Source organism: Vicugna pacos, chromosome 12 (assembly GCF_048564905.1).
Source record: "Vicugna pacos chromosome 12, VicPac4, whole genome shotgun sequence".
Lineage (NCBI taxonomy): Eukaryota > Metazoa > Chordata > Mammalia > Artiodactyla > Camelidae > Vicugna > Vicugna pacos.
The window spans coordinates 24576315-24644274 of record NC_132998.1 but is presented as its reverse complement, the minus strand read 5'-3'; the positions used below and the strand labels follow the sequence as shown (position 1 = coordinate 24644274).

General features: G+C 39.4%; 1 protein-coding gene across 3 annotated transcripts; it reads left to right on the top strand.

Annotated features, from left to right (window-relative positions):
- The first annotated feature begins 13036 nt into the window (after positions 1-13036).
- Positions 13037-47256, top strand: IFNG (interferon gamma). Of its 3 annotated transcripts, none has more exons than XM_072973040.1 (6): positions 13037-13408; positions 19296-19354; positions 42548-42628; positions 43793-43861; positions 43956-44138; positions 46525-47256. In XM_072973040.1, the coding sequence occupies exons 2-6, from the start codon at positions 19352-19354 to the stop codon at positions 46657-46659; spliced, it is 471 nt and encodes a 156-aa protein (XP_072829141.1). In that variant the 5' UTR covers positions 13037-13408; positions 19296-19351; the 3' UTR covers positions 46660-47256. The 3 variants fall into 3 exon arrangements, with proteins under 3 accessions (XP_072829141.1, XP_072829142.1, XP_006205897.1); XM_072973041.1 differs by lacking the exon at positions 13037-13408 and adding an exon at positions 18955-19027; XM_006205835.3 differs by lacking the exons at positions 13037-13408; positions 19296-19354 and having other exon boundaries at positions 41480-42628.
- The last annotated feature ends 20704 nt before the right edge of the window (positions 47257-67960 follow it).

Genomic DNA, 67960 nt, shown 5'->3' with positions numbered 1-67960 from the left:
CAGAAGCACTCTTGGAATTTAAACATCATCACTGGGCAAAAACCCTATAGCCACATGCTGGTGCCTATTCACAGACAAATGTTTTACAAAAGCCAAAGAAAAAAGCATGGTTTTAGTGTGTTTGAGTAAAGACTGACATTTTGATAAAGGCAGCTAAGAAGAGAGAAGCTGGTATCCTTGTGCACAGTGAGGAAACTGTCTTTGGTGGGGGTCACTGTGGGCTCAGGGTGGAAACTTCCCTCTGATTTGCAAGCTGTACTCTGGACTTTACCAGAACCAGAGATGGTTACATTTTGGGAGATGGCTGCATCCCCTAAATGCCCATGAGATGCCCTGTAATCCCCAACTCATTTAGCTTTCATAAGGGGAGAGTCCTTCTGGTATTCCTTGGGAGACTAAATTTCCTATTGAAATGCTCTGACTGTCAGCATATAGTTAGAGCTAAGGGAGTCGAATCTGCTCTTAGCACAGAGGAGAGCAGAAGGAGCCTGGGTACCAGCGAGTAGCCTGGAGCGGTGGAAGGAGCCCTCAGTGCAGTCAGGAGGCCTGACTGGTCCCAAATTCCTTCAGGTCTCTGCCCAGGTCATCAGAAGGGAATCCACACAGAGCATCAACCCCAGGCCTCCTCACTTTTCTCTAAAGCACTTCTCCCCCACTGGTGTGCTTGCACAGACTTGTTTACCTATTGACTGTCTCCACTATGTCAGAATGTGGGTTTTGCGGGGCAGTACTTGATTCTGTTCTGTGCCCTGTAGGGTGAACGTGTGAACTCTTGAGAGAATGGAGATCACTTCCTGGGCCTCTGTTTCTGGATTGAGCCTAACGGAGATTAGCTACTACAGGTGATCTGTACAGATATTTGCACAATGAGGGAAAGAGATCTTCTCTTCCTCCAGCCTTGTGCCCTCAAAAGACCTCACACTCCCTCTCATTTCCCAGCACTTGGCCCCAATACCACTCCCAAACCTGCTCTGCCTGGTTCATTCCTCCTGATTCTTTAAGATTTCATTCAAACACCATCCTACTGTTAACACCCTCTTTACTTCTCTACAGACCCTGACATCATTATAATTCCCCTGTATACTTAATCTCTGTTTCTCCCACTAGACTGTCCCTCTCCGATTCACTGCAGTTCTGCCCAGATCCTTACGCCTAGTAAGTGCCCAAAAAGTACTTGTTGAGTGAATAAAGTAGCAGATTGGATTAGATTGCCTCCAAGGTTTCTTTCAGCTCTAGCGTATCTGCTGCCATAATATCCACTGGTTGGTGTGAACTTTGGAGACTGTCACATAACAGTGCTTCCCAGCCTGAGTCTTCTAAGAGCACCTGCATTAGTATTTATATGACGGTGAAGTTAAATCAACTTATTTTTTTACTCACCCTCCCCCTAAAAGAGGTAACTATAAATAAATATATGACTTTTAAAATAAGACGCTAAACTTAAACAAATCTGTTCTTAACTAAAACACGTTCACTTGTGTACCACGTTAGAATCATCTCGCAAACCCTGGGTGGAGTATGTATCAGACATTGGGAAACATACTGCATTATAATGAATTTCCACTGCCTCATTCTGGTCCAACTTAGAAATAGTTGGAAATTCGAACTCGATCATTTTAACCTACCCACAGATACCAGTCTAGAAAAAGTCAAGCCACGCTGTTCAGGTGTCAAACTGGTTTCAGACTTCATGTCATTGTTTCCAGAGATGGAGGCACGAAAACCCGCTCGCCCTGTTAGTCATTCCACGGGGCTGATGACTGTGGCTCTCCGCAGAGGATGCTAGGATAGCAGTACGGCCCTTGTCCCACCCGGTCAGCCCTCCCAGAGAGCCATGGTCCATGCAGCTTCCCAGGGAGGGAAGTCACTGGTCTTTTGGAGACGCCAGATTTGCACACAGCAGTAGGAACAAAAAGTGAAAGCTCAGTTAGGCGGAGCGGAAGGAGCAGCAGAAAATCTCAAAAGCAGATGCAGAACTGTGCTGTGCATTACCACACATCCTAAGAAGCCCGAAAAATCGAGTCCTTCTCTTGGGCTGAGAGTTCTGAACTAACATGAAAACCAATCAGTCCTGTAAACTTGTACTGAATGCTTACTATCTGCTAGTCATACGGTTATGGCTGAGGTCATAATCACAAATAAAATTCATAGTTTCTTTTCAGCAATTTAGGACCTACGAAGGGAGACAGGAAGATAAATGCACGGTAAAATCTAAGCAATAATATGTAGAAGGTGCGGTGGGGTGGAGATCAGGACACACAGCACTGAGGAAGTGAAGTTTGAGGCAATTTAGCCTTTAAGACTCAACTCAGATGTTGCCTCTTCCAGGAAGCCTTCCTTGATCCCTCCTCCTAGCCCCAACTCTCAGGCTGGCTTCAGTGCCCCTTGCACAGCTAAAATCATACAATATGATTTTAGCGTATCATATTGTAGTTTTCTGTTTACTTTCTTATCTCTTTCTTGAAGACATAGATTGAGTCTTATTCAGCATCGTGTCCTAGGTGCTTGGCGTGGTACATACAGCAGGTATTCAGGAAACAATTTTGGAATGGAACAATGTAAGGAAACAATGGCAGTGAAGCTGGAGAAGGGGAAGAGGATGTGAGAGACACTTAGGAGGTTACATTGATAGAACTCGGTGACCAACTGGTGGGGGGAGGTTGGTGAGGAAATAGGCTAGGATGTCTCAAGCACTTTACATTTTCTACTCATTTATAGTAAACGAGGACTCGGGAAAATTAATTGTAGTGAGATTCTAGCAACTCTTTTTGGCGAACACAGAAATTCCTTGAAATTTGGACTTCATAGGAGCATAGACCCTCCTAACTTGAAAGGAACAATCAGGGCACATTATCCAACGTGTATCAGAACCTTCTTTATAACACTGGTCCCATCTAGCATATGCTTGACCACTTGCAATTAAGAAAGTCTACCTCCTGGAAGAGCCCTCTTTATCTCTAAATAGTCTTGCCTATTAGAAAGTTATTTGTATTGATCTGAAATCTATTCTCTTGAAATTCATCACATATTTTTTCTAGTTCCAAAACTTAGGGTTTAGAGTAATTGTGACTCATCTTCCACAGGACAGGTGGATCAGTTAGGAGGTATGTTTAGGGAGAGGAGGCTTTGCCCCTTCCTTTCAAAGGTTCAGGCTGGAAGTTATATCCACTGTGTGTGTGCACAGACCAGGGCCGGAACTCAGTTACAGAGTCACATCCAGCTGCAAGAAAGGTGGAAAATGCAGCCTTTATTTGGGATTGCTATGCATCCAGCTAAAAATTGAGGGTTCTGGACGCTGAGGTGTGGGAGAATGGCTATCAAGTGATGCAGACACACATTAAACATTTGCAGACATCCATCATTTCCTTTTGTTCCTTTCTCAGCTTCATCTCCTCCCACCTAATCTCTTTTCCAGGCCAAACAGCTTCAAATTTCCCCATCTGTTCTCCAAGGGCATGGTTTTGAGTGCTTTTAATAGCTAAAGCTTATTCTCTTCCAAATGAATTCCCAACTGTTCTTAATGAATCTTTGTTGGGTTCTTGAGGCCATGTTTTCTCATGGTCATTCCCTTGCTCTTCTCTTTTATGCTTTATTAGGGTTTTTAAAAATTATAAAAATAATAAATGCTTGTTGTAAAATTGAAATAATATCAAGGCACATAAAGAAAAAAACAATTGTATCTCTTTACGTCCTCCTTCCCAAGGGAGCCAGTAGCAGTGGCTAGAGCCTAGCAAGGGCTCTGCCACAGTTTTTCTATTTTCATCATCAACAATATACACATGCATATCTTCATATGCACACACGTATCTTTCCCTTTTTTAGAAATAAAAATGGTATCATGCCATTTATTCTACCTTTCGACTAGCTCTTTCCCTTAACACATCAGGTGTATCTTTCCAAGTATGTATATACAGTTTATTTTAATAGCTGCAAAATATTCCATGGAATAAGTACAGCATGCTTGATGCAACCATTCCAGTTTGTTGTTTCACTTTTTAGTCCATACAGCACAGCCTGTAAGGAGCATCTTTGTATGTATATCGTGGTCTGTGCTTTTATTTTTATAGGAGGACTTTCTAGAAGCAAAATTGTGGGGTCAGAAGATACACTAAATACTGCCAATGCCCCCCCACAACTCAAATTACTAATTTCCCCCACACTCTTGCTAGCACTAGATATTACCAATATTTTTCCATTTTTGCCAGCCTGATGGTTGAAATATCATCACATTGTTTTAGTCTGCATGCCCCTGACATCTTGTTAAATGGATCATCTTTTCCTGTGTACACTTCATGTACATTTTCTTTTTCTGAGCTACATACCCCAAATGTCCCACAGGCCATTTATTTAGTAATAAATTTGAAATCTTACCTAAACCTAACCAAAAATAATACATTTTAATTGGTTTTACCATTTCAAATAATTCATTAGAGACAAGCACACTCTGGGTAAAATACTGTGCTTCCTCTCTACCCTACACAGTCCTCACTGCTCAGCAAGGGACTAAGGTGGGGACGGTTTCTCTCCAGGACCCCCAGCTGCGACTGGGGAGTGCATCACCTCATCTCTCAGATGCTCTGGGTGTTCAAGGGAGAGGAAGAAGCCCAGCCATAAATGTAGGTGTTTGCATCTGCTGCAGAAGGTAGAGACGGGGACTTAGCATCCTCCAGGGGTAAGGAACTCCCACAATGTGCCTTATCAGCCCTGATCCAAAGCTCCCCAAACTCCCTCTGCTCCCCACTCTCCCAAAACAAGACAGCCCATCGTTGTCCCAGCTGATTTGGGATGGGTCATACTGGCTCCACTTTCCCAAGAATGAACTCTGATCCCTACACCCCAGAAGCCTTTGAAAACCAGGGATGGAACACTGGGGTTCTCTGGGTCCCCACTCCTCCCCCTCCATGCATCATTTCAGGGATGCATCTTCATGCATCACTGGTTTTATGTTTTTAACTAGTTAGGAAAAAATTCTGCATAAATAATGGTAGTTGGCACAGAAAAATGTGCCTCGGAGGGGTGGCCAACCTCTATAAAATTGCCCACCTCTTCCCCTTGCCTTCCACATCACTTTTCCCCTCGCCATAGTAGACCAGACCAATTATTTACATATTAGTTTTACTTAATGTCGTTGGTCTCCCTCTATTAGAATTTAAGTTTCATGACAGGAGGGATTTTTGTATGATTCATTAACTCTTGTGTCTCCAGTACTTAAATGGTGCCTTATTTGATCAATGCTGAATAAACTGTTGAATGAATAAACGACTGAGTGAGTGGATAGTGTGTTCAGAGAGAAGGGGAAGGAACCAGAAGACCCGTGTTGCCAAGGATGTTGAAAATCCTAACCATGGCTGGTTCCTAACCTTGGTTTCTATGATAGAAACTCTTGCAAGAGAGTGGGTGAAAAGGCTTCCCAACCATGTGGTTACATTTCCTTTAAACAGAACTGTTTTCAAAGTAGTTGATACGAAATGGGGCTCTGGTGCTTTTCTAGTTTCCATTTACCCATATCATTCATGGCTGAGGTTGAGCCCTGCCCACTTGAGATCGGGCGTAGAGAGGCTTAGGCTGAGAAGGCATATTTGGGGGTTAGATATGGGCAGCAAAGAATGTTGATAGCCTTTGTATGGTTGGACAACCTCTCGAGAATCTTTGGAACTGCTGAGAAAGCATTCTCTTCATAGAAATTAGGTCCCTCTAATACTTTTTTTCATGGTAATATTTAAAATTCTGGTGGTAATTTCATGCAAAGTACAAGCTATAGTGAGTGGATGATGGAGTCCCAGTTTTTCATCCATATGTCATGGATGGGACTCTACCTTAAAGCTCCCTAGTTGCAATGATTGGTGCAGAATTTAGAAATGAACCCATGACTTTAAAAAGGTCCAGGCAGAGAGAATCCCAGGATTCACTCCCTGGCAAGAACCTCTCTTTTCTTTGAGCCTTAAGTTTGAAAGGATATAGGCTGAACCATTGCATCCATGTTGCCACCATGGGGACAGAGTTTAGTTGAGAACAAGCCAGTGCTTTACTTGTTCAGTTTCTGGAAATCCATGTTTCTCTGGGGTTCTTTCTATCTCACTTAAATGCTGCTTCTCAGTCTCTCAAGTGAGTTTTGATCTGAAAAGTACAAATTGGCAGACCCCAGGGCTTGGCTTGGGGCTCCTTCTAAGCTCCCCTCTCTTATTCTTACTCTCATCCCTGGCATAATTTCCTCCTCTGGATTCATCTCGCTGCTACAATACCTGCAAAATACTCATAATAGGCTACTTAGCACAGCGGACTGCAGCCTGTGATGCCCATGTCTAACCCTCTCACCAAATCAAGACTCATTAAGAATAGTGATTATGCCTCATTGATCTCTGTACTGCCAACATTTGATGAGAGCCTTGAACATAGTAGGGGTTCAAAAGTCACAGGAATGAATGAATGAGGCATCTTCCATTCCATGGAGCAAAAGTTTTGACAAGTTTGTCAGAATGAAAAGAGGCATGATCAGCACATTGAGGATAAAAGTAATAGGAGATGTTTTAAGGAAAATGATTTTTACTATTAAACTGGTTAATTTGTGGCAGAAGGGCACATTGAGGCACATGATACAGGTTTGCTTTTTCTATATTTTTCTAGTATATGTTGGATCTTACAGACAGTGATCAGTTTCCTTTAGTCACTTGTAATTTTCCACCTGACAGCTTTTAAATGAGCTAAGAGAAAACTGTTTTATCCATTTCAGAGCAATTTTTTTTAGAGTCTGGGTCCAATCTGGGAAAGATTGAGTTTATCACTTAATTCGAGCAGCTTCTGTACCTAAAGCGTGAAACCGGTTTATTTCTTGATGGTGCTTAATCTATTTTATGGCTTTTCTGCTTTTTCTAGAACCAAGCTTCCTAAATTCTGACACACTGTGTGTCCTTCAGAAATATATTGCCTATGAACACCTGGTTAAATGCATGGTCTGATGTGAGGTTTTCACCAGATCAGTCTCCAGCTGGTTAACGATACAAGTGTGTATCATTATCATAGAGTGTGATGGGTTACAGAGCACTGAGTACATCATTATGCTAATCCTGAAAATACAAGTAACCCCAGGGTACAGCACAAGCATCTTCCACATTGTTAGCCTGCTGTTGCAAGAGTCCATCATCAGGCCCTCTACTGTCAACCCTCCTAACTCAAAGTCCAGCACGTCTTAGGTACTCAACAAGCATCTATTGAATAAGTGACCGAATGAGTTTACAAATCCATCTCTCCCTAGTCCTTGACATGTCTTCTTCCCTCAGATTGGCCCATTTTTTTTAAAGCCCCCTCTAGAGGACATGCTTATTCTGCTTTCATGATCTGGCATATGCTGTTTCATCCATCTGGGATGCCTTCTTCATTTCTCCATTTCCAGCCCAATTCTGTATTTTCTTCTTCCCCTCTGGTCTCCAGATTCTTCTGTGGCTATAGTAGCTCGCAATGACTATTCCCTATCAGTTAATTTCCCAGTGTTATCAACGACTAGCTATAAATATATATTGAAATTTCGTATGTTCCTGACTTCGTGGATATTGCAGTTGCCCCTTGAACCACGGGGGTGGTGGGGTGGGTTAAGAGCACCACATCTCCTGCACAGTGGAAAATCCACCTCTTATATTTTAGTTGGCCTGCGTATTTGTGGTTCCTTCAGTACTGCAGTTCCTCTGTGGGCACGGTTTCACACCTGCAGATTCAACCAATCATAGGTCTCATAGCACTGCAGTATTTACTACTGAAAAAAATCCACCTATAGATGGACCAACCCAGTTCAAATCCATGTTTTTCAAGGGTCAACTGCACTTCCAGTTCTGCTGATCTGGCCTCATATCACTTTCCAAGTGTTTCTATGTACTTGATCTCTTAAAATTTTTTATTTAACCAACAACAATTGATTTATTTTACTTGTTATGTGCCAGGCTCTATTTTAAAGGTTAATCAGATGAAAATACTATTTAGCTGGGGTGTACAAACAATAAATAAACAAGTAAATATAAAGGCAACCTATGGACTGGGAGGAAACATTTGTAAGGCACATATCTGATAAGAGGTTAATTACCAAAATACATAAAGAACTTACACAACTCAGTAGCAAAAAACCCCCAAATATTTAGATTAAAAATGGGCAAAGAAGTTGAATAGGTATTTCTCCAAAGAAGGCATGCAAATGGCCAATAGGTACATGAAAAGACCCTCAACATCACCAGTCGTCGGGAAATGGAACTCAAAATCACAATGAGATATCACCTCGTACCTGTTAGGATGGCTATTACCAAAAAAACAAAAGATAATAAGTGCTGGTGAGGATGTGGAGAAATTGAAAGGTTTGTACCATATTGGTGGAACGCAAAATGGTGTGACTGCTGTGGAAAACAGTATGGAAGCTCCTCAAAAAATTAAAAATAGACCTATCATGTGATGTAGCAATCCCATTTCTGGGTGTATATCCAAAAGGACTTAAACATTTTTTGTTGTTGTTGTTGTTGCTGAAGCATAGTTGATTTACAATGTTGTGTTAGTTTCAGGTATACAGCAAAGTGATTCAGTTATACATACATTATCTATTTTTTTCAGATTATTTTTTATTATAGCCTATTACACAATATTGAATATAGTTCCCTGTGCTATATAGTAGGTCTTTGACAAAAGGACTTATATCAGGATCTCAGAGAGGTAGCATACCTGTGTTCACTGAAGCATTAGTCATAATAGCCAAGATATGGAAACAATGTAAATGTCTACTGACAGATAAATGAATAAAGAAAATATAGTAATATAGTATATACATACAATGGAACATTATTCATCCATGAGAAAGAAGGAAATCCTGCCATATGCAACTACATACATGATCTGGAGGACATTATGCTAAATGAAATAAGCCAGTCACAGAAGGACAAAAACTGCATGATTCCACTCACATGAGATATCTAAAATAGTCAAATTCATAGAAGTAGAAAGTAGAATGGTGCTTGCCAGGGTCTGGGTGTGGGGTGGGTGGGGTGGCACAGAATTGGGAGTTGCTGTTCCATGGGTGTAAAGTTTCAGTTATGAAAGATGAATAAATTCTGGAGATCTACTGCACAACAACGTGCCTATGGTTAACTGTACTACACTGTGCTCTAGAAATTTGTTGAGGGTAGATCTCAAGTCAAACATTCTTACCATAAAAATAGTAAATAGAAAGTATGTTGATGACCAGTGTTAAGAAGAACTATCAAGCCTGGAGGGGGATCAGCGACCTGGTAGGGCAGGGGACGGTTCACTTTCTAAAGGGTGTGGTCAGCAAAAGGCTCACGATGAGGTAGCATTTTTGCACAGACCTGAAGGATCCTGACAATGACTGAGAGATAGCAAAGGCATTATTGATTTTGTGTTTTTGTGGCTACAGAAACTGAGGCTTGGGGAGGTTAAATATTTTCAGTAATATCACATAATTATTATGAAACAGACTAAAACCATAACCTACACAACTTTACACTTCTCTGAGTGGCCTTTTGTTTCTTACTTTCTCTCATTTTAGTTATCTGATGACTTTTAATAAATGGCAGAAACAATTTCTTAACTCTGGAAAACTATGTTCTCTTGATTGACCAAGCTATTTTAAAAAATAGATGTTGTGAATATATTTTCTGAATTGAAAATTGAGCAACAAATTCTGTAAAGTTTCTAAAGTGCTTAGAGGGACAATGGACCAGGTAATTGAAGTTGACATCAAATCAAGATTATGTGATCTCCATAACAATTCAGATCCTTTGGACCTGACAGCAAGCATTAAACACTAACTTGGATGTAACTTGCTCCTAAGAAAAAAGCAAATATGTGACTAAAACCAGAATTTCTCTCTCTGTTCCATGGGATATTAGCATTTCCTCAACATAGTAGTTTTTCTTAAACTTACAAATAACTGTTTTTTAATTTAACAAGTTTGGGGAAATAATGCAAACTATATTTCTACCTGGGGAATTATTGTACACGTTGGAATATTAAAGGCTTGGAGAAGTTCTGCATGAAAATAACTCTTTAACTTTATTTGATCTGTTTCCAGAAGTTGTTTGATCCAAGAATGTGCTAGCCTTATCACTTAGTGACATCTTGTGTCATTCTTTCACAGAAAATAGTTTTGGAAATGCTGACCCACATAAATGATAACCTTTAGATGAAGCAGAGCTAGAACAAATTTAGTACTTCTGGTCTAACTCTAGATGTCACTCAAGGAAAACAAGATAAGGATTAAAACTGCTTTGCCTTGCTTCTTGAAATAAGAGATGGAAGTCAATTTGTTCCCTGGTTACTTTACATTAAGAAGAGTGTGCCGTTCACAATTCAAACTCTCCTCTCTTTGGATCTCTTTACTCAGAATATAAATATGTAGAAATCTCTCTTCTTACAAAAAGAAATCTTGCCTCAGGTTCAATCTCTAGCCACAGCCTTATTGGTTTTTTTCCACTTAGAGCTAATTTTACTGTAAGAGAAGTCTATGCCTGTCTTCTGCTTCCTCAATAGCCATTCACCACTCACATTACTACTAATCACCTATCCATCCATCCAGCCACCCAACCAGCCATCCAACCAACAAATAGTTATTTGTATCAGGCACAGTTCTGGGTACAGGGAACAAAACAAAATCTCTACTCTTATGGGACTTAGATTCTTTTAATGAGAAATAGGTAACATATAAGCAAACACAAGTGTATGGTAAGTTGAATGAAGAGACCTATAGAGTAAAAATAAAGCAAGGTAGAAGAGGGTGTGGGAAAAGATGAGGGTAGAGGTTGGTCAATGTCTTTGACATAATGAATGGTTCAGTCAAAACAGGACCAATGGAATTAACCTGACCATGGAGATTTAATCAGAGGGAATCTGCTCATTTTGAGGCTCACAAATTTTGATCAATAATTGAAGGAAGGAGTACTCTCTCTTGCTCATGTGACTGAGAAAGATTGTAACACCAGTTAGTACTGTTGGCATCTTATTTACATGAAGAAATTTAGCCTAAGACTGAAGCCAATATAAAGAGACCAATGTTTAGAGAATCACAAAGAAGTAGGGCTGGATTATAAATTAAACTATGCCCCCAAACTGCCCAATGTTTCAGTCAGGTGGTATAATTAATCATTGTTTTAGGCCAATTTGAACAGAAATTTTTGGGTTACTTGCAACCAGAATCCTCCTAACTCTACAGTTTAGATTTCCACCCACACAGACATGGGAACACGGGCTTAGGTACAACTGTTGGGATTCTCAGTTGTTCATAGAGATTCCTTTTTTGGTCCCTATTTCCACATTATTGCTCCCCATCCCTTTTTTTTTTTTTTTTTTGACAGTGATGATGTCCCATCAATGTCCAGGTTCTGGGACCAGGTTTTAAAGGCCCTCCAGCTGCCCAAGACTATTTTTGGCTCAGTTGCTGGGGCCCCAGTAGCTGTAGACCCCGGGCTACACAAGTCAAAGGAGACAGCTTTTAAAGTCTGAATGGGCTATGAGAGCTGGTTGTGGGGTCACTCAAGCACATTCGGGCAAGTTTTTCCAGAGAGCACACATCATCTTTGTAGCACTCCAGAGTCCTCTGGAGCAGCGAATGATATGGATTCCCAGCCAGGCAATGCTTCTTATAAGCACTATCTGCTGCCTACACTGGCTCCTCTTGGCTAGCATCTTCCGTGTCTGGATCGTCAGGGAGAACTTTTCAAAGTGCAAATACTCTCATGACATCCACTTTTGTCACTGTTCAAAACCCGTCAGTGGTTTTTTATTGCCCCAAACATAGTAAGGTACTTCCATGAAACGACCTCCAGCAGGGCTGGCACTAGGTGCACTAGGGTGCACCTGGTGTGCACATTTGAAGGAGGCACTCAGTCTCAGCATTGTGCAAATGGTACTTGCCTGACCCTGAGAGGGAGGGTCTCCTTGCATCTCCCACCCTAGTCACCCTACTCTCCCCACCTTCATGCTGGCCCTGGCTTCCAGGGTATCCTGTGTCCTACTTCAACCTCATCTCTCAACACCCACCTACTAACTGTCCTTCCTCTTTGAGATCTAGAGCCCTTGTCTTTGAATTCCCTCTTGTTGGGAACATTTGCAAGGGTCAGAGTTCAAACATAGAACCTGGGCTTCAGCAGATCAGACTGGATGCCTAACCGTGCAGAATGGAGGGCGGCTTGAAAACCACCAGAGCGGCTTTCTTGGTGTGTGCGAGCCTCAGCCATGGGAGCCTACACATTCTGTCCCCTCCCTGTGGGACATGGTTTTTTTCCTTCTTTGAACATTAAAAGAAAATCCTTCTGGGGTATGTATTATAGGCTGGGCACTATTTTGAACACTTTATAAATATTAACTTATATCATTTAAATAATAATACTATTGTTATAAGTGGTTCAAGTGAACTAGACAAGGTCACGTAGCAGCTGACCAGCAGCCGATATTAGCATCTGGACATTCCAGCTCCAGGGTCCATGCTCTTAGGTACCCTACTAAGCCTTTGCAGCTACTCCCAGTTTGATCCAATTTGTCGGTTATATGCTCTTAAGCAACAGTTTTCTTTCCTTCCTAGAATTGTATTACTAGCATACAAAAGGCATTCTGTAAATACTATATTGAGGCGGGAAGCCCTGTAAGACCAGCAGGACCCTAAGCAGGTCCGCTGCTCTCCTCCTAGCACCGTCCGGTTCTCTGGCCCAGAGGCTTTATCTCACTTTTTGCCTCTAACGCGGCTAACTTACACCTAAAATTCTATTGGTTCCCTGAGCTCATTTCTGATTGGTTATTATTCTCACTCCTGATTGGTTATTACTCTCTCTTCTGATTGGTCCACTTCCTTAACTTCTGATTGGTCCATTTGTAGTACTTCATTTGCATGGCACTCACTCCTGATTGGTCTATTTCTACAAAGCTTGTTTGTGGTTGGTCAACTTCTGTTGTACTTTATTTGCATATGATGTTGCAAAGTGTAAAACTGGCAGCCTATAAAAGGCCTGTGTAAGCGTGTTGACAGGGTCAAGAGTTTGAAGTGTTACATGCTCTGGGGCCGCTAGCATAATAAACCTGAGTTCTCCAATGGCCGCTAGCATAATAAACCTGAGTTCTCCAACTCTCGAATTTTGTCGCCGAGGTATAGGTTGCTGTCACAACTGAGTTTAGGGCCGGGTGGTAATGTCTTTTTCCGCAACGTTTCTGGAGGCCCCAGCGAGATTCCAACCACGCCAACCCCTTGAGCTGCCGGGAAGGCGGAGCAACCGCCTGGAGGTCGGGAGCTCCAAAGCAAACGAGGAGGTGCGCCACCCGACAATGCTCCGGGTCTTTCTTCGCGGAGGTGATTCAGTTCTCCCGGCAGCTGTGCCCCAACCGGACTCAGTGGAGGGACGGACTAATTCACCAAGCAACACGGCCGAGTAAGGTAGGAACCCCGGGAAGCGTCCATAAGTAGGTTAGGATAATCAGGTTCTGTCCAAGTGGACAGAAGAGGAGACTGATTACCTCCTCCAGGCTCCCCGTCTGAGGGTAGTCCGGACACGGAGATCAGGTTATGTTCCTCGCCCGACGGTAGTCTGACGGGGGGATCTGGTTATGCTGCTGTAATACCGAGCTGTAACACAGTTTTCCACAACAATATAAATTTTGACTGAATTATATTCAGCAGTACATTTGATTATTATTTGTACTCTCTCTCCCCAGAGTATAAGCTCCTTGACAGCTGGAACTTCGCTCATGGTTGTATCCTTAGCCTGGGCACAGTGTTTGGGACTTGGTAGATTCTCAGCTTTTTGGGGATTAATTAATGAATACAAAATATGGGAGGATTTCCTGGAGCAGGGGCTCCTCTGTCACCTCTTGGTGTCCTTTTGGAGTAGGCACTATCTGACCACCTGAAACTTAGAAGATGTTAAGGTCCAAAAAATGGCTGAAAGAATACAGTTTGCCTCACCCGGCATTACTGGGGTTGTGGAGTTGGTCTTGATTAGACTTGATGATCTGAGCACAGGCTTGACAAAGGCATTTTCTTCCCTCAGAGATGCTCTTGGTGATCAGTATTTCTCCTCCTCCCAAGATGTCGGTGGCCTCTACTGGAGTAGCTTTTTTGGAAATTTTTTTTTCTTGGATGGTTGCAGGAGCCAGGGTGCTGCTGAGATGGTGGAAAAGAGACAAGCCCTTTGTCCTTCAAGAAGCTGTGTTACCAGAAAGGCCAAAATAGAAACATAAACAACGAAAAGGGAAATATGCATATTTTCACAAGTAACTAGATATTTTTATTTGTTCTCAGGACTCCTAATTCAAAATTTCCAGCACCTAATCTTGTGCTCTATTAATATTCTGGTTGGAAGAATGTGACTCATGGATTCCACCACTGTGTCCTCAAATACAAAACCTAAGAAATAAATACTCCCAAAGAAGAACTTCTCTGCCCTTAATTGGAACAGCAGCAATGCACGAAAGCATAACTGTAAAAAACTTCCCAGATTTGTATGAAGGAATTGAATATATAAATAAATATGCTCCAGTCAAGAGAGGTAGTTAACTGATCTTACATTGATGACCAATTTTTTAAATACAAAAATAATAGTCAACACCATAAAGAATAGACCAATGGGTCTTTTTATATCAAGTTAAAAAGTTATACTTGAAAAGTAACTTTTAGCAAATTAAAAAGAAAAAAATGTTGGAAAAAGACTTAAAAATCATGACAAAGTTTAATATCGTTAATACATAGATCTCATCAATACATTGGTATAGAAAATGGTGTAGATAAATGATACGAGAATTTTCTTTTTGAAAAATAGCAGGTAGGGATGTCTATCAGTTTTTATGGTCACCAAAATTCCATGTAACTAACATCTACCAAATCTCAGCATCGTACATGAGAACTCTTTTGGCTCCTTGTCTGCATGCCTTTTGGGGGTCCATTTGCCAAGGTTTGACTTATCTAGATGGTATTGCTGATCTTGGCTTGGCTCTCTGAAGATTTAAACGGTTGGGTGTAAAAATGTAAGGTCTCTTAAGGTCTAAGCTCTTAACGTCTAGGCTCAGAACTAACAAATTGGCAGGTCCTCCCTATTTGACCAACACAAGTCAAATTCAAAGATAAGTGGCAGGGACATATTTCTGTCCCTTTAGTGGAACTGTTAAGTCCCATGACAAAGGGTGTTGATGAAAGGTAGGGTGAAGAATTAGGGCCAGTGACGTAATCTACAATAAGAAGTAATGGCTTGGAAGCTGCTTCTGAGAAGTGATCTGTGAATTAGGAGTAGGTATCAATGACTTGCCTCCATCTGCAAGGGCTGCAGGAGCAGTGTGTTGGAGGAGGGTAGTGGGGAACACAGACGGAATGAGGGGCTTGCATTTTGAGTAGCAATCAAATCTGATACGGATAACAAGCATCAGCTTACTATATCGTTTGAAAAAAAAATCTTTAGTGCAACATTGCTTTGAAGTTACTGGAATATCAGTGGACACTTGTTTTGAGGCCACCAGAAACTTCTTGATCAGGTGAATCAGGGATGGTGTAGGTTAATTTTCCAGAGCCTTTTCTCATGTGAAAATAGTAGTAACTTTCAAAGGAAAAGGAGAGGGTCTCTTTGGACTGAGTTTTACAGCCTACATCACTGTGACTTATCTGGGAATTTTCAGTGGCAGAGCCCTGGGTCCTCACACCATGGGCTGCTGATGTGACTGAAAGCTTCCTCAATTGAGAAAACAAAGACAAGTTCATCGAAGAAGAGGGTGAAAGGAATCATTTTACTGAGCTTTGATCTTTGAAGTTCCGTATGAGGATTAATGTGGTCTGTGAAAACCCCCAAATCTCAGTGTCTTAAAACAGTGCCTGGTTCTTGGGTCTCTGGGTCAGCGGGGGTTGTTCTACAGGCTTCAGGCTGTTGGTCTAGTTTCAGGTACACTCTGAACACCTTTCATTCTGCAGCTAGGGCACGTCTTTCTCATGGCAGGTGGCGGAGGTGCAAGAGGCCAAGCCAAATCACGCAGTGTACTTTCGAGTCTTCATTTGTATAATGTCTGTTAATATTCCGTTGGCCAAGTTCAGTTAGATGGCCAATCCCAAGATCACTGGGGCAGGAAAAGAAACTGTCTGAACTAGTAGTCATTCTCTGGCAAAGAGGCATGAATGGATTATTTCAGTAAAACGATAAAGTGAGGAATTGCCAAAATAATCTAATCTACTTCAAGGGCCTCACTGAGCTGCTAGAGTTTATATCCACTCACTTTGATACTATCTGATGGGACTGGCCCATGTTGTGTAACCCTTTGGTGACTCAGGTGAGAGTTTTAACTTTGATTTATTGTGCCAGCACCATCTGTCAACCCTGCTAAGATTGTCCTGTCTGATATAAGTGTGCCAGGGTTGCCCAACCAGCTTGTGATCTTGGGAAAGACATTCTTAGAACAAGAAGCCAGGGAATTATTAATAATTTACCAAGACGGCCATTCTTCATCACCCTCAAGTCAGGAATTCGGGTCCCAGGTGAGAAGACATCCTCAGTTTTGGAACTGAGACCAGTCTTCTGGGAATAAATCAGTAAAAAGCTTTTGTTGTGGTTCACCTTCCCCTAAATCTCACCCAGTAGTATTTGTAAGGATAAAAAGAACAGGAATTATTGTCATGTGAATGTGTTGATATTTTCTTTTTTTTAAAAATAATTATATGAATAGTACGTGTTTGTACTTTCTGTTGCTGCTTCCTATCCTGATGTACCAGTTTACTTTGAGGGGTTCGGGTGTCTATAAATCTTGATCTCTTAGAGACCCACAATTTCACGCACCTCTAAGAAGAGCAAGGACTGGGGAGAGAGAAGTGATGTGAGTTCCGCGGTGCTCTGCCTCCTGCAGCACCTTTTGAATCGGTGCAGTGAAGGGGCTAGTATAGTAGTTAATGTATTTAGATACCATCTAGTGCTCAAATCACCATTTGATGGCCCCAACACTCTGGAAATTCTGGATTTCACTAGATGACAATTATTACTGAGGCTATGCTCCTGCCTCATTTCAATCCGGGGAATCTGGTTTATGCTCCACTTCTGACTGGGTGTTTTAGTTTGAAGCAGGACTCAGCTGATTAGCTAACTCAAGGTCTCTAATATTGGCTCTTATTCCTGGTTGTTTGTTCATTTTTCACTACACCATTTATTTATTCAATATATATTTATTGAGTGCTCATCGCAAGCTACATCCCGTTCTAATACTGGGGAATAGCCATGAAAAGAGACAGTATCTCTGCCTTTAAGGTGCTTACAATCTAATGGGGAAGCAGAAAACACACACCTACACAACAACAATGACAACAGCAACAACAGCAGAATCTAATTTCAGAATGTGATGAGTGCTATGAAGGAAATTACCAGGGTGTAATAAGATTAAAAAAAATTAGCTGGGGATGGTGGGTGGATATGCAGGTTACTTTAGCTTAGGTGCTCAGGGCAGGTTTCTGAGATGAGATGACATTGATATTTAAGCTGAGACTTGAAAGATCAAAGTTGAGACAGCTATGTGAGTTGCTGGAGAAAGCTTTTGAGGCAGAGGAAACAGCAAGTGCAGAGACCTCGGAGTATTTAAGAAACAAAAGGGGTCGGGGTGGCCGGAGTGTACTAAGCAGTGAGAATGGGATAAGACGGGGTGAAAGAAGCAGCATGCAGGAACTAGACCCTGTAGGACTAGGAGGACAGGGCAAGGAGCTTGAGTTTTATTCCATGAGTAAAAAGACATCTTGGAAGTGTTTTCTAATAATTTCAACTCTTTATTATAAAATCTTGAAACTTACAAAAAAGTAGAGAGGCGATTGTTTAAAAACAAAATTAAACAAAACAAACCCTAAATACACTCAGCGTTCAGCTTAAAAAATTCTCAACATCTGGCAATTTTGGTTCACCTGTACCTCCTACTTGTCCACCCCAGATTATTTTAAAAGAAGTTCCATATAGCATAGTTTGATACACAAATGCTTCAGCATGTCTAAGAAATAAGGACTCAGAAAAAAACAACTGGAATATCATCATGACATAAAAAATTGACAATAATTTATTAATATCAAAATTGAACATCTCACAAATGTCTTTTTAGAGTTGGTTTATTTGAACCAGAATACAAAACAAATGGACAGATGTAGTTCTTAGATTTCTAAAAGTACCCAAACTTTTACTCTCTCTCAATCTTAACATTTATTTGTTGAAGAAACCAGATTACTTGTCCTATAAAATTTTCCAGCTTTGCATTTTGCTGCTGGTATCCCAATGGTAACATTTAACATGTCTCTCTCATCCCCAGAATTTCCTGTAAACTGGTTAATAGATGTAGAGGCATGATCTGATTCAGTTGTAATTTTTTGGCGAGAACTCTTCACAGTGGTGCTGCGAACTGCCTATTGCATCACTTCAGAGAGTGCGTAATGCCTGGTTGTTTCTCTTTTCTTGATGTTAAGATAGATCGGTGGTTTCAGGTGTTGTTAGCCAGATAAAATCACTATAATCAGGGGAGTGGCAAGGCATGATTTGTACTGTAAAGAGCTCTCTGGCTATTGTGTGCCCCACCCCCCAAAGTCATGGGCAGGGATGGTAATAAAAATATTTAACAAACTGTATGGCGTGAGTTTTGATAAACCATAGTGGACAGTGGACTTAGTCATTGATTCTCAGCCTCATTGTAGGAGTAGGGGCTTGGGAAACAATTGAAGGGCACTCGTAGTGGTGCATGTGAGGGATGGTGGCAACTTAGACCAGGAAGGAGGTAGCAGAGATGCAGAGAATGGTGGATTCAATGAGGTTCCCAATGCTTAGAGCTATCATTTCTGCCTAGGAACCATGTGTTGTGGGACTCCTAATTTGAAGCCCATCCAACTTACTGTTACTGGGTTCTCCTATTGTAGCCCTAGAACAAAGCCTGGTTCTAGAAACAAAGATGTTAGCTCTGAGTAGGAAAACTGAAGAATCAGTGAACCATTGGCGACGAAAAATATCTATTGGGTTTCTTTCCAAAGAAAAAAGAAAAACATTTAAGAAAACAAAACATTAATAGGGTATGTGCTGTTTTGAATGAAAAAATTTAATAAATGTATAGACACGGACTTTTATGTTTACTATTTGTATTTAAAACAAAGTGAATAGTATAAGTGTAAAATTCACTAGTGATACATCTCAAGTTGCTGCTTCCTGCTTAACTCATCTCTTAATAAAAAAAAGTGTGTGTCACCACAGTTACTTGCCTTCAACCACAAGTGAAGAACTAAGTTTTATTTCCTAGACAAAAATGTAAGAGCCAACATTATTCACTTTTCTTCTCTTTAGGTGTAACATCTTGGGAATGACCAGTGACACTTTCCTACTGAGAAAGAAGACTTTTCATGGTAGTAGTAACCACAGGTTCGGTTGATTAGTCACATTACTACATTAGTAAAATTTTTTGTTCTCTACTCCACATAAGGAAAATGCTGAATGCAAAACCACAACCTCAGCTGTCGGTGGAAATGATAGTTAATGGCACCTTGCTGCTGCATCAGTGGGCCAATTCTTGGTAGAGAGGATTACCTTGAATGTGGTTTCCAAATCAATGGATAAGAGTGAACTGTGGCAAAATTTATATAATCCAATTGCTTATCGTATTTTAAGTAAAGATTGATTTTTTTTTGGTAAGAGAACTCTGGTTATAAGTTATATAAAAACATACACATTATGTAAATACATACATATATACATATGTGTGTGTATGTATGTGTGTGTATAAATAACTCAAAAAATCCCTGGGTATAGAATCAATTGTGCTTTCTAAAAGTTGCAAAAGCAACTCTAAGTTATGACAGAAACACTTGGGGCCTCAAAGTATCAATATAGAAATCTGATGGCCTATATGAGAGAGTTAATGTCATCAAAATAGCCAAGTCCTAGGAAATAATAGCTTTTAGTTAGCCTTCAAGAAAATACAGATTTGTCAAATAATTTATCAAATTTCACAAACACCACTGAAACAAATATGTTTTATCATAATACAAGTTTTCTGCTGGCTATTTCTACCCTGTAAAGTATAATTTCTAAAAATCTTAGGATGGTATTTTTTTCCTCCCTCAAAGAAAGAAAGCTTTTAGGCATATAATCCACTTGGATTGATAAATCTTTAATTTATCAATAGTTTTTCAAAGAATATTCTGCAACAGTATTATAATGGTAAGTCTTATAATTTATTGTTTTAAATGCATTGTTTTAAATGCATCATGTAACAAGACATTTTACTTCAGAGATTGTAACTGGTGATTAACATTCAAATGTATAAGAAAAATCAATTACTTCTATTGTGTAATGAGGACTTACTATTGCGTCACTGTGGCAGCTCCCAATAACAATGCTGCCAACAGAAATTTTAGGTAGATTATAATAAACATTTTAAAACAAGTTTTGCCTGTTTCCCACTAGACAATTTCCCAAGTAAGAAATCAGTTTTTTAAGTGGTTCATCATTTTCTTTTTGGATAATGATTTTTGAGGCCAGCTTTCCAAGATATATTACATAGGTCCCTACTTATCATGGATTCATTCTACTTCTCTGCACTCCAGTTTCCTGCTCTCTGGAATGAAGACATTCAGTTCAGAGACTACAAAGCTCCCTCTGAGCTCTAGCTCTCCTGCAAGCATGTGTCATACTCACTCCTCCCTGTGTCTGTCCTTATAGGGTTTCTCTTTTTCAGACCTTCCTCCTATGGCTCCATCTATAGGTATTTAAAAGAGACATGTTTTCTCCAGGTGATCCAGAAGGAGCCTGGAGCTCCCGTCCTTCTGGGAAATAAGACTACTGCTCCCTCGGACCATTGGCAGGAGTGGAAAGAGGAGTGACCCATCTCTGTTCTTGGTAGGATCTTCCACATTCATGGCCTCCCCATCACTCTGGACTCCGAGACCACCAGGGATAAACCCCTGGTTCTCTTTATCCCTCTTTAAGACAGATGCTACAAGAAGCCCAGATTCCCAGGTTACCTGTCATCTTAACAATGGCTCTGCACTTCCTCTTCTCTGATTCCAGCTCCAACCTTTGGAACCCTTCCACTGTGTCCTCTGAACTCATTGTCAGTCACCAGCAAAACCCTTTATGTCTTTGACATTCTTCCTGAACTTCGCCTTTTTGCTGTAATTGACCTGACTCTTCCCCGGGGGTCTGGCTTCCTTGCAGCTCTCTCAAGATGTGGCTATTTTTCCTCCCTTTCCTCTTAGACCCCCAGGCCTGGAGATGGAGGGAGTTAAAAGTGCACTTTTGTGTTTTATCACAAACATCCATACCATTCTCCTTCTTCCTAAAACTCATTAGCTTTTTCCTGTTTTAAATATTTTTTTTGTTTGTTTGTTTGTTTTTTGTTTTTTGTTTTTTTTTTGAGTTAAGGTAGATTTATTTAGGGAGATACATACTGCATGGAGTATAAGGCAAGAGAAAGGCAAGGAAAGAGGTGTGGGAACTGGGTGCTCAGCTTAAAGTAAAAGTAGGTACACACTCCACAGACAGAGTGCGGGCCATCTCCAAAGGGGAGAGAGAGCACAAAGGGCCTTCCTGTTTTAAATATTGTATCAGACTATGTCACCCACTAGTCCTCCCATGGGTGGTCACCAATGTACTGACTCTTCAGTCATTCCTTGTCATTCTAGAAAAATTCTACCCACAGTTTCACTGTCATTGTCTCCAGTACCACTCCTAACACAAACTTCAGTATCTATATAGATGGCGCTTCCAACATGCTGGTCTCTTAATTCCAGGATCTCCCTGCCACCAAGATCTTGCCTTTTATCCTCCTAAGCCAGCTGCTTCCATGGAGAGATCCCATAACTTGCATTATAATAACAGCAGCCCGCATTCCCCCTATCATCTCAATTTCATGGACCCTACTCTATGACTTCCCAGTCCGTCCTGTCTGGGACCCAATCCAGCAATCATTCAACCCCAACAAGGCTGAAACTCCATAAATGCTTACATCTTTTCATTGCCCCTCAACTCTTTTGTGTCTCCCCACCCTGTAACATCCAGCCTAAATTTCACAGTCTGTCAATTGCTCTCTCTTTCTTCTTCATATTCTCCTGACAAAAACCTCAATTTATGGATAAATTCAACTCTCTGTTGCCTACTCTGAGCTCTGTTCCTGAAGGCAGTTCCTCAAGTTACAGGGGTCATATTGATCGTTTTGTAGAACTTGCATTAGAAACTAAAGCTATCAAGCTGGCAGCTGCCAATCAGCAGCAGCAGCAGCAGCAGCAACCACCACCACACCCTAGCTTACTGCCCACCAGGGCTCTAAATGCTTTCTAAACACCAACGTGTTTGTCCTTCACAGTTTCCAAGAGATACATACTGTCATCGTTATTTTTTAAATTGAGGATAGTAGGGTCTGGAGAGGCTCAGTAACTTGCCCAAAGTCACAGTCGGTGAGTAGTGTGGTACCCCACTGCGTCTCTGGCTCTAAAGTATAGGTTCTCAGTTGCTACACCAATTGCCTCCCAACTTAGGGTATACTCAGTGAAAAACATACATCAAACTGAATCAGAAAGGAAAAGAAAAAGTAGGTGTGTTTAAGTAGGAATGCTCTGTTAAATGCAACCCTTGTAGGAACCCAGTGCTCCAAGCGCTTCCAGAAGGCTCCCTGAAAGTGGTTTCACAGAGTTACCCTTATGTGTAGCCGGCATGAAATGCCCTGTGAACTTGCTGTGCAGATGCTGGGTCTTTTCTACTTCTTTATTTTTGCTCCCATTGTTGCTGTGGCACTTTTCTCTCCACTCTTGTTGGGGGAGCACCATGCTCTCTCCGCCCTCCTGCTCACTCTGCCCCGGGGTGGTGCAGGGCCTTATCTGGCTGCTGTGTTATGGAGGACAAATGGACACACGTATTCTAGTCCCTTCCTCTTCTCTCTTTTCACCCTGGGAGTGACCTCCTATGGGGAGCGTAGGTTCTGTTGGATTTCTGGGCTTGGTGTGCGTGTCCATCCTGTCTAGCACTGCTGGCTGGGTGAGTCTCTCATTGTGAGCTTCAGTTTTAAAATTCCCACTTGCCCACAGATTTGAGCCATATTTATGAATGTCAGCTCAGTCAGCAAAAGAATGATATTTTGTTTTTCCATGGTTCCATTTTTGGTCTTATTTTTTTCAACTGGCACAGAACCAGGAAGAAAAGAGGGATGTTATTTATTGAGTGTTAGAATGAACTACTCTAAAATTAACTCAACTGACAGCAAGAAATCCAGCATTTCCTTAACAGGTTCTTCAAACTTCCTCTTAACCAAAGTCCTGAGGACTTACAAATTAAAAAATGTGGTTACACAGTGAAGTGGTTGTGGGTGGCCATTTCCTCTACTGCCACTTGGTGTCATTGCTAAAAGAGTGACCCTACACTGTATGATGGGTGAAGCTGGCCAAGATCCTTGTGTTGGCCACAGAAGCACTCCAAGCAGGTGATGTCAGTCTCCCTGTGATGAATTGCCCATGGCACTGCAACTTAGGCTTCAGTTTTGCTGCTCTTAATCCTTAGTTCTTTCTGTCCCCACATGTTGCCACCTCTCAGGTGTGTCCTGGTTCCAGGAGCACTTGCTCAGAATTGGTTCCAGCACCTGTCCCCTCTTGTACTCAAGGACCCTCTTCAGCCCTGGGATCCATTCCAAGGCTATGACCATTTTTCCTTTTGAAGTTACCAAAATCCAAAGGGTCTGCAATTCTCTTTATATTTTTTCTCTCTGCATAATGGCCATATTTGTCCTATATTGACTCTCTGTGACTGATTACCTGCAAAATTGGATTAAAAGTAGTATTCACTTCATAAAATTAGCAGAAGATTGAGTTAATATATGCAACTGGTATATAGTAAACTTCATTAAATAATTTGACAGTGTTTGTTATTGTAATTCCTTGTTTGAGGAAAGGCAGTGTCCTCACTACTTGATAAAATGTAATTGGTGGGGAAACCAGCTACATGTGTATGAAAAGTGGTTGTACTGGGTTGATTATAGAGTCCCTCCAAAATTCATGTCCTGGAATCTGTGAATATGACATCGTTTGGAAATAGAATCATTTGAGATATAATCAAGTTAAGATGAGGTCATACTGGATTAGGGTATGCCTTCGTCCATATAAGAGGAAGGAGATTTTGACACAGATACACACAGAGTGAAGTCAGCTGTATGGAGGTGAAGGCAGAGATTGGAGTTATGTTACTATAAAGACAAAGGACACCAAGTTTGCTGGTAACCACGAGAAGGCAGAAGAGAGCAAGGCAGGATTCTTCCCGAGAGTCTTCTGAGAAAGTATGTCCCTGCTGACACTTGTTTTTGGACTTTTAGTCTCAAGAACTATTGAGAGAATAAGTTTATGTTGTTTTAAACCACGTAGTTTGTGCTAATTTGTCATGGCAGCCATAGGAATTTAGTACTGTGGTAAAGAGAAAGGATGAAGAATGAAATATTTACCAAATAAGCCCTTCCTTGTCTTGAAGAATCTTCTAGCTTAGTGGAGAAAACACATATAAACAAAATTATGATATGATACATATTACTATGTAGATAGACAATATATTGAGAGTACAAAAGAAGAGAATTGTATTCAACCTGAGTAAGTCCATGAAAACTTCCTGGAGGAGGTGATGTTCAAGCTGTGTCTGGAAAATGGAGTTACCAGGTGACAAGGGTTCAGCCTAAGCTGGAAACTAAAATCAGGTTGGTAAGGCTAGAGCTTAAAATGTGAGTCAAAGAATGCCGAGATGAGGGACAGGTGCTCAGAAGCCCAGGGAGGGTCCCCTGTGTCACATTAAAGAACTCGTAATGAAGAATAGTCCTTGTCTGAGGAAAGTTACCTGATGTAATCATAGTCACTTCTGAGAAAAGAATCTGTTTGGAAAGGGGTTGAAAGGACTACAAGCAGAGACCAGGAGCTGTTCAGGCAGCCGTTGGGGTTTAGGAAAGACAACAAGGCTATTTCCAAAGGATTGGGGAGAGGCTAATAATATTAGATTAGAGATAAAACTGGAAGACTGAGAAGACTGATTAGATATAGGAGGTTTCTTCTTTTTTAGAAGATTTCTAAGTGGGGTGGCCACCACCACACACAGAGAACACAAAAGGAGGAAGCTTAGGGTGCATAGACTATGGGATGACTGTCAGACAACGAATGGTTATGAACTCCTTTGGGTGTATATTCCCCACTCACAATTGTCCCCTTTGAGAACCACCCTGCAACTGGCAGCTATGTTTTGGTTTTCACAGGTGTAAGAGTCAGGGTTTGGAATATAAATTGCTGTAAGTATTTCATGTAGCAAGGTTTTAATCACAGGAATTAGTCTGACTGAGTCACTGTTGGGAGCTTTGGTCAGGCAAGCTGCCCCGAAAGTCATCAGCCTACAGCACTGAGCTGTGTGGTTTTTAAGATTGGCCCTGAAGCATCTGTGAAGCTCGAGAACCTCTAGAAGCCTTCTATGGACCATCTCAGTCTGCAGAACTTACGGGGGACATTCTCAGGAAGCTTGCTCAGAAGCTGCTTTGAGCCTCGTATCTGCCCAGGTGTGTCTCTCAGGAGAATAATGGCCTCTCCTCTCTCCTACCTTCACAGGTGCCGTAACTGGCCCACTCTACCTAAGGAATCTGTAGAGAAAAGGATTCTGGGAAATGTGGTTTCTGGCTTCATTGCATCAGAGAGGAGAGAGCTGAGAAGGCATGTGGGTTCTGCTAGGCTGGCAACAGGCAATCCAGATGGGTCGGTTAATTCCATTGGTAATTCTGATTTATGATACAGAGACAGCTGAGTCTCTGTCTCTGACTGGAACCACAGGACAAGTAAAAACTCCAGAGCTGCAAGGTGACCATCTTTTATCCTATGGAGGAGAAATAGACAAATATGCAAGAAGAGAAAGAATGAAGCAAATGTGTCTAGAAAGATGAGAAATCATGTAGCCTACAGTGAGAGAGGGAGAGAGAAGAGATCTCTTGAACTATGGCTGAACTTCCTGGCTTGAATTTTCTGAGCAAAACCTTAGAATAAATTACCTTTTTTTTTTTTTCTCAAGTAGCTCAAGTGGTTTCTAATCCTTCTAAATAAAGATGCCTTAAGCAAGGTAGCATCAAATTGGGAGTGATGTCTACTCAGCAGTGAGATGGGTAGGTCAGAGGTTCTGGAGAGAGAAGTCTGCTAGAGGTAGAGATTGAGAGGCCGTCAGTAGAGGGAAGGAGCAGAACTGTGAGCACGGAGGAGTTCATATAAGGGTTATTTTACTCAAAGGTGAATGATCATGCAGATATTAAAGAGTTGTAAATGGATTGTTAAAAAACACTTTAGTGCTGGTGCAGAAAAAAAATGTTCTATGAACAAATGAATACAATTATAGTGTGAAATGAAGTTGGAAGGATTATAGACAAGTAGGTAAATAAGTATGTCTTCCTTGAGAAATGTTACAGTAAAGTATGTTTACCTGCCTGAATGCTTTTCAGGCCTTAATCTTTGGTATGCTACTTGATAATGAAAGAAGAGAATCTAATTTTAAACTATTTTCCCAGTACAATTAGTTATAATTTTGAGCTTAGTTGTGTGTGTATGTATGTGTGTGTGTGTGGTTCTGAGAATGCTGCGTATTTTTATGTAATAGATTATGAAACTTAGAAATCACCAATTGAGTTTTAGCATGTGCACTTAAAAAATAATATCATCAAAGCAATATTTTCATAGTTTTTTTTTATTTCAGGAGGAAGATACATCTGTATCTCCAAAAAACTGAAATTTCAAAGTTAATAACATATTTCATTTACACATTGATGTTGAAATGTGATCCTAAGTTAATAGACAGAAACATCTAAATTTTAAATAACCACTTTCTGTGAGGTAATTTGTAAATTAAACCTATGTGATAAGCTCCTATTATTTGCTGGTCCAGCACCTTTCTTCCTTCTATACAACCTGGCTTGTATACATGATTTATGGGAGTGATTACCATTTTTTATCCAACTCCACAGTTGATTGTCTCTGGGGTGGGCGCTTGACTTAGGTTCAACTTCTTAGAGTCTTTCCTTGATTTTTCTGGATGACTGTAGGAGCCTCCTAATTGGTCTCTGTTTCTACTCTTGCCTCACTAGAGTCCAGTTTCCTTTTACCAGTCACAACAATCCTGCTAAAACATGTCAGGTCATCTCATGCTTTTGCTCAAAACCCAGTGGAGACTACCCATTTGCTTACTAGAATAAAATTCAATTTTTTTTTCTATGGTTGTGGGATCTGGTCTCTGGCTGTTTCTCTGACCTCACTACCTACTCTTCAGGTCTGGTCACACCAGCTTTCTCCCTTTTTCTTGCTGTAACTCATCCCTGGCCCAAGATGCTCCCCTGTTGGGTCTCTCCATTTTGCTGTTCTCTCTGCCTGGTCACACTCCTCCCAGTCATGACCCTGACCCCTGTATTTAAAACAGTGCTGTCTGTGGTTCCTGCTGCGTTAGTCACAATAGCTAAGATACGGAAACAAATACTCGTCAATGGATGAGCAGATGAAGAAAATGTGATATACATAGGCAGATAGATATGTAATATATCTATATCTATGTAATAAAGTATCATTCAACTTTTAAAAGAAAGGGAATCCTGCCATTTGTGATAACTCAATGAAACTGGGGGACATTATGCTAAGAGAAACAGGCCAGACACGTAAAGACAAATATTGCTTGATCTCACTTATGTGGGAAGTTTTTTTTAAAAGCTGAACTCATTGCAACAGAGTAGAATGTTGGTTAACTGAGGCTGGGATTTGGGGGAGAAAGGGAGAGATTTTGAAAAAGGAAAGTAGAGTGGAAGTTGCCAGGGGCTATAGGGAGGTGGTCATGGGGAGATCTTGTTTAATGAGTGTAGAGTTTCAGTTTTGTAAGATGACAAGACTTCTGTAGAGGGATGGTAATGATGGTTACACAACAATATGAATGTACTTGATACCACTGAACTGTACACTTAAAAGTTAAGATAGTGTTATGTTACGTGCATTTTACCGTGATAAAAAATAATAGTACTATCCCCTTCTAGTTACTTTCTCAGTATCTTTTCCTGACATTATATCACGTAACTGTTTTTTTAGGTAAGTCAATTTCTTCCACCAGAATGTAAGATCCATGGGGACAGGGGTCTTGTCTCTTTAAAATTACTGCTGTATCCCCCAGTGCCTAGAAGGATGTTTTGCACATCAAGTATTTGATGAATTAGTACAGTGTTTCAAACTGGAATTGAAAAAGTCTATCTTTAGGGGCAAAAATTTGTGAAATATGAAACTTGGGAGAAATATCTTGACAGCTAAGTTTCCTTCCAAGTGGAGGATGTTGCTCTGTGGTAGGTGAGATTGAAATTGTCTCAACAAGAGATGCAGAGATGAAAGCCAGGGAGACGAGTCCTTGTTAACTGGAGTCTTTGGTTCCAGCTGTCCCTGGGGTGCTGTCTGTTACCTGTGATTACTCAGGTTCTTTCCAATAAACCCGCCTCTTTGATTAAAATAGTGTAGCTGGGATTTCCATCACTTGCTACCTGGAGAGTCCTGACAAATGCAACTTGTCAGTGGTACTGTTACTATGACCAGAAAATAAAGGGTATATTGAAAAAGGAAAAAATTGTTAGGGAATAATTATGGAGTGTTAACAGAATTTATCATAGCAGCCTCCCTTCCTCTCCTCACCCACTGCTTTGAACCATAGCAATTTACTATCCTTGGCCCAAGGGCGTCTATCTGCGTGTGTGTGTGTGTGTGTGTGTGTGTGTGTAAGGCTGGAAGTGCTAGGAGGCTGGTGTCCCTGGGTGCAGCCCTCAGAGTTGGAGGATAGATACCCCAGCTTCCTTGCCCCTTGGGTAGGGCAGCTTTGAGGTGTGCCATATGCCATTGACTAGAGGGTTTTTGTGGATCAAGCCCTGGTTGCCCACAGTGGCTCCTGTCTATTAACCTCCTTGTATGGACTTTATCCCTTCCTGAGTCATCTCATAACTCCCTGCTGTGCTTCCTGACATCACCACCCAAATGATCCTTTGCTACTGGTGTGACCCAACCTAAGGCAGTTTCTTTATATAAAGATTTCCACTTAACATGCCAAATCAGTTTACAAGTGAAAAAAAAAACCATGAAAATGAAATAAAAATAGTGAACATATTTAGTGCTTACTAGATGCCAAGCATTGTTCCACGAGCTTCACATGTAATTTGATTCTCACAAAACCCCATAAGGTAGATGCCGAGAGTTTAAGAAATTCTCCTAAGTTCACACAGCTAGTAAAAGATGGAGCTAGAATTCAAACTCAGTCTGAGTTCCATGTCTGTGCTGTTAACCGTGATACTATGTTAAAGAAATAATTCAAAAAAATTAACTTTTATTAGTACTATGTTATCAAGCAAGTATTGTATACAATAGAATTGTTCATATGTAGTATACTTGAATAATATGGAAAACTAATGACACTTGAGATCACCCAAGGTCACCATGTAGATAGTGTTCCTGTCATAACTGCTCCTATCTCTAAATTCCACATTAGGCAATCATTGTTCATGAGAGTGGTTTGCCATTAGTATGTAATAGTGAGAGACCACGAGCAGCAGCCTCTGTGATTGGCAGTAATACAGCTCTTAGGAAAACAAAAGACAGGTACAGTGTAAAGCTAAAATCAGCATATGTAATGAGGTAACACTCTATTCTCTAAAAAGATTTGCACTGAACTGCAGCTAAAAAAGTTGGGGTCCTTTTAAGCCTGCAGCCCCAGTCAAATTGCCTGATGGCATCATCCTCCAGGCTGGTGGCCAAGAGTTACTGAACACTATTAGACACTCGTGCAAAGCATTGATCCGGGCGCTTTGAGATAAAGTAGACGAAGATACAGTGCGTGCTCTCTAAGACTTACAGTCTAATGGGTGAGGCAGGAATGTGAGGAAACTTGGACTTTTTTTTTTTTAATGCGAAAAACTCCCATGAAGTTTTCAGAGTATTGAACTTCATATGGATTTAGACACTTTTGCCCGATTTCTACTCCTTGGTTTCAGCTGTTGCAGTTCTGACAGCGGGTGTGGTTACCTCAGAAGAGGGAAGATGCAAAACCACCGACTGCAGCCCTGGGAGCTCTGTACGTGGTTTTCTTATGGTTCTTCAAATAAGAGGAAGTCAGACAGCCTCCGGACTCTGAGAAAAAGAACACTGCCTGGCAACACTGTCACCAAAAGCCTTCATCCCCTTGCAGTGGCTGAAGCATCTGTGGGTGCATCAAGACGCGATGCTGAAGAGAGGAAGTATGACATCAGGCCAGGTGCGGGGAGGGGGAAGGCAGGAGCAATTTCCTTCTTTCTCAGGGTGACCCACAGGAAGGAGAGGGGAAGTCAGGTCAAATTGGCTTGACACCTCTGTCCTGGGAAATCCTATCAGGTGACTGCAAAGAAAACCTAACCTGCCAAGTCACTGCTTAATTGCCAAGAGATGGAAGGCACCTTGGGGGAAACCCCCGACCACAGGCCAGTAGAACAGAGCAGAGCTAGTCTTGCTGAGAAAACAAACTACAAAAGTACTTCAAATTACACCTGGAGTGACAAGAAATATTTCCGTCTTGAGTCTTTTCACTTTCCTAATGGAAGCACAGACTGAATGCTTTGTAATATGTCATTTAGATTTCCTCTCCTGTGACTGACTCTTTTTTTCTTTGAAAGAAGATAATATGAGAGGATGCAAGGCATGGTTTTTGGGTGTATGGTTAATAAATCTCCCAGTGAAATCACAAGTGTGACCAGAATATTTCATGATCAGTTATTCTAATTAGCAAATGATGTGTCTAATTTTCTAAAAGGGCAAATCATATATCATCAAATTTGGGGATGCTGAATCTTAATTAAATATATACTGACATATACTGGAGTAATAAATCTATCATTGGAAAGAAGCAAGATTACTTGAAGGAAAAAGAAGAGAACTTTAGTTTTCTTACTTGGGAGTGTGGTACCCATTGCCTTTCAAAATTACAAGAATGGGAAAAACCTTTAAATGTTAGTCACCTCAAATCCTTTGTGGAACTAGGAAGATTATGTTAGGACAAGCAAGTAAGCAAAAAAATGAAAACAAGAAAGACAGAATGTGAAAAAAAATAGAAATGTGTGTTGAGTAGCAAATAAACAGAATGGCCTTATAGACTTCTTAAATTGAAAAAAATCTTAAGAAGGTAACCTTAAGAGGAACGAATATAAGTGAACATACTTCAGTGTAACAGCAAATATGATGAGTGTGTATTTTTTTAATTTTTAATTTTTATTATATTTTTTAAATGGAGCTCCTGGGGATTGAACCCAGGACCTCATGCACACTAAGCATGCATTCTACCACTGAGTTATACTCCCACCTGCGAGAATGGGTTTTAAGAGCCTTGTAAGTCTGAATAGGCAGTGACAATGTTTGCTTTAAAGCCTTTAAAATGACTTCAATTTTTATTTTAAAATATGAAATATGCATCCCTTTAGGTAAAAGTTGTAGTCAAGATTTGGGACCTCAGTAGCTATATTAGTTAAAGTAATGTGAATGCCCCCCCAAATGTATACTGGCTAAAACCCAATAGAGGTTTATTTCTTGATCATGTAAAATCCAAAATAAATGTATCAGAGCAACAGGTATCTTTTCTCTGTGCAGGACTGGGATTCTTTCATTCTGAGACTCTCCCCACTCCCCTATCTTCACTATTTGGACTGTGAGATCACTGTGTACATTTATATCAAGCTGGCAAACAGAGAAGGAACATGGGAGACTGAATGTGGAGGGTGGCATCACTTCCACTCACATCGCATGGGCTAAAACTCTGTCGTATGGCCAACACATAGCTGAAAAGAAAGCTGGGAAATGTAGGTGAGGTCTAAGAAAACAGTTGTAGTGAACGGCAAGTCAGTTTCATCCCCAGAAGTCTTCCCAGGTGGAACTTGCATAAACTGATTCAGTACCTGAGCAGTCACTGCAGTGATGAACCTCTTTGCTGTTGTCATTCGAGTATTAAAAGATTAAAGGATCACCCTGGAATGTCAAATAGAAAGATATTCCATGAATTCCACTGAAGATTTTGCCATTCCCTGAGGTCCTCTGAAAATCCCTGTAGAGGTCATTTTTCCTCTTTTGGCAACCAAACATCTCCCTGCTTCTTAACAGCACTTTTGGAGTTTTTTTAAGAGAATCTCATCATCCTCAATATGTGTTGTCAGGCTGGTCAGTCTGGGTTTCCTGTACCTCGATCATGAAATTCAGAGGAGTACCTGGAAGATCCTTCTGCCAGATTTCTTTTTTTTCCCTCCTCACTATAGGAATGACCACCAAAGGGCAGTCAACTGATGCAAGATCAGCCGATTTGACTCACTGTTTTGGGGTTTTATTTTGGAGCTGGGATACAAATTGGAAACAGAATCATGAGAGTTGACTGATTTATTCCTTCGAGGTGCCCTGCGAAAGAATTGTGTAATTTTTTAGACCAAGATCGTCTGGGATGGCCAGGTACAGCTTACCTGTTTTGAACATGGCTCTTTAGCTTTGTCATCCATCCATGAGCTCCTCTCTATACCTTCAAGAAGTGTTATCTTTTAACTAAAATCAGAATTGTTTTCTAATACATCTGAATGGACAACCCAAAATGGTACAATATTGAATGCATCAAGATTTCAGGACTAAATTAGAGAGTAGTAGACATTCTATGATCAATTGCTAGATTCACTGGAGCAGAGGGGTTAAGCGCCCCAGCAGTGGATTCAACCACACCTGGCTTTGTCATTCATTAGCTCAGTGACTTTGGATAAGCTAGCTGACTTCTGCAAGGTTCACTTTTCTCCTCTATAGAATGAAAAAAATTTTATCTTCTTTAAATGGTTGTCATAATTAAAGGAGATGATGTACATAAAGCACTTACTGCGGGTAGCTGTTACTTCTATTAGGTATCATTGTTTTTACTGGCAGAAATACTGGGCTGCACAAATTCTTTAAGCTCCAATCTCCCTGAGGCTAAATAGAGATTTATTGAGATTTTATTGGATTTTCAGTCACCACATTGAGGCTAGAAGCCTTCAGTTTACATATTATTTTGCTTACAATGACCTCAGTTAAATTGAGATTATAATGTGTAGGTGGTGAGACTTGGCCTTAGTAACCACAACAAAGGAGCAGTAATGACTACATCTATCATTTAAAGAATAATTTAAAAAATGATTTTACCTTTATCACAGTAATACATGCAAAGGCATTGCTGCTTTAACACTTTATGTGTTCTTGAGAAACCTCACATTCTGCAAAATCTCAAACTGAAAATAGCAGGTCCTTTGGGGACAACTAGGTTTGGGACAGTTCATTCAACGCCTGTTGAACTTTATAATAGTTAACAAAAGCAGTAAAAATTCTAATCAAAATACAACCATTGTTAAATCTCTAGGGAAGTTTCCATCTATCACAATACTTTGTAGCCTTACAGTTTGGGTGGCAACTTCCTCCTTTGAGATGTACGGCCTGAGGACATTTGCCTTTGATAGAGAACATTTTCATCCCAATTAAAAATGCTCTCTGGGGTGTAGCCATTTTTATTAACCCATTGTTGTTTTAACAGGAGGGAAAAATCTCTTGAGCTTCCTCATCTGCACTTGTGCTGCTTTCCGGATAGTGGAAAGTTTAGCACTATTTGCATTAAAGTAAAATACTCCTGTAACTTTTGACTTTTTAGTTAAGATCTTCGAATATTGCTAAGACTTTCTCCTCATGGTGAGAAAACTTCTGTTTGATTGTACTTGATTAACATGCTGGGAAAAATCCAGTATGAACCAGAATAAATTCCACATTTTATCAACATCATTTTCCTATTTGCCAGTTGGGTATGAGGCAGTCATATAAAAAACAACATATGTTACAACAGAACAAACTATGGATTGGATAGACTAGGAGTTTGGGGTTAACAGTTACACATTACTATATATAAAATAGATAAACAACAAGGATTTACTGTATAGCACAGGGAATTATATCCAGTTTCTTGCAATGAAGTATAATGAAAAAGAATCTGAAAAAAAATATGTATGTATATGTATCACTGAATCACTATGCTGTACACATGAAACTAACATTGTAAATCAGCTACACTTCAACAAAAAAATAAGAACTAAAAAAAGAACAGGAATAGAAGGTTAACAAAAGCATCAAAAAAGAACAAACTATAAAAAGAAAAAAAAATAAAATAATACTGTGTAGTAATAGATTAACCTTGTCCAGAGAATGGTGTGGTTTTTGCCCTCAGCAGCTGGGAGGTGCCATCGAGGCCTGTGGACTATCCTGCCTGTTACAAGTATCACTGTTTACTGGGGGCCTTGGGCCATGTCAGATAGTCTCTACTGCCATTGTGATTTATGGCAGGGGCCTTGGGCCACAAGGGTGTCAGTTTGACCTCTGAAAGGGCTGGAGACTAAGGTTGGATGTGTGGATAGTCAAACCATTTATTGGACCAAGCCCCCATAAAAACTGTAGATACTAAGGTTTGAGTGATCTTTCTGGGTTGACAATACTCCATGCATATTGTCACACATCATTACTGAAAAAAATTTGTACTGTTTACGACTCCACTGGGAGAGGGCAAGTTCAAAGTTCTGAACATGGAACTCCTCTGGACCCTGTCCCACAAGCCTCTTCCCTCTGGGGATTTTAATTTGTATTCTTTCCCTGTAATAAACAATAATCATGAATAAAACTCCTTTTCTGAGTTCTGTGAGTGCTTCTAGCAAATTATTGAACCTAGGGCTGGTCTGGGGACCCCTGAACTTAACAGTTGGTGTCAAAAATGAGGGTCATCTTGCAGACTCTAAAACTTTGCGAACACTATAAAGCTTATGACAAAAAGTCAGTAACTCTCTGGTTCATGCATATCTATTCCTGAAACACACTTCTCCAGGACAATCACTTTCAACTCATTTAGCTTCCATTCTTAGCTCAATTTCTACTTAACTCCATATCACTAAATATTGCTTACATTGCGTTTTCCCCATTTTAGATAGCATTTATACATTTCCTACTACAGAAAATGATGATTGACTTATTTTACCCTATATATACACACTTAGCCTCCCCTCTCTGCTATCCTCCCATTGTAGCTATATTACGTTTTTTGGAGTAAAGTTTACGTTTTTATGATTAGGTAAATATTATTCATGATATTTGTTGTACATTTTTACATTTTTTTCTTGGACAATATTTGTTTTTTCCTGAAATTAATAATTGGTGTAATTTGGTTAGCTTTCTTAATTTTCCATCATAATTCACCATCTTCTAACTCCAATCTCTGACAGGGATAACTTATAGTATAGTCAAACACATTTAGTTACATTTGTTTTCCTTGGAGACATGCATCTGAAACTCCTCAGTCCTTCAGTTCCAACAAGTGCTGGTTGCCCTAAGGCCTGCTGCACAACTGTCTTTTGGGGATTTCCTTCATAACATGCTGGAAAATCTCCCAGCTTCTTTCCTATGTTGGAGCCTCTGTTTCCTGGATCCCAGGTCGTCTTTGATTTAATTTTTTTTTTGGTTAAACACTTTCTCAGCTTTCTTAAGATCCTTTATGAGAAAGGGTACATGGAAAATAAAGTTATGAGATCTTGCACAAATGAAGAGTGTCCTTACCCTAACAGTTGACTGATGACTTGGAGAAGTAAAACATTCTAGTCTGAACATTGTTTTATTTGAGTTTATTCAGAAATTTAAATGTATTTTTCTATCAATGTCTAGCTTCCAGAATTGCTATTGAGAAGTTTGATGACATTTTTTTTCTTATCCTTTGCATGTGACCTGCTTTTTTCTCTTTTGAATTTTAAGAATCTTCTCTGTATACAAGAGTCTCTGAAATTTAATGCTGTACCTTGGGGGTCTGTACTTTTTACTCATTTTCCTGGGAACTCTTTGGGCTTTTCATTTTGAAAACTCATGTTCTGCAGCTATGAGAAATTTTCTTAAATAATTTCCTTGATAATTTTCTCCCTTTAATTAATTCTTTTCTCTTTCTGGAACTCCTATTGGACTTCCTGAGTCATTTCTTTAGTTTCCCTAATTTTCTTTATATTGTTTCAGCTCTTGGTAATTTTGTTCATTCTGGGAGATTTGCTCAACTTTATCTTTCAGCTCTTCTATTGCTTTTTAAAGTTCCTTTGCTACAGTTTTAAATGCTAAGAGATTCTTAGTCTCTAAATGTTCTTGTTTCATGAATCTTTTCTTACTTCTTTTACTTCTGAATTTTTTCCCTTTGCATTGGTTTTTTTCCCTCTGCTTTGTCTCTGTTTTCTCCAAAAATTTTTTTTCTATTTGTTCCTTTGGATCTTGTCTTTTATCCTAAAATATTTTCTGAAGTGTTTTGTGGTCATCTGTGTTGTCATGTTTAATAGTGAAATCTTAATTATTGGAATGGGTTCCTTATATGCATAGATGGAGCTTCTTGACTTCCAAGCATCCTCATAGGGTATTACTTAAGACTGGTGTGTTTTATTAGGAAAAATCTCAAAGTCAGTATGTCTTTTCCTTTGGGATGACCAGTTTTTCTAGAGGGGAATCTTCTGGTCACCTGCCTGATAAAAGTCTAACAGAGTATGGATTTTGGAAGCCTAGTGGTCTCACTGTTCAGTGTGATGACTTAATTAAATCTAATTTTATCAAGACACTTCCCTGACTCCTCTGCTGTGTTAGATATTTATCTCACTTAAACTCAACAGTGTAGTGCAAAGTCATTATTAAATCCAAGAAGCCTGACTCCAGAGCCATTGGACATAACCACTGGGTTACTTTTCTTCATATTTAATGAATACACAAAAGTTTACTAAGGAATAATTCTGAGCTATATACTGTATTAGAAAAAAATGTGAAAGAATTTGGGTCAAAATGCTAATAGTGTTTACTTATGGATAGTGAAATCAAAGATGACTTTTTTCTTTTCTTGTGCTCTTCCAGATAGTCTGATTTTTTAGTTAAAAGATCTCATGTAATTTTATAACCATTAAAAACTATTTCCATTTGAAAAACTAGTAGATGGGAATTTGGTTCAGGTATTTAATGAATTGGTTCAGGGATTAGGGATGCAGTAATAATGACTTATCAAACTCTGGCTTATAATTATTCATTGGATGATTATGGTTTCAAAATTCCTCTTCCAGGTAGTCACGGGAAAATTTAAATCTGCCAGTCTGCTGTATGAAACTTTTATGTTGGGTGATAGAAGGATAAGTGTCCTTTGGATGCATGTTCTCAAAACTTAGTGCCATTTCAGGGGTCACCCAGAGGACAACTCACTTTCTGAGATCATTGGGAAAAAAGCACATGGCCAGCAGGATGAAGTACAAATGGTGAACTTGACATTTGACCTTACAGATTCTACATACCTTTCAAGGCTTGATGAAAATTAAATGAAGATTAAAAGCTCAAATTCAACTGAAATAAAAATTCAAGCCACTCATGAAATTCCTCAACTTTTCCATCTTTCAGAAAATTACAGTTGTCACTCTATTTTCATGGAAGTTGGTTGACTGTGCAGATGTGGACCTACAGATATGGAGGGCCCACCATATTATGCCATTTTATAGAATGGACTTGAGCATTCATGGATTTTGTTACCGACTAAGGTCCTGGAACCAATCCCCCAGGACTGTATTACTCCTTGAATTCCCAAGTCTTTTGGGATCTCTACCTCATTTAACATTAGGTCTCAGTAATATCTTATATTCCTCATAAATCACAATCATAGAAACAGAATGTTAGAAACAGAAGGAAACAGTTCATTGGGTCCAGCTCTTCTTTTTAAGATGTTGCAGCTGAGATATAAGGCATGAGTAAAGGCTTTGCTCAAAATCCCACATCATACCAGTAGATTCTAGGACCAGAATTTCCTTCCTCTTAGGCCAAAGGTCTTTACTGTATATTTCTTCATCAATTGTAATGTTTTTTTCCCTAGTACTAATGTTGGAGGAAGAGATTATATCTTTTACTTCTTTGTAATTTGTAAGAACTCTTTCTAAGAGGCAGAGCAACAAGTAAACTTTTGCCCCAAGAGGACAAATAGATAATGAAACACCAATAAATAGGTAGACTTCAGTGTTAAAAAGGATTCAGAGGCTACATCTAAACTTAGTAAGAAAGAATGCCGTGACTAACTAGACTCCTGCCATGGGTATAGGAGGAAGGAATATGATGCGTATGTTAGATATGGGTTTTTCTCTCTCATTGTTCAAAGCCTCTGGGAAGGATGTACATATATGGAGAATAAAGGAAGAATATGGATACCTACCTAGTAATCAGAACAGTGAAATCAATCCTAGCTACCAATGTGGTGACACATATTCCTGCCAGATTGTCTCACTGTTAACTTCTTTGTAATCTCTAAAGCTATAAGCATGGAGTAGGTGCTCAGTAAAGACTTACTCATTGCCTGAACTTAGAATATAAACAAAAATATTTTCACAACAGAACTATCCCATCCTTCTTCGGTAAACCTGCGTCTAGCATAGTACTCAGCACTTAGCAAATGCTTTTAAATTCCTTGTGGAATAAAAATAATACGACCTTCAAAGCATGACCATGAATCCCTAGATTGTCAGTGTACAATCACATCTGACATAAAATTGATACCATTATAAGCTGGTGACTGTACTAAATAAGTATAATATCTTCCATAGTCTTTGAATCAACCCTCAGAGTTGCCCAAGATGGCATGAAAGAAAAAGGGGGATTCAGAAAACTCTCCTCTAACATGTATGATTTCTGAGTCAAATTTCGGGGAAAATCTGACTCCGCGTGGACTTCCATTCTGTCTACCATTTTCTTCCGTAGGCTCGGCTTGCGTGAGGTCAGGAGTTCCAGGAGTCAAAACAGCGTGGGTCTGGATCCAATGTTGACTCATACTTGGTGGAAGAAATCTACACCAAAGTCTGGATGAGATAATTCGGTTGTGAGTACTAGGGATATGACTGCTGACCACAAAGGAAAAACGGCAACCAAGGTGTAAGTTTTGTCTTACGACTACCTACTCAGTGAAGACTGAGGATAGCACGATCAAAAATCTTGCTGACGCTTAATGCATAACCATAGCCAGTTTTCAGAAAGAAGTCTAGCTGAAAAGAAAAAAGAAAGTTTTCAGTCCTTTTGTGTTAGCAATTCAGTCACACTTTGGCTCCTGGTGGGTTTGCAAAACTTATAAAGGACATCTTGGTGGTGAATTACTGTGCAGTCTCAGTGTTGCCTGAGCCAACGAAGTGTGAAACCTCTAGTTTGCATTTGCAACATGAGGTGTTTTACAGGCAGAAAAGAGAGAGAAACATCTTCTTTGGTAAAGTTGACAAGACAGGAAAAGATCATAATAGAATATATGATTGTGGTGACAACATTCTGAACCAAGAAAATCACATATTGAAAGATAAAATTTCGTAGTATGTGATTGACTTCCAGCCTGGGATGCAGGACCAGTTACAGAATCTGCAGTGCAAAATGAAAATGGGAGTCCCTTGTTAAAAAATTATTAGGAATTTCAACAAAGTAACAACAGAGCATTAAGCCAAATGTGGGCTGTTCCAAGTGTGGGGTCCTGGTAGACCATACAGGTCTCATATCCACGAAGATGGGCCCTCTGGGACGTCTAACCAATCATTTCAAAACTTTAATTTGCAGTCTTTTTTTTTTTTTAAGGAGTTCAAGAGTGACCTATTATCTCATCAATTCTACAGAAAAAAATTCCAGAAATCAAAGCCTGATAAGATGTAATTATTTTAATACACCTATCAAACACAGTTATTGGCACAAACAGTAATTTTAATGGCTATTAATTGGGGATGGGTAGATTAGGGGAAAAGTCTTGGTTCTAGACTTTGCTCTCTATTGTCCAGTGGAATCAACTTAAGCACAGTAATTTGTTTTTTTCTGGTCTTGACTTACAAATCTAAAAAATGAGAGAGTAGGCCACAGGTAATCTCTATAATTCCCTAATTCTACACTGTGCTTGGTCATTCCAATAAGAGTTATTAGAGCTTAAATTTTAGCCGTGTGTTTACTAATCTGAAACATCTGGCCATGTTGTAAACATATTCTTAATATACGTCTCTATTTTTGAATAGGTATTTGCAATTTACTAACCCTCAGACAATATATAATTCCTAATTATGGATCCACTATTTTTAACTCCTCAGTCCCAATATCAGTAGATATATCAACAAATGGGCAGAACAAATTTTTCTTCTTTCCAGAAAGTTGTTAATATTCCTTCCAATAACTTGGAGTTTGGTTGTAGGTTTCCTGGATAGTACTCAGCGCCTGCAGTGGTCTGAAGGCTTTGAAAATGGCTTCTTGTCACTGTGTCACTCTGTAAGCACATTATCTGGGCCTTATGTTAGCTTGAGGAGAAATTCAGTAGAGCTTTGTGGGCAGCAGTGTAATTTCCACGCTTTTCGCTTGCTTAGCATGAGGCTTTGGTCCCACAAATACATTTTGATCTTGTTTATCCTTTGGGAAGATAGCCCCTCAAAGAATTTTCTGGCCTTTTTCACATAAAAAAATACATTGGAATTGTTCCACTAAGCAGGAGTTGGCTAGAGAGACATAGCATCATGTTTGCAACATTAATCATGAACTCTTTAATTAAAAATGCATTTCCTACAGGTAGTTCTGATAGCATTGGGATTGATTAGAGCTTGAGGGAAAAGTAGGTCCTTAATTAAGCATTCAAATTCACTTTTAGTCAGTGCTGCCTATGGACAAATCTCCACACTAAAATGGTTTTAGGAAAGAGAAGGGTGTTACAGAAACAAGGAAACAATTTCTGATTTTAAGGAACTCACTCTAATATGGGGGAAGACACATGAGTAACCAACTCTAATATGAGAATGAGGAATCAGGACTCTAAGGATAGTGTGAACCTCTTTCCTAGGCCTGTGTAGAGAATGTGAGATTACTTTTAAGAGGGATAATTTTGAGAGAACTCATGGAGATAAGGATCTTTAGGCTGGTCTTGGATGGATGGGTACCACTCTGGGAGGTACAGATGCAGGAAATCAAGAAAGAAAGGAACGGCATGAGCAAAGGTTCAGGGTGTATTTTTTAGGAATGACCAGTCGTCCAACATGCCTGGATTGCAATAGATCACTTTTATTGAGTGCTTACTACATGACAGGCAAAATTCTTAGCACTTTATATATATATATATATGTATATATATACATATATATATATATGTATCCGACTGAATTTTCAACTGAAGCCCTGAAGGAGATACTAATATTAGGCTCATTCTAAATATAAGGAAAGAGTTAAGAAGCTTACTCAAAATCACAGAGCTAAATAGTAGTGGAGCTGGGATTCTAGTCTGCATTCATAACTACAGTCCTCCGGTGCATGCATTATAGTTTGAAATTCAAGGGGAGCTGGAACCAAATAGTGGAGGGTCTTCTGTGCCATCCTTCAGTGTTGTATTTCATAAATAAATTACTAAAGGAGGAGGGAAAATAATCCTATTTTTTGTATTAAAAAGAAAAGAAATAAAAGTATAAAAAGAATCTTTATTATTAGTGATTATTTGGAACAATTGATTGTCTAGAGCTATGCTGTTCAGTATGGTAGCCTCCTGGCTCTTGAGCATCTGAAATGTGACTAGTCCAAATTGAGATGGGCTGTAGGTATAAAATGCACACCAGATTTCTAGGATTTAGTATGTCACAAAGCATGTACAATATTTTATTAATAATTTTGTGTATTGATCCATATTGAAATGATATTTTGGGTATATTGGTTTAAGTACAACATATTTTAAAATTGTTTGTACCTGTTTCTTTTTACTTTTAGTAATGGGGCTATTAGAAAATTGGCTTGCATTATATTTCTATTGGGAGGGTGTTGGTCAGAGCAATGTAAAGTTGTGGTCGTTACACTAACCATCTTTGATGAAGGGCTTCCTACCACATCAGTCTTTTAACCACATTCTTTCCTTGCTTTCTGGTCATTTGCAAGAAAAATTTTAAGAGGCTCCCCCTCTGTAAAGGTTTGAGAGCCCCTAGAATTTCCTTTTTTACTTGCTTCCGACCGCAAACAAATGATCAATGTAATCTCTGGATGAGGAGTCAACATTTTACAAAGGTAGAGGGAGGAGGTGACAGAAATTTCCAATCCCTGGATGGTGTGAAGTGAAAGTGCTTTCAAAGGATCCCACAAGAATGGCACAGGTGGGCATAATTGGTCTGTCCCTTCGTCAGAAGACCCAAGGAGTTGAAAGGAAATTCTAACTACAACACCCAAATGCCACAAAACCATAGTTATTAATACCAACTAACTAGCATCTCTGTCTATCTGCCACCATCTCATCTTAAAAAACTTGTGAAAATACGTAATCTTGATGAGACTTCAATGAGGTATAAATATCAGCAGCAGAAGGAGACACAGTACATTCTTCTGATCATCTGAAGATCAGCTAATAGAAAAGAAGAGCAGCTAAGTCCTGTGGACCTGATCGACTTAATACAGGAGCTACAAATTTCAACTACTTTGGCCTAACTCTTCTCTGAAACGATGAATTATACAAGTTATATTTTGGCTTTTCAGCTTTGCGTGATCTTGGGTTCTTCTGGTTGTTACTGCCAGGCCCCATTTTTTGATGAAATAGAAAACCTAAAGAAATATTTTGTAAGTATGACCTTTTAATAATACTTGCTTGTGGTTGAAGTGACTGAATGTTGCCTTGAAATTGTAACTATGATGGGCTGTTATCTCTAGTCCACAGTCATTTTGAGAAGACTTGGTGTTCTCGTGAATGTTGGCTGGATGGGTTTTGGTTTGTTCTGTTTTGTTTGAAAACAATGTAGGTATTGCTTTAACTCTCTGCTCAATTTGCTATAGAGACTTAGGGGGGATTTACGAATCCTCCAAAAGATGGGCATAATATGAGTATAAGTGATAGAATTGATAATTTTGAGAATCTAGTCAGTTACGATGTCAAGTAGTAAGCTACTGAAAAAAATGACTGGATATTAGTTTCTGATTTCTCAGGCTACTACGATGGTGACATCATTAAAAGGTCAAGATTAGCATTAAAAATGGTAATCTGAAATAATTGATCAATTAAACAAGGTGAGGTCCTTAAACTTTGACTTAAAAAAAAATCACTTACAGGTGTTTTTCTCCAGAAAAGTGGTTTAAAAATTCTACTGCCCCATCCATATTATATGTGAGTTACTCTTGGACTCAGTCATTTGCTGAGATTTTTTTTTGTAGGAGTTATAATCTGGCTTATAGTTTAAAAATTCTGTTTTAAGAGTTTTTTAAAAATTTTATTTATGGTTAATTAAAATAATTTTTGCATTTAAAATATTATATTAAATGTCCAAAATTTAGCTATTATAATTATAACTGGAGCTATCTTTTAAAGCAGGCATAATACCTTATAGGAAGGCACAGGTAGAGGTTATAGAAACCTGTACCATAGGGGGGCAGTACTTTATAGTGAGATGGCTTTGTTGATTTTTTTTTTTTTACTAGGTTTAAAAATACTTTCCTTTCCTTATTATAGTTATTTTGGACAATTGAAGTATCCTCAGTCGTGTTAAGTTAATTTGTGATGTTGCAATTTAAGAGTTATATTAGAAAATAAGAAAGCTAAAATAGCATGATAGTATTTGGCTATATCCAACATAATAGCTTTTGAGAATACTTATTGTTAGAACCGAACAGAGGATTGGAAAGAATATCTGTGAATATTGTCAGTATCTGAGTTCAATACAACTTGTAATTTTTATGGCAATTTATGGACTAACTGTAAACCAATTTTTCCTGTTCTTTTTTTCCCCCCAGAATGCAAGTCATCCAGATGTAGCAGATGGTGGGCCTCTTTTCTTAGAAATTTTGAAGAATTGGAAAGAGGTAAGATGAATATTTCCATTTAGCTGATTTTCCTGTTGTTTATTTTCTGATGGATAATTTCCATTAACCTTTCTTTGTACTCTTTTCTCCCAAGGAGAGTGACAAAAAAATAATTCAGAGTCAGATTGTCTCCTTCTACTTCAAACTCTTTGAAAACTTAAAAGATAACCAGATCATTCAAAGGAGCATGGATATCATCAAGCAAGACATGTTTCAGAAGTTCTTAAATGGCAGCTCTGAGAAACTAGAGGACTTCAAAAAGCTGATTCAAATTCCGGTGAGATAATCTTGATTCTTTCTTTGGTTTCATTGCAGAGGCTCTTGCAAAGCACTTAATTCCCAGAAAGTAGGAATTAGCTACTGGTACAATTGTTAAAGCTATGAAATGATCCTTTGGCCAAAACTCAGCCAATTCTGTTCTGTTCTAATTTTGCAAAGTCAGTTACAGGAGTCACTTAAACTTGTGATTTGGTAAAATACTTGCATGATGCCTACTGCACAAATATAGGTGAATGAACAAAATCAGTGACAAAGAAATAGTGAAAAAGTTGAGGGGAGTATTGACAAGCAGTTTTCCCATTGCCCCTTATTTGTATGTTGGAAATTCTCTTGCTTTGAATAGGAGGCAACTGTCTTAATGGAAAGAGCAGTGGGAGGGGGGAAAAGACCAATGCTCCTCCCAGCTCAGCTACTAAAGAAAGGTGTGACCTCAGATGAATCACACGCCTGGCTGGGGCTCAGTTTCCTCATCTTAAAAGGAGACTGTTGGGTTCACTGTAATTTGTATGGTCTCCTTTGCTCTAAAATTCTCTGATGCCGTGAGAATGAGCTAGGAGGAAGAGGCAAAGGGCCTCCTACTGCCAGGCTCTGGTCAACCTCTTATATTGTGTAGCCCAAGTAGAGGTGAGAGTGTTGTTTTTTAGAAAAGAAAATAGGTAGATTTTATACCTTAGGAAAGAATTGTCCTATCAACTTTTGGATACTAGAACATCTCAGCTGGAGAAATCCTTGGGCTCCCAAGGTTTGTCATTAGATTGTCTTGAATCTTTAAAGTTTTGGTTTCTAGAAGCTGAAAGATCACTTTGAAGCATAAAGACAAATCCCATTTTCCACAATTTTATCTAAGAGATAAAAATCTTCAGATTCCTTTGGGGTTGGCTTTGGTATAAACAGGTTGGATTAGAAGAGGAGAGGTCCCGTCATGATGTGCTCTCAAGCTTTGTGCCTGGCTCTCACTCTAACTGGGTCTGCCTCTCACCAATCTCCTATCAGCTCCCGGGAACTGAAATAAGTGCTTGCTCTTCAAAATTTCTCTAGTCTCCAGTACATTAGATGGTATAAAAGTGACTTATCAAATATAAGACCATTACTACTTCCGCTGGTAATGTTTTCCAAAGCAGAGCTCTATTGGCTGCAGGCCAGAGAATGAAAAAGCACTTGTTCCTAACCCAGTGCTGCCCCTGGCCTGCTATTCAGTCTTGGATAAGTCTCTTAGTTTCTTGATGATGCTTTGAACATTGGAAAGTGAAATTTATAATTTGCGAACACTCAGCTGGTAGAAACTTTTCTACTCTGCTGTGACTGGGCCTTAAAAAATAATCTGTTGGTCCCATCCTTCTGGAAGCTCCAAGCCTCCTGCTTCACAATGGGCAATCTTGAGTGAGCTGTCAACCACTTTTTGCTCAATTGCTAACATATTTAAGGCATGTTACGCCTTTTAGTCCTATAGTCTAGAATCTCCTACTCATTCTCAGAAATGTGGCAAGGAGGAGTGTTTCCAGCTTTAGAAAGAAATATAGTGGCATTGTATGAAGCATGAATTCATCTAGATTAGAATGAGAAAATAGGTCAATTTGCTAGAAGGGAAGGCAGGGTATAGGGAAATTTGTCTTTAATTCCTAGTTTTAAATGTTATATACTAGTAATTGATTATTGCCAATAAATACGATCAGTTTATTTTTCATCTCATTATGGAAAGGATGAGACTGACCTAACTAGAGGGAAGTTTAAAATTATGTGGGTTTCATCCATTGTGGACTTGGTGTTTACAAAGTACTGAACCTGTATCAGCGGTTCTCAAACTTCGGAGGTGTCTGAATTACCTGGTGATGTTAGTAACTACACAATGGCCCAGGCCTACTCCGATTCCATGCACCTGGGTCTCTGAGTTCTTCATTAGGTCTCCAGGTTATTCTGCTACACACCAAAGGTGAGAGCCATTGATCTATAGTAACTCCTTTGATACAGCAAAGATGAAGTACAAAGTGACAGAAGTGGTAGGGAACCTAGAGATAATTTAGAAAAGAAACAGAGATTTGAAGAGGTTAAGTGACTAGTTTAAAGTCAGATTTATTGCACACAGGATTCAAACCCACATTTTTTGTAGCTCCACTTCAGGGGTCTTTTCACTATATAATTTTCAGAATTCTGTAGCAGTAAATTTAAGGATATGTGATGTGCCCCACCATGTTACAGCACAACTAGAAATTTAATTATAAGATTAGTCTTAATTACTGAAGAAACCAACATTCCATATTAAGGTAATATATTGCTAGTGAAAATAATTTATTTTAAAGGAATACTTCCTTTCTTGGGCAATGACAGCAGAATATCCTGATGGCTTGTACGGCTGAAATTAACTTTGCTGTTTTCTTTCCCAACAGGTTGATAACCTGAAGGTCCAGCGCAAAGCCATAAGTGAACTCATCAAAGTGATGAATGATCTGTCACCAAAATCTAACCTAAGAAAGCGGAAGAGACGTCAGAATCTGATTCAAGGCCGGAGAGCGTCGAAGTAATGGTCGTCCTGCTGGCAATATTTGAATTTTTAAATCTAAATCTATTTATTAATATTTAATATTTTACATTATTTATATGGGGAATATATATTTAGACTCATCAAAGTATTTATAATAGCAACTTTTATGTAATGAAAGTGAGTATCTATTAATATATGTGTTATTTATAATTCCTGTATCCTGTGACAATTTCATTTGACCCTTTTTTTCCTGACTAACTAGGCAAGTCTATGTGATTATAAGGTTTTGTCTCAGGGGCAACTAGGCAGCCAGCCAACCTAAGCAAGACCCTGTGGGTTGTGTGTTTATTACTTGATGATATAATGAATGCTTATAAATGAAATGTTGCCATACAGTTACTCCCTGTTTGAGAGTATGTCTGCATTCTGAGCCACTGCTTTGATGGAATGTCAAACAGACTTGAATGTGTCAGATGATATGACTTGTTCCCCTGATAAAAACAGCATCTCACCTCATCTTGTGCCTAGTACTTCAGAATATTGCTGATAACTGTGATTGCACCCAAATGGAAAGTAATACATTTGTTGAGTTTATCAATATGCAATATATATGAATAAAGTATCATTTTATAATTAATGCTGTGTCAGACTTTTTCTAAGTGAGGACTGGGTTAAATGACTAATGAATTAGTAGGAGGAGAGTCATTTTTAGCTGTGGAAATAGTTGAATTGGATTAAGCCCATTAAAAGTGGCATTTCTCTCCCCAGGCAATTTGTTGGCTTCCACTGCTCCATTTGGTAGCTGTTTGAGTTATCCTTCCAAAATATAGATTTAATTATGTCACCTTTTACTTCATAGCTTCTGCTGTGGAAAGTAATCCAAATTGTTTGGCATGCAAAGATTTATTTCTATTTCCTCCCTCAACTCCCTGTTGCATCTTTCATCTTGGTATTCCCCCATCTTTTCTGTCCACTTTGGGCAAACACCACTGGGTATGGAATAATGAGTGTGAACTCTAGGGAGAGAGACCCGGATTGAATCTTGGTCCTGCCAAGTTGTGTGACCTCTATATTCTCTAAGCTTTAGTTTCCTCATTTGATAAAGAAGAATAATTATGCTGTCCTCATAATACTGTGATGAGAATTTATTCTTTCACTTGAGAAATATTTACTAGGGCAAGTACTATGTGCTTGGGGCTGTTCTAGGCACTTGAGATGTATTTGTGAACAAAACCAACAAGAATCCCTTCCCTTGGGGAATTTAGAATTTAGTAAGGGGGAGACAGATAATAAACAAAATACAAAATATGTTAGTAAACCACATGGTATGTTAGATGGTGATAGATGCTATGGGATAAAAATAAAGTAGAATGGGAGAACTGAGAAAACTACAAGTAGGCTAGAGCAAATGGGCCAGAGGTTTAAATGGAGTGATTATTATAGTTGGCTACATTGAAGAGATAACATTTGAGGAAGTACTTATAAGAGGTAAGGGAGGATTCTAGGCAAAAGGAACATTTTTGCAAAGGCTCTTAAGTGGAAACTTGTCATGAATGACAGAAGAAGAGCCAGCAGACCAGTGTGGTTGGAGCAAAATGAGTCAAGAATAACTAACTTTTTAGCTGAGCAGATAAAAAGATGAAGTTGTCATCAGATGAGATGGGGAAAACTGGAGAGAGCAGGTTTTGGGTGGAAAATCCGAAATTCAGTTTTGAACACTAAGTTGAAGGAGCCCATCAGATTTCAGAGTGGAGATGATGAGTAGGCAATTAGGTAGATTAGGTCTGGATTTGAGAGAGAGCTCAGGACAGTTGACATAAATGTAGGAGCTGAGGGTATAGCAGGTATTTAAAGACCTAATACCAGTTGAACTCATGAAGGTCATGAGTTTACACAGAGAAGAGAAGAAAAGCAAAAGATTCAGTCTTAAGGCATGCTATCGTTAAGAGGTTAGGGCAAGACCAATGAAAAAGGCTGAAAAGAAATGGCCAGTGAAATAAGAGGACAACCTAAAACATGGGATGTTCTGAAAGCCAAGTAAAGAAAGCGTTTTAGGAACAAACTGTGTTAAATGTAGTTAAATCTAGTCAGATGAGGACTGAGAACTCAACACTGAATTTAACAACGTGGAGACCATTGGTGAACTTGGACAAGAGCAGTTCTGATGTAGGATGACGATGAAACCCTGATTAGAAGGGGATTAAGAGAGACATTTGAGACAAAAAACATGCATAACTCTTTTTAGAAGTTTTTGTTTGTTTTTGCAAAGGAGTACAAAGAAAGGGGTAGCTGTCAGGATAAGAGACCAAAAGAAATTTTACAATTTTTTAGTTGTTGCTTTTAAGATGGGAGAGGAAATAGTATGCTTATATATTGATGTAAGTGATTCAAGAGAAAAATAATAGATGACATAGGAGAGAGGGGAAGGAACCACAGAGTATTTTCATGAGTAAGAGAGAGGTGAATGGAGGACGCAGGAGGAATTGACTTTAAGCAGGTGCACAGAAAGTTTACCTTTGTTAACAGATAGAAAAGTAGATTATGTGTGTTCTGATGTTGGTAGTTGAGTAAACGTGGTGGTGAGAACATTCGGAAATTTAAATTGGTGGTTTAGTTTTCTCAGTGAAATGGAAAGCTGAGAGTGAGGTTCAGGGAAGAGGAGTTGGAGGCAGAAGAGTGGATAGATCAGGACAGTGCAATGTAGGTTGCAAGCAGCTTGAAGGGCCCACTTGAGGCCCAACGTCATGAAGTTATGGGGCACCAGTTGATATAGTTGAGTGTCTCCATCCATATCAAGTTGTGGGTGAAGATATGGAGTAGGCAGACAGTTACATTTAGCAGACTTTGATTTGGCCAAGCAAGTAGGATAGGGAGAGTGAGGACAAGGAAGTCTTGGGGCTGTACAAGGATGCGCTTATAAGGGTTAGGGAATTGGTAATGAATTTTAAGCTGGTTAAGAAGAGGAAGAGTATATCAAGTTTGCTGATGGAGGGCAAAGAAGTGTTTACATGAAAGGATATCTGCCCTGCCTCTGGGCCCAGAAGATGAGAGAGGTAACAGCCACCACCTGACAGGGCTGTAAGGGAAGCAGATTTTTAGGGGAAAATCAGCTTATCTTCGGAGTATGAGCAAGTCGAGAATAGGATGAATTTGGTTAGTACAGGACTGTGTATTCCAGATCCAATGAGTAGGGGCAGTCGGGGAGATCATAAAAGGGAATGTACAAATGGATGTGTTTTGAGTCTGGGACTTCTCATGATCACTGACATAAACAAGGATAATGGATATGAGATTAATTCTACTGGCTTTGGGGTGCACAGTGGGGGAAAGATTGTGAGTGTCAAGGACAGAGATGGTTGGGTGTCTGAGGCTTCCAAAGCAATAAGGTTTAAAAAATTGATAACTTTTCTCAGTCTCAGAAGAGAACTGAAGTTGCAGGACAAATTGCCACCACTAAGTCTTGAGGAATGGGCAAATCTAGAGAGTCACAGACAAAATCTGCTTATAGGGAGCAGTATCCACGGGAACCATTAAGCTGTAAGAACACTTAAATAGTCATTTTGAATTGCTGGAGGCTGAGGGTAGACTGGAATGAGAGTGAGAAACTACTGAGAGCTGAAGGGTTAGGGCTTCCCCACACTTTTGTGGGATTTACTTACAGGAACCCTCCCAGATTCAAGCGGTAAAGATCTGAGAAAGATTTCCCTGTGGCTATGGCAGGGGAAGGGGAAGAGTAAACTTTGTGAACTATCTTTAGAAACAACAGCCTTCTCTCCAGATGGGAAAGACTCTCCCAGAATCTTGTAAGAGAGTCATGAGGATACTTTGCCAACTCCAGCGCCCTCTGGTCTTCTTTTCGCACCTAAAGCTATATAAGAAGAAACAGTTGTAAAGATAATAGTCCTGAAACACAAACCCACAAAAACAGTGAGATGTAATGGGAAGATTATAAAACACTCTTCCATTTCCTGAGAACTTGCTGCGTACTACTAGGGCTCCAGTGTAGTAATGATGGATTACGGCTGAAACAGCTGCATGGCACAGACTCACTCTGAAGAGTAGTACTTAGGTAAACACAAAAATATAGACAGGAGCAGGGAGGGTATAGCTCAAGTGGTAGAGTGCATGTTTAGCATTCGTGAGGTCCTAGGTTCAGTCCCCACTACCTCCTCTAAAAATAAATAAATAAACCTAATTACCTCTGTCGTCCTCCACCCCCTCCCCGCCACACACAAACTAACTAGCTAAATAAATAAAGACAGGAGACAAAAGCAAGGATAGGATGTTTGAGGAATTTGATGCTTCTGGCACATCAAGAAGCAAGAAAGAAGAGAGTGAAGAGACAAAGCAAGCATCATATTCAGATATAACAGGGGTTAGAATCATCAGGCAAGAAATTTAAAAGAACTACAATTAAAATGTTAAGGGTTCTAGTGGAAAAAGTAGACAACATGCAGTAACAGATGGGCAATGTCAGCAGAAAGGTGGAAATTCTAAGAAAGAATCAAAGGGAAATGCTATAAATGAAAAAGAAAGAAAGAAAAGCCCACAGAACTAAAATGAAGAATGCCTTTGATGAGCTAATTAATAGACTGGATACAGCCAAGGAAGGAATCAGGGAGCTTGGAGAAGAGTAAATAGAAACTTCCTAAAGTGCAAGAAGACAAAAAGTGAAAAAAAAAAAAAAAAAAAAAAAAAAAAAGCAACCCCAGAATGGAACATCCAAGAACTGGGGGACAATTTCAAAAGCTCTAACAAAACTACAGATCTTTAAGAACACCATGTAGAACAGATTTTCATAAAACTATACCTAGGAATATCATATTCAGACTGCAGAAAAACAGAGAAGAATCTTGAAAGAGGTGAAGGAAGAAACCACTTTATCTAAGAAAGAACAAAGATAAGAATTACAACAAATTTCTTGTCAGAAACCATGTGTGTTATTTTCTTGTTGCTGCTATAACAAATTATCAAAAACCTACTGTGTTAAAACAATGCAAATTTATTATTTTTACAGTTCTGGAGGCCAAAAGCTCAAAATCAGTCTCAGTAGGCTAAAATCAAGGTGTTGGCAGGGCTGTATTTGTTCTGGAGGCTCTAGGGAAGACTATTTCCTTTAACTTTCTATAGGCTGCCTGCATTCCTTGGCTCATGGCCCCTTTTCTTTATCTTCAAAAGCAGGATTATCTCAAGGTCAGCTAATTACCAACCTGAGTTCTATTCACAGCCTTAATTCTTATTTTCCACTTAATCTAACAAATGCATGGAAGAAAACAAAAGTTATATATGTTGGAAAGGAAGAAATGAAACCACAGGTGTCATGATTGTCTACCCTAGGGAATTGACAAAAAACTCTTGGAACTAATGAGGTTGCAGAATTCAAGGTTAATATGCAAAGTCAATTACATTTCTATATACAGTAAAAAATTCAAATTTGAATTTAAAAAGTACCACTTAAAATAGCACTCAAACAATGAAATAAGTATAAATATAACAAACTATATACTTGACCTCTATGAGGAAAACTACAAACTGTGGTGAAAAATATCAAAGGAGGTCTAAATAAATGGAGAGATGCTTCAAGTTCATGGATTGGAAGACTCCATATTATTAAGACATCAATTCTTCCTAACTTGATCTGTAGATTCAACACAATCCGAGTCAAAATCCCAGCAAGTATATTGTAGATATCAACAAAATAATTCTCAAGTTTATACGGAAAGGGAAAAGACATAGACCAGCTAACATAAGATCGAAGAATAAGAACAAACTTGGAGGACTCATGATACCTGATTTTAAAACGTACTATAAGGCTGATCAGTACAGCATGGCATTGGTAAAAGCATAGACACATGGATCAGTGCAATAAAACAGACAAACCAGAGATAGACCCACACAAACGTAGTCAATTGATCTTTGACAAAGGAGTAAAGGCAATTCCATTGGGAAAGATACACTTTTCAACAGTGACAAAAGAATTGGTTGTCCATATACAAAAAAAATTATCCTAGACAAAAATCATAGCATTGATACCCATAAAAATAAAAAGTATAGGAAATTTTTGTCCAATATCAAAGACTGGTTATGTTTCTATACCTTACATTGTTGTTACCTGTTAATGATACGAAATAAATTTCTTGGTCACTAGACTTATACTTGTGCATTCTCTGGTGTTCCTTTGGAAGGAGATTGGTATTTGACTGATGCTGATCAGATGAATCATTTAGAATGATGTTAATGTGGCAAACAATTCTGGGGTGATGATACTGTAATTTTCCTTCTTGCTTGAAATGACAATATGCAATATGGTACCATATCAAAACTAGTGAAAAGATAAAATAGATTATAAACTCTTGTTTATGAAAAAGAGGAAATAAACAGCTAAGTTGAAAATAATGTGGAATCATGACTTGAACAAAAAAGTTAAGTACTTTTTCTGCTCTCAGTACAAGAGTCACTTCTCTAAGGTCACTCTGTTTTATCTTAAGTGTTTATGTAAAACATTCATAATGCACCTCTGGTATCTAGATTTTGGTCTTCTTCACTAAAAAAAAATCCTTGAAGTGACATTGATACCAGATTTGGGTTGGAAAAATTCAAGTTGAGCTCAGGATATTTTGTAGCGTGTTATTTGTTGCCTAATATTTTGCTGCTATCACCATCATTCTTCCAACAGCTATGCAAGTAGACTTAATGCTGCCTCATCTATCGAGTACTTGGTATAGGTCAGAATCTATACTATACCTTATATTATTACTATCAATGCTTGACTTCCCGAAAAAAAGCTGCTGGTGATTAACCAAAGCTAAGGTTATTAAACGTACCACAGGATGGAAGAGAAAACTTGACAAAGTTTTACTAATGTCTCAAAAATGGGGAGGTCAATAGTGGATATTAATCAGGCTTGAGATGTATGGGTCCAAGTGGTCTGAGGAGAGTCTTTCAATGAAAGGAGATGAAACTCAGGAATATTCAGTGTTAGACATTATTAAATAGCATTGGTCTCGAGGAAATAGTGAGGTAAAGTTCTTCAAGGTCTTGATATGTAAGCAGTTATTTGATAATCTGTTTATTCAAGTGAGCAACATATTGTCCTGAAAAGGAGGTTGTTTGTCCAATTAAACAATTTTTTAGATAAATTGATTTTCAACAATTTCCTGAAGCAAATGGTAGAGTTATTTACTGGCTTATAGTCTTATTTTTCAGGGGAAAGAGTTTCTGGAAATATATAGCTAAGTCACCTTGACCCAGGTTATCTCAGATCTCAGTCCTGCTAGTTAGCCAATGTGGCTGCAGGTAGTCTCAGTTCTCTGTGACCTAGATCTCAGCTGTCCTATGACCTCTGACTCCTGTGTCCATATGGGGTCTATTCTTGACATGTTCTGATCTAGACATAGAACTTAGCTCCTCAGAATAACACACTTCAATAAAAGCATTAATACTTATTAATTCAGAATGCTTTCTAAATATTTCATAGAGCATTGAAGGCAAGATTGACTACCCCATATTCAAGAGATTTCTGTTTTCCAAAGTTTTGCCTCAGCTGTACCATCCCAGGGGATAAGAATTTTTCTCCACACAGTACCCAGCTTCTTTCCTGTACCAGTATTTTCTCCCAGGAACTTCCAATTTCTCACTCTTTTATTTTACAGTGTTGTTGTCCCTCTTCCTTTTAAGTTCCCAGGGGTTCCACTTCCAGTCTAAAGTTTGTCGATCATTTCCAACAAAGCCAGACTTCCTCATAGAAAAAAAATCATTGTACCAGCTACTAAAAAGAATGTTTTTCCTTTTTAGTTTTGCTCTCTTATTTTTCACTACAATATTCAGTGTTAGAGATTATTAATAGTTACACTAGATGGATAGTTGATTGAAAGAATTGGAAAGGATTGAGGTAATCTTGGCTTGGAATGCAACTGGCCTTAGAATGCTTGTAGGGGAGGAAAATATCTTTTTTCTCTCCCCTTCTAAACTCTTGACTGGGATACCTGCAACAGAAGACAGCATATATCTTTGAGGCAGGTGCAACAAGAGAAAAGCATACATACTTATTAAAATTGTATGTGACACAGAGACCTTCATAAGGAAATAAAAACCTGACGAAGCAGTTCAGTTTGAGTGTTCTTATGCTAGATTTGGTGAAGAATGGAAAGCCATAGGAAATACGGTGGGACGAAGGTAAGCTAAGCGTCATATACTAGGGGAAACTCAGGAAGCCCTGCTGCTGCTCAGACTCCTCTGAATCCCTTGTCTTCAAACACAGAAATGCTCCTTTCCTCTGTTTACATGATGACCTGCTCCATGAGAAGGGAAGGAAGTCTTTCCTGCACATGCATTTTCTTGAATTCCTTGAAATATTCACTATATTAAGATGGCATATTTTGGGGTAGCATGTCCTGAACCCTGTCATTCTCACAGGAGAAAATACTGGGTTTCCCATCCCGCTCTCTTTACCTTGAATGAGAATCCGGCCACCCTGTGACGAGGCTTCTGTCGGGCAGGTGGTGATGAAGGATTAAATGTGAAAGTCCCATCATGATCTGAGCTGCAGATGTAAAGCCACATCAGAGAACCATTGACATCCTGGGTATGGCCACCCCCAGGGATGTGTAATAGGCTGGTGTAAAATAATACTCACGTGTAGCTAGTGAACATGTGCCATAGTTAAGAGCCCTGGATTCAGTTAGACCTAGATTTCATTGGCTCCAAAACTTTAGGAATGTTATTAACTGTCTTCAGGTCTCTTCTTTACTCTGTAAAGTGAGGACTGGAAGGTCATTGTGAGGATTAAGCTTTTTTTAAATGCATGTAAAATGCTTGGAAGAGAGAGACAATGTTTTGTAAATAGGAACCATTATTAATGCTGTTTTGTTGAATAAATCAATGAATCAGTTGTTGTTAGCTCCCCCAACATAACAAGTTCTGTTTGGTTTTTCTTGATGTACAGAATTTTCCCCTTCTAGGAGAATAGAGAGAGAGAGGGCAAGCAGCAAAGGAAGTCAGTCAATCAAAAGCCATTGATTTTGTTTTGTTTTAATTGTGTTTTCATTGGCATCACGTATCATTACTTAGGTAAATATGTAAGTTTGGCCAGGTTTCATGTCTTGGGGTCATCAAGGAAAAGTGAAATTTGGAACTGGGGTGTATGGGGCTTGTGAACTGACCTAACTGCAGGGATTTGGGTCAGAAAGGTGCAGAGCATTCTGGAAGTCAATAAGGGGCTGTCACATGGCAGCTGTGCAGAGAGAGGGTAGGGGGCATCTAGACTGTAATTCAAGCCCTGGGGACAGGTGTGGCCAATGTGATTTTTACAGATCTGTCCACAAAAGGCTGGATCCCCACTGGTGAGCTGGGTCTCCATGGCAGCAACTCGTCCTTAGCAGGGAACTGGCACAAGGGCAAGGAGGATCCGGGTACAGATCAGGATATCTGGTAGAGTGCACTGAAACAACTCGGGAAAATGAAAGGGCAGGGAATCTTGGGGCTTAACCAGTCAAAAGGATGCCAGAACCTGTCTGTTGCATCAGATCTCTGCTAAGCTGCTATGGATGTAAAAATGATGTGACTATTATGTCCTGCCTATGTCAGTGTGGGTCAGGCTCTGAGGTATGGATAGGCTGGGACTGAAACTACAGAGAGCTGGGGAAGGCGAGATAGGGACCTGACAGCTCGTTTTATTTATTTTTTATTTATTTATTTTTTGTTTGACAGCTCGTTTTAGACTGGGAAAAGAAACACGAATAGTGAAGAGTTTTGTCAGAAGTTCATATGAATCAATGGCCACGTTAGGATGAAAACTCTATTTGACTGAGGTTATCTTCTTAGATATTTACTTTTCAGAAATACCAAGTATTTTTGAAGACCTGGTGCTGTTATTCATCAGTTGGGTGACCTTGACTATCTCAAAAGCTATTGGGAGGATAAAGCACACTTTGTTTGTGCCTATCAATTGCAAAGTTTTATGTAAATGTGAGATATTATGATGCTAACACGATTCCTGGGCAGAACTTTGTAATCTGCATGCAAAGATTCATGAACCATATGAAATCAGGAAATATAGCAGATTTTTTGATTCCTTGAGTTTCTTTGGGGTTTAAAGTTTCAACTAAAGTCTGATTTTTTGAATTTCTTTAAAACTTGTCAGCTCTTACTCATAAAACTTGCCTTAAGAACAATTTGTGGTTCATTTTAAGAATGTGCAGTGGAATTTGCTTTAACTCATTTGTTTTCTCTGTATTTGTTCAACCTTGGACTTCCCTCCCATTAAAACAGAACTTTCTGTGCTTGCTGTCACAGGAAAGTGATGTAACAATGGAAAATGGAGAAAAACCAGTCTTCTCTTGAGCTTCAAAAGCCTAGCATGTTAAAAAATTTAAAAAAAGGTTGATGATGCAGAAAAACAATTTGAGAGAGAAAGCACCATGAGCTAGAGAAGCAAGGCTTATCCCAACCTGAGACTCATCCAGAACTCGCTTGGCTAGAAGGCATAGGGAGAATGAGAAATGAGGAGATGGGGGAGAAGTTGGTGAGTCCTGGGATAACAGAGTCTGGAAGAATTATGTGGCCCTGAATGGAGTGTCTCTCTCTCTAGGTCAGCCAGCTTCTGCTTGAGCAAAGCAACCATATGTTACCTACATTCACACAAATAGCATTTTTCTAAAGGACATATTCCTTGATTGTCACATGAGATTCTGGGAAACCAACTCTATTTCAGGCTAGAAAAATCCATCGATGTTTCGCCAAACACTAGTCTATGACTTTGGTTTATATTTGTCTGGTTATATTTTAACAACTATGGTTGGCATTTCTTCTTATTCATTGTCACAGCGGGACGAATGCAAGCATGCAAAAACAGGAATAAAGCCCTTGATGGTTAACCACGAGAAAAATAATATTAACGATTAATGAAAAATGAAAAATAAAATTTCTGTTATGCTCACGTACCTTACACATCTTGCTATGGATACATCATGACATTTATTAGTATCAACAACAAAAAAAAAGGATGGCAACAACAGCAAAATTAGGGATAGAAATCTGACCAGTCTTAAGCCTGGAAGAAGCTTTTGTGGGCTGGGGTGTGTTTTTGGCAGAAACGATGTTTATTTATAAGTCTGTCTCTTGTCATCCATACTGCTTGGGGACACCCACTGGCAGATGCTTAAACACACCATTACTATTTGCACATCATTAGCTTTAAGAAGGTGAGCTTCCTGCTCTCTAGGAAGTACTTGTTCTTAGCATATTCACTGGGCCTGGGCTACCTCAGCATCTAAGCATATTACTTTTGAGTCATTACAAATATGCTAATCCACTCTGCTGCTCAGGCGTTCTGACGAGTTTGCCTAGATGACTGGAAATCTGTTTGAAAATTAAAGCATCTGGGGGGAGGATATAGCTCAAGTAGTAGAGTGCTTGCTTAGCATACGCAAGGTCCTGGGTTCAACCCCCAGTATCTCCTCTAAAAATAAATAAATAAGTAAATCTAACTACCTCCCGCCCCAAAGATAAATCAAAAAAAAAATACATAAAGAGAGAGAAATGGTAATTTAAAAAAGAAAGAAAATTAAGGCATCTGTTGGTGAGCTAATAAAGACTTAGCACATAAATAATTTATAACGTAGGCCTTTAGATTCAAGGAAAATAAGCCAATAGTGTATATTGTGGAGACTTAAAAAAAAGTTTAACAAGTATAAGAGAGCAGATAGTGCTACATGGTTGTGTGGGTGGTCCTACTTTATCTCAGATTGGTGAGGTAAGAGTTGTCTTTAGCTTTGAATAACAGATGACATAAAATAAACAAAGACGGCTCAGCAGAATAGACTTCAAAGGTGGGAAAGTGAAGTAAGCTGATTCAAGGGAAAAGAAAGCTCGTTTGTCTCTAAGGCAGGGGTGCGCAATCCAGCTGACACCTAATGAGAGGGTGAGACAAGGACAAATCAATTCAATGGGAGTCTTCTACTAATCGCTGCTATAGCAATTGCCTAGTTCAGTTTAATTACAATGTGTGGTCATTAAGATAGATGTGGGTGAGCAGATTCCACTTTTATTTCTCTTTTTCAAGCTTATGTCATTTTACAACGCTTGTACTTGATGACCGTGGGGGTTAATTAAACATCTTGACACTGTGCTACTTCCACAAACCCGGGAAATGAGAAAACTTTGCCATTGTAAACCATTTCAAGACCACGGTTATTTCCTGGTTAAACCAAAGACAACTCGGTATGTGTCCAAATACACATACTCTCACGAAAACAGTTTACCTTCAGGTCTATTGCTTACTCAATGCTTAAATCCTACCACTCTCAAAGAAAAGAAAGCCCACTAAAGCATAGCATATTTGTTCACATATACCTGCGGTAAAGAAAATAGAAATGTTTTAAATTGGCGGAGGGAAAATAAATGAGTCTTTTGTGTCTCACAAGATTTCACTCTGTGATTTAAAAAGAAGTGAGACGTGGAAAGAATATTCCTGGAGCCTCACAAAAGCAAACTCAGTGTATCCCAATAGGATAATAGCTCAAAATTACCTTAACACAATTGTGAGCTTCATATGAACTTTCAAGGAACTTTCTCAGATTTTACCAAGAATATTTCTTTTTATTTGCAAATGATATGTCAAAGAGATCTCAATTTGAAAAAAAATTTTTTTTTTAGAGAAAAGTATGAGTAATTAATCTTTAAGCCTTTCTAGGAGCTTTTTGGTGTCCAAAATGATTTCTTACTACCTTAGGTGATGAATCATCTCTGATATTGAAGTGAAGGTCTCTAGAGAGGAACTTCACGTGCCCCATGTGGATGTGAGTAAGTCAAAGGAATTTAAAGAGGAATACTGTGTGGATAAACTGAAAATGAGTGACCAATTCTAGGGATAGAGAGTTTCAAGCAATTAGGAAGGATAAGCCTGACAATTAGCCTCCAGAATAGTTTGTCAGATGGAAATAAGAATACTGATAGAGTCATTGTATAAATTAAGGGAGATAATTCTGTAAGTTGCATGGGACATGGGGCAATTCTTCATTGCACAGAATTGTCTCATATGTTGTGGGATTTTTAACATCCTTGGCTTCTCCACACATGAAATTCCAGTAGCACCTCTGCAATCATTGTGACAACCAAAGCAACCCTTTACACTTCCAAAATTACTTTGGTGGAGGGAGGTGAATAACACTCACTTAGCCTTAGGACCTTTGAACTAACTGAATTTTAAAGAGACATGTGCATGTATGAAACCACACTTTGTATTCTTGCTTTTCTCTTGTTTCAAATCAATGATATGATTTATCCTCCAATGGGTTTGGCAAGACCATTACAAGTGTTTTCCATTTAGTTTTGTTTTTTCTTTTCACTCATCGACAGTACTCTGCACTGAGTAATATACACTGAGGTAGAAGGTATTTAAAACATCAGGGGAATACGAATCACGAATATGAGTCTTTGATATCAGGTGAGTTGAGGGACACCAGAAATCTTAGATCTTAGGTACTTGACTCTTAGCTATTTTTTTTTTTTTATCGTTAAGCTGAAGAAACAAGACCAGAGTAGAAAATGCTGCATAATTGGAAAATGACATGCTGGAAACTTTGGCTCAGGAGTCAGGAAATCCCCATTGTCAATTTCTTTAGGCTGACACACTGGGGTTGAATTAGACATAACTGAAGAGGCCAGACCCCAACGCCATGTCAGTCTGCAAGTGTACTCACGTCCGTATGACAACAGGACCCTATGACACTGATCAATTTATAGAAAAACATCTGTGAAGGCAGGATGTCATAACGTAGTTAAGAGCAATGATTAGTTCCTTGAGTTCTTTTTCTGCTTTAATTCCTGACTCAAGGCTACTACAGATGAACCAGAAAAGCAGAAAACACCAACTCAGAGGAGGCAGCAGCCAAGAAGAAAGCACCATGAATCACTGAAAAACCGCAACCTCCCAAAATGTCCCTGTGACTTATAGACAGTGGTCTTAACACCTGGGACTTGGCATTTTTCCAAGGACATCAAGTTATTAGATTTTTAACCAACATGTGTATCAGAGAGAAATGAACTGTCTCATTGAATTCTGGTTTGACGTCTGTTGAAATGTAATTTTTCAGCTTTTAAAGACAAGTCTTGGGGTTGCTGCTGTGGCAGTACTGTTGTTTCATTCCCATCGCTCAAGAGCTCAGACAGGGTGACACACAGAAAGCCAGTTCAGGTCCGAATGTAGAAAAATAGTTTCTGACCACTGACTATCATCTCTTTGGTGGGACAGTGACCTAGAGTCCCTCTTGAAGTGGGAAGAGGAGAAAAGTAGGGTTAGGGGGAGATTTCAGGGCACAGCCAGGGAAAAGATGGTTTCAAAGACCTCCATTTCTGAAGTGAGTAGAGACTGAATTGGGAAAGAGGCTCTCCTCATATGAGAGGTTTTTTTTCCTGCCAAATATCTTAAAGGTCACATAGCTATTAGTATAAGAATGTTTTTAACCACATAAGTTTCAGTAAAATTAAAATCAAATGCTACTAAGGAAACCAGTTTTTTTTTTTTTAAATTTTGAATACCAGGTTAGCAAAGAAGGAAAATTGCAGCCTGTAGGGCTGAATGGCTTGACGTTGCGAATGGCACAACACTGCCAGGGAAACCGCAGACTGGGTTTTCTACCTTAAAATTTGAAAACATTTTTTTTTTCCATCTTTTTTCTTATCTCGCAGACCAGACCAGAATGTTGGTGTTAAAAACTGCTTCACCAAAACAGTAACACCCAAAATGGCAAAACATGACGGGACTTGCTCCCGGCATTGCAGAGACTTCAGGTACGGCTGGAGGAGAGGCAGTTTCCTGATTCTGCTGACAAAGAGGGTTAGATGTTTGCTGCTCCTCATTAGAGACAGTCAGTGGGAAAGAGGTAGTCTTTGAAGAGATGACAGGAAACGGCTTCTCAGAAGTGAAATGAGAGGCCATGTCTAGATTTATTAGGTGGGAGAGGTAGGGGAGATAGGAGAGCAGGCTGGTAGAAGATTCGAGAGTAAGTCAAGGAAGGCTGGTCTATAGGTGCGGTACTGGACGGAAGGAGGACATGGGCAGGCCAGTGAGGTTGGCTGAAATATATCTTTCCTGCTCTGGGAGAGACTGCAATAAAGGAGGAGGAAGTGTGACTTTATGTAAAGCATCTGTAAAATGGAGATGCGAGGAATAAATTCCACGCCCTCATCTCCTTATGGGTGAGGTGAAGAAGATCATGCAAGTCACCGAAAAACTTTACGACAGTGGCTGGCATAAAATAAACACTCATAAATGAAAGTCATTATCTTTATCATTTTTTCATTGTAGTGGAGGGCTTTATTTCCAGCCCATTGGTGGGCACAAAGCAGCTTGTTAATTACTGCTTGTTGATTGGTTGATGAATTGGAGCAGTCACAGATGAATTGGATGATGAATTGGAGCAGTCATGGTAGCAAACGTTGATTTTGTACTTATTATGTGTGTAGGTACTTACTACGTGCCAGAAATGATGCTAAACTCTTCACATGTAGCTCAATGAGAGGGGTATTATTACTATTCCCCTTTTACAGATGAGGAAACTGAAGCCTAAGATCTCTCAGCTAGTATTATGTGGCAGAGTCAGGGCTTAAATCCAGGGAGCCTGGCTCCAGAATTCAGGCTCTCCTGCAGGACAAATTGCAGGAAAGAAAGAGAAGCTAGTCAGGAACTGGAGGATTCTGGAACCTGTTGAGGGGTTACGTCTGACCTGCAAATCCTGGAAGCACACTTGAGGAAGGGGAAACAGGTCTCCTACGCATAGCAGAGAAGCCCTCAGCCAGACTTGAGCTGTGAGCAGAGAAGGGGCAGTAGCCATTTACTCTGTCGAAATGCGCCCTCCACTCAGCCCTCCCCACATTCTGGTCATTCCTGGGGCCTGCAGCTCCCTGGCTCCACCTCTGAAGTGATGAGAGGAAGAAGCATGGCCAGATAATTGCAGCAGAAAAGCAATCAATGCAATTCATGGAGAAGATTTAATAAGATGAAAAAAGCAACAATTTAAAGAGCAGTGGAGAAGAGTCCTACATCCATCATGGGCTCGTGGTTCTAACTAAAGTTAGAAGAAGGAAAACAAAACGAGCACTGGGAGTATGTGTCACAGCTGCATTAATAAAACAGACATTGGTCTGAAGTGCAGTACTAAACAGAAGTGATCACAGGGCCCCGAACGGGCTTCCTAGGTCTGCACACGAAGCCTCAGAGAAGAGTTAAAGCCGAGTGAGAGCAAGAGCTTTGGCTAAATTTGCAAAGTAGGAAATATCTGTCCTGTACTCTCTTTCTTCCTCTTTGCCAGTCTTGTTCCTCACGCTCTGACCTGTTCTGGGCCTCAGAGGCCTTTGTCCATTCAGGATCCCTTAGTGTGACAGTTCACATAGACATGCCCTCCTCTGTCTGCAAGGCGTTGTGCCTAGAGTTCGCCCTTCTTATTTCTCCCATCACAGCTTTCTCTTGTCTGTAACTCTCACCTGACTCACCCACCTGGAAGGAGTCCGATAGGCAATTTTTTCCTAAGGAGCGGGATTGAATGCAGGCCTGTGAGTGACTTCTCCTAGGGATGCTGATATTTCCAAAGACTATTCCTGAGTGTTAATGAATGCTATTCTAAAATAATCAAATACTCAGGGAGGAAACTTCATGTCCTGTAGCAGTGGGTGGGAGCACTTTTGCACATCCCATGAATTGCAGGGCACCAGTGACCAATCCGTCTGCTCCTACGCAAAGCTGTGAGGTCTCAATGGGAAGAATTTTAAATGAAATGTGTGGTCTGTAATGCATTTCAATTTATGCTATCTTGTACTATTCTCTGTTTTCTCTCTTGAACAGATTTTCCAATTTGCGGGGACAGAAACAATTTCTCATCCATTTTTGTGTACCGCACAGAGCATAGAGAAGATATTCGACAAACACCCCATTGTGTATTCAAGTGGGGTGTATTCACGTTCACTATACCCAGTGAACTCTGTAGAAAGTTTCATTTGAGAGAAAAAAATTCTTACGTTGGTCATAACCCAGGGTAATTCCACCACAAAGATGTAACACTTTGGGAACTTCTACAAATTCAAGCATTGCAGTAAAGGGTCCGGGTCCTAGGTCCCAGCCTGTCTCACTAATACAGGTCTTGAAAATAAAGGTTTGATCTTAATCAGAGTATTATCTTTGTTCAGCACATACCTCAGGACCATTTTAAAGAAATTTACTCTTACATTCACTTACTACCATCATACTTCACAACTAGAATTAGGTTTCTAAGGAAAGGAACTAGGTTTTCACCTATTCAACACAAATTGTATTGAGCATAACTAAACTTTGTGGTGTGCACTGGTGATATCAGAACTTCTTAGAGGTGATCCCTGCCCAGAAGGAATTTCTAATCTAATGGAAGGGCAACAAAAACATACAACTGCAGGATTAAATATGGTATGATGGTGATGCAAACAGGGTGCTACTGGAAGAAGTGGTGCCTGAGTTAATTAGGTGAGGCAGAGGACGAAGAACATTCTGGGCATAGAACAATAGAATTCATTTTCCTCCCTTCCTGGAATCTGGTATATCCTAAAACCAGAAAGATAAAAGGACATTTTTATGGCAACTCAAGCTGGTAATAGAGACTGAGACTCTTGTAGCATCATGGTAAGATTCAAGAGAGAATGCCAAAGAGGAAAGCTATATAGACTGAATGTGTGTCCCTCCAAAATTCTTAGGTTGAAACCCTAACCAGCAGTGTGATGGCATTTGGGAGGTGGAGGCTTTGAGAGCTGATTAGGTCATGAGGGCTGCACCCTTAGTATTAGTCCCCTTATGTAAGAGATCCAGAGAGACTCTTCACCCTTTCTGTCATGTGAGGTTGTAGCAAAAAGATGGCCATCTATGAACCAGAAAGCAGGCTCTCACCTGACACCAAACCTCTGGTGCCTTGATCTTAGACTTCTCAGCCTCCAGAAATGTGAGAAATTAATTTTTGTTGTTTATATGCCACTTTGTCTATGGCATTTTATTATAGCAGTTCCAATGGAGTAAAACAAAAGACTATTTTTGGCAGTAGGAGAAGTCTGCTTACATTACTAAAGCTTCTTCTAAAACCCTCCTCATTATCTATTCAAAAAGGAACAGGGGAGGAAATGGCAGGGAGGACACAGATACAAGAGAAGAGAGTTTGAGAAGGGCAGAGACTATAGGAGGGGTGTTACTGAATGTATGTTCGTGTGCCCAAGGCACAGTGAGGCCAAACAAACTGAAATGTCTGAGTTTGGAGCAGAGCAAGGTTTTTTGCAGGGTGGAGAAAGGAGAAAGAGTGGCTCATGCCCTAAAACCCCCCAAACTTCTTAAAGGTTTCCAGCAAAGCATTTATAAAGGTAAGGTGAAGAAGGGGCAGCCCAGGCTACTTGATCAGCTGTGCACAATTCTCTGATTGGTTGATGTTGCGGTAACAGGATGCTTAACATAATCAACCCTCAGGTGCCAGTAGTTCTGGGGCTATGTGTTCAAGATCATCGTCAAGTAGTTCATGTCTTCCATTTGATGGTGGTTTTCAGCATCTGAAAAACTCAGAAAATATGCACGACCCTGTGATCAAAGAGGAGCTACAGCAGAGGATATGGGGGAGGGGTCTGTCCTGGGAAGGCCCCACAGGGTCCTGCTTGGTTACAGGGGCTGCCACACAAAGTGGCTTTAAAAACAGACTAAAGAATCCCTGTTAAGTTGTGGTGGACCCTATGTAAAATGGAAGTTAATGACTCCATAGGAAGTTTGCTTATTTTTGTACAATTTATGTGGGTGTTTAATAACAAAGTATTATATCTCCCTTGTGCTGGTACCAGACTTAGGCAGTCATAGAGTGGTGTGTGCAAAGGTAACAAGGAAAGAGAAATGATATCTTTTTTTAAATGGAAGTAGAGTTGGTTTACAATATTAGTTTCAGGTGTACAGTATAGTGATTCAATGTTTTTATAGATTATATTCCATTTAAAGTTATTACAAAATAGTGACTTTATTTTCCTGGGCTGTATGATATACCCGTGTTGCTTATTTATTTTAAACATAGTAGTTTGTGTCTCATAATCCCCTACCTCTATCTTACCGCTCCCCCTTCCCTCTCTCCACTGGTAACCACTATAGTTTGTTCTCTATATCTGTGAGTCTGTTTCTATTTTGTTATATTCATTCAATTTACTTTTTTTTAGATTCCACATATGCGTGATGACATATAGTATGTCTTTCTCTGTCTGACTTATTTCACTAAACATATACTCTTGAGGTCTATCCAAGTTGTTGCAAATGGCAGAATTTCATTCTTTTTTATGGTTAAATAATAGAAATAATGATATCTTGTGTGGATTCTCAGTACATCTCTGTACTGTTCTCTATAAGTCTCTGGAACCCTTTTCTTTCTTATCCCGTGTCCCATCCTTCCCCTTCTGCTGAAAGCTTTTCTCTGTGCCCTGTGGATGCTGAGATGAATCATCAGCAACATCCCCCATATCCTCAGCCTCTTCTTGAATGTTCTCTTGCTTTCTAACTGAAACCTGACTTTCTGCTGATGATACCTCTTCCCTGAAACTGTCTTAAAAGGAGAATGTTTTCTCTCACAGCTTTCGTACCCTGAGCCTGGAGGAGGACTAGGTAGAGATCCTCTCTATTTCTTATTGCCTCATTCGTTAACTACTTCCCCTCTGATGTTTTTGTCTTTCATGCCATCTCAGTGACTTACCCTATGCTTATAACTTAGACCTTGTCATTGCCAACAGCTGGGACCTTTTGCTAATTTCAAGGTTGAACATTCAGTTTTCTGACCGTTACCTCTAATGTGTAGATTATTTTAGATTTATTTCTGTAGCCTCACCTTTCTTGAGTCCAAAATTCATAAGACAGTAACCTACTTCACTTCTCCCCTTAGATGTCTAACAGACATTTCAGAATTGCCATGTCTAAAAGAGAATCATTGATTCGATTACTCTTTGTATCACCCCCTTTTTAGCAAGTGGCACCACTCTCTGCCCAGTTCACCTAGACAGAAATCTAGCCAGTATTCTTAATTCCTCCTTATTACTAATTACTATTACCATCTCCATTAACAAGTCTGACTCTTCCTACCTACAAAATATATTCTTAAATCTGTCTACTTCTCTATACCTCCATGACTATCCTCCAGTCCAAGGCACTATCATCTTTCCCCTGGAGTATTGCTCCAGTGTCCCTGCCTCCAGACCCATCCCTTTCTCACCCAGCCCTCTTGTCTCTATAACAAGCCATTTTTTGTACAGGAGCCACAGGGACCTTTATAAATCAGATCAGATCACATCACTCCTCCTAACACTTAGTAGATTTCCATTGCACTTAAAATAAAATCCAATGTAGAGATTATCATATTAAGTGAAATAAGTCAGACGGAGTCAGACAAAAATCATATGACATCACTTATATGTGGAACCTAAAAAAAAGTGATACAAATGAACTTATTTACAGAACAGAATTAGAATCACAGACATAGAAAACAAACTTATGGTTACCAAAGGGGATGGAAGGGGAGAGATAAATCAGGAGTTTAGCATAGTCACACTACTTTATATAAAATAGAGATACAAGGACCTACTGTATAGCACAGGGAACTATATTCAACACCTTGTAATAACTTATGATGGAAAATAATCTGAAAAAGAATATATGTGTATATATATGTATAGCTGAATCACTTTGCCGAACACCTGTAGCTAAAAGAACTAGAAGGGTAATTTAGAAAGTTCAGCATAAATTTAATAAGATTTCCTGAAGTGTGAAGAGAGAAATTAGACAGAAAACAATTATCAAAGAAATAAGAAAGTTGCAGATGAATGGTATGTTTTTGGATTGAAATAACCCATTGAGTTGCTAGTATTATGAATTTAAGAAATCCTACATCTGGACACACATGAAGTTCCAGGAAACCTGAGATGAAAGACAGATTATATACATAATTTCCAGATACTAAAAAAAAAGTCACTACAAGGGAAAGAGAATCAGATTGGCATCATGCTGCTCATCAGCTTGAAGACATTAAATTCTGCAAAATAATCTTTACGTATGAGATTGTATACCTCCTCAGACAATGACTGCAGTATGGGGTTGGGGTAGTGGTATTCTCAGATATGCTAGATCTCAGAAAATTTACTTTCCACACATCATTTCTGTAAAATATTATTTGAGATGGACTCTAGCAAATTAAAACAGAAACCTGGGGGGAAAAGCAGGCATGGGATCCATTAAAATAAAAAAATTCCAGATATGCAGTTGCACAGCAGGATGGAGATAAATTAGTGAACAAGAATTCACAGGCTATGGGAGAACAACT

Coding starts and splice junctions, on each gene's coding strand:
- IFNG (XM_006205835.3), top strand. CDS start 42,515: ATGAATTATACAAGTTATATTTTGGCTTTTCAGCTTTGCGTGATCTTG. Junction 42,629..43,792: donor AAAACCTAAAGAAATATTTT/GTAAGTATGACC, acceptor TTTTCCCCCCAG/AATGCAAGTCATCCAGATGT. Junction 43,862..43,955: donor TTTTGAAGAATTGGAAAGAG/GTAAGATGAATA, acceptor TTTTCTCCCAAG/GAGAGTGACAAAAAAATAAT.